The sequence below is a fragment of the Argopecten irradians genome, chromosome 11 (genome assembly GCF_041381155.1).
Source record: "Argopecten irradians isolate NY chromosome 11, Ai_NY, whole genome shotgun sequence".
In the NCBI taxonomy this organism is placed as follows: Eukaryota; Metazoa; Mollusca; class Bivalvia; order Pectinida; family Pectinidae; genus Argopecten; species Argopecten irradians.
In genome coordinates, this window is record NC_091144.1 from 37,880,590 (window position 1) to 37,952,678 (window position 72,089).

The 72,089-nt window shown below is 35.9% G+C and overlaps 3 protein-coding genes across 7 annotated transcripts; 1 reads left to right on the forward strand and 2 right to left on the reverse strand.

The window, feature by feature from the left end:
• Positions 1-1,052: 1,052 nt before the first annotated feature.
• On the reverse strand, positions 1,053-10,614 carry LOC138335485 (tripartite motif-containing protein 3-like). Its single transcript, XM_069284591.1, has 2 exons — positions 10,531-10,614; positions 1,053-6,863 (listed from the first exon to the last, which is right to left on the reverse strand). Exon 2 carries the CDS (start codon positions 6,827-6,829, stop codon positions 4,778-4,780), a length of 2,052 nt encoding a protein of 683 aa, XP_069140692.1. The 5' UTR covers positions 6,830-6,863; positions 10,531-10,614; the 3' UTR covers positions 1,053-4,777.
• A 2,629-nt stretch (positions 10,615-13,243) lies between these two features.
• On the forward strand, positions 13,244-32,052 carry LOC138335488 (uncharacterized). 5 transcript variants are annotated; one of them, XM_069284594.1, is made up of 5 exons: positions 13,244-14,858; positions 15,228-15,297; positions 25,768-25,814; positions 29,755-29,813; positions 30,667-32,052. In XM_069284594.1, the coding sequence occupies exons 1-5, from the start codon at positions 14,850-14,852 to the stop codon at positions 31,583-31,585; spliced, it is 1,104 nt and encodes a 367-aa protein (XP_069140695.1). In that variant the 5' UTR covers positions 13,244-14,849; the 3' UTR covers positions 31,586-32,052. The 5 variants fall into 5 exon arrangements, with proteins under 5 accessions (XP_069140695.1, XP_069140697.1, XP_069140698.1 ...); XM_069284596.1 differs by lacking the exon at positions 29,755-29,813; XM_069284597.1 differs by lacking the exons at positions 15,228-15,297; positions 25,768-25,814 and having other exon boundaries at positions 13,849-14,858.
• LOC138335486 (protein FAM184A-like) lies at positions 19,325-40,144 on the reverse strand. The gene is made up of 17 exons (XM_069284592.1): positions 39,993-40,144; positions 37,348-38,220; positions 36,275-36,395; positions 35,001-35,182; positions 34,359-34,565; positions 33,862-33,984; positions 32,422-32,583; positions 28,662-28,783; positions 27,187-27,337; positions 26,224-26,436; positions 25,681-25,834; positions 24,380-24,507; positions 23,660-23,844; positions 22,996-23,142; positions 21,906-22,023; positions 21,109-21,213; positions 19,325-20,045 (listed from the first exon to the last, which is right to left on the reverse strand). Exons 1-17 carry the CDS (start codon positions 40,131-40,133, stop codon positions 19,872-19,874), a joined length of 3,306 nt encoding a protein of 1,101 aa, XP_069140693.1. The 5' UTR covers positions 40,134-40,144; the 3' UTR covers positions 19,325-19,871.
• Positions 40,145-72,089: the final 31,945 nt, after the last annotated feature.

Below are 72,089 nucleotides of genomic sequence, written 5' to 3' on the forward strand. Positions count from 1 at the left end.
CTATGGATCCAAGGGATTTGTTTGCAGTTTGATCGTAAGGATTTTGTAACTTTATGGCAGAAGTTCGGTTCGATATAAAAAACATTGCAGGTTGAACAATTTCTGCGCTAGTGTTCATTATTAAAACAGACATAACCCCCAAGGCAGGCAATAAGAAGACGAGAGGCCCGTTGTCCAGAATAAGCACCAGACGCTCACTGCAACAACACATGCATGTCAAAGTAAGGTGAATCCTGACTGAACACATTGGAGGATAAAGTATCCTGGGCCAGGATGAAATTTAAGTCAGTAAAATCAAGACGCTTTATTCTGGAAAAATGCAAAGTGACGATAATATTTCGCCTTCCTATACAGAGAGAGGAGACTTCCAACCATAGTGGGGCCAATCCTATAAAGTGTCTGGGAAAAATGGTACGGTGGTAGTTTGAAGAACTCCCAACAGCAAATGCAAGGTAGGTCATATATTTTTATTATCTTAATGTCATATTAACTGCCATGGTGCTGAAAGGACGTCCAAGGTTTAGATGGTGAAAGCAGGAGTACCAGGATGAAAGCCACTGACCAGCAGTCGGTACCTGGTAATCACTTCGCCACTGCGGTCCTAGCTAGAGCAGCAACATTGTGAAGGATGACGAACATAGGTAGATCTGACAAACGACTACGATGGTTAATCAGCAGAACCAGTAGGTGTATTCCAGTCATATCCATATTCTGTATTTGCATATTACAGAAATACCTTGCGGGTAGGTATTGATTGTGACGTAATTTGATTGCGAGCGTAACGTCATACTTTTCGGGGGAAAAAACGACATGAATTGCGCTCACAAAATAATGACGTAACAATCGACACCTACCCACAAGGGAGTTAACTCTGTAATATGCAATGACGGAATAATTAATTTAAAACTTCGGGAAATCCCTTGTAGTAGTGCGGTTTTTGTATTAAACGAGGAAGATAATTGACTTAAAGGAAATAAAAACCAAAACGTGTATCAATCTGTGTATAAATATTTAATTTCATTACTATGACATAAAGACATTCTCTCTGAAAATCTACACATACCAGCATGTATAGCATAATAATTCCTTTCCAATGAGTAATTAATTTATAAACAATGAATTGAAAAGTGATTTGTAAAAGTCATTATCACTTTGAACTTTCTACATGTATGCATGTGATATTAATTATTCATCAATGCAAAACATACTACAGGTGATGTAATCTATCACAGATAAGCACATAGTTAACACTTAAACAGATCACCAGATAATTTGAGATCTACAGGTATAACAACATTAGAGTAAAAACTATTTCCAAAAAAATAAATTTATTCACAATCCATTGGCTATTTACGTATAACCATCCGATAACTAACCAGGTGCACTCACAATGCAGTGCATTTAAAGACTTAAACATCTACACACCACAACACACACGCCGGTATTTCCGGCGACATGTTAATCAAAATACCTGTACATGTAAGTATTAGCAGTTACATGTAAGTAATTAGTAATTACAGGTAAAAATTGGTAATTACATGTAATCATATAGTAATAAGTTTTGTATCTAATGTTATATTTCTGATAATCAGATACGAATGTTTAATTTGTTAGAAGACGAATTTTCTTACTTTTTCACAACATTTTCTTTGAATTTCTGCTATGTTTTGTAAATTCTGATAGTCAAATGCAATGAAGGTGTCGATATGCTGATATAACTTTACATCTAATGGTTCGATATACAATAGCTATACAGTGTAAACATACGTGTATATCAGATACCAAAACAAGACATTAGTTGAGTTGAGGGGTTTAACGTACCGCAAAGTATAAATCGTTTCCGGATACGAGTACGAGATAAACAGGACATTAACATTAAATAGATATATATATGTAGGACTTTCAATGTGATAGGGTGACTTAATATACAGGGGACGCATATGCAGGTTTGACTGTACATTTCTATTCTATATCCTAGGTATAAATAATCAATTTAGTAATGATCGCCTCTGTTATTATATAATGTGAATAACCATACAGATATACTTAGGATCTGGTCAGAGCTTTGGTTAACCTTTGCAGGACATCGGAAGAAACTCGCTGGTCATCCCCAATGATCTCCAGCTCGGTAAAGTGGTCACAGTGATAGGAAAATGTATGAAAATCGATGGGTAAACATTGAATTTGATCATATCTATTTTAGGTAAAATTTTCTATTTACCTTGTATTGCAAAATACTTCAGTATTTACCAGACACAACATATATTATATGTTCTGGTGTCTACAGACATGCGCTGAAAAAAGATGATCTTTTGTTATTTTTGTGCTATGAAACTACGAATGTAAAACATCGTCCTATAACCCAGTCACGAATATGTCTTTCAAGTAATTGCTTCAAGCATGCAATAGCATAATGACTGAAATAGATGTTTATACGAGTCTTCGTAAGAGTCATGCGCACGCATCAAAATGATTTCGTTTTGAGGGTATAATGTTTTATCTAATTTGAAGTGCAAAATGATTATTCATCTTCACTTTCAACTTTATATTAACAGGAAAAACATATCCTTTCCTTCTCAAATCGGTTTTTCTATATTATCACATTTGTTACCGCTATAGATATTGTAAACCCAAATTTATTCGCCCGAGATTTACTTTCGCGAATTTCGCGATCCAGGTAAATTCACGAAAATTTATCTCCGGGAATTGCCATTTTCAACATGTTAATTGATAGAAATTTCAATTCAATTTTTCAATCCTCATTTTTCAATTCGCGAATTTTAATCTTCGCGAACTTATTTTGATATGAAAATCGTGAAATTATGAACCATATTAAGCTATAATATCCTTAAAATTCCAGAGGAATAAAAATGTTTGTGAAAGGAAAGTTTCTGTATGTATACGACCCTAGGCAGTTTTGCACCTAGCTACTTCTGCCAATACTGGACTCAGGTTAATGGATATTCCTTTAAGTTGAATGGTCTATATCTTTCTCTCTTTTTTTCATGGTGAAAACTGTTTAGGTGTTAAACATATTTTTCTCCGTCTGTCTGAGTTTTAAACTTTCTAGGTTTGCAACCTTTTATAAAGTTGCAGCACTTGAATAATTTCAATTATAAAAGTAAGAAATATTTTAACGTGTACACATGAAAAATAGGCTCAAAAGATGCCGAATCATTCCGAACTCTTCCATGTCGTCGTCGCGACAATCTCGAAGTAACACGAGAATTGTAAAACCAAGACAAAATGTCAACAATTTTTCGTAAACAAAACATGTAATCGACCTCAAAAGACTGGATCTACAAAGAAAATAATGCTCGCATATTACAACATTTGATACACACAATCTGTTTCAAATGCTCATTCTGTGGACATATACCAGCATGCTAATAATAGCCAGAAGGAAAACGTAAACAAACACATGTGCGCTTACGCTAGTTATCTGGCTCACCACGTGCAGGTCGTGTCGAACATCAGTCACGTGATACGATTCGGAATCTGACAAAACCCAAAGTCACTGAACATGGCGGTGATTGTGAACGCGCTTTATTCAAAACCAGGAATATATGATCCCTACATTTCGGCTCTTTTGTAGGCAGACATATGCTTTTGGGGAGCTAAATCATTAAGTTACATGTCAATGTTCAAACAGAAACATATATACATAGAGATTCGCAACTCCTCCAATTTTACGATCGGCAGATGTACCTCTGTATGTGCTTAGGGTTTTTTAGATAAACTCTTAAATAGTTGACATTGCTTATTTTCGTGCTTTCAAAATTCATATTAAATAACAGTAATCGGGAAAACTGATCACATCAAACCATGATATAATGTTTAAACTTAGTGTTGATGAAAAAAATATCATGTTAAAAGAAAACACTTAAAAGTAGTTAGCCAAGGCAAAATGCCAATAAACCGGAAGTCCCTCTGCCTGTCAACAAAGACAAAGAAGGAGTTTCCAATCTCTGTGTATATATGTTTCTGGTTCAAATACCAAATCTTTAAGTGACATATTATTACAGTAAAATTAGCATGCAATTTAACTTTAACATTAAGAAATCCCTTCTCATAAAATTCTCCATATAACATCATTACGAATGTTATAAAGGAAAACCCTCTTTAGTTAATGAACCTTCCTCAAATTCTGTAATGCTTTCTATGGAAAATTTTAAGTTAAGGAATATTCATGAAACTGGGTGTTGGTTTATCTTGGATGCATTATGTAATATATCAAGATAGAGTCACATCAGATTTTATAAACTACGCGTCCAATCTCTACTACGTCATAAGACGACACAACACAAACATATCAGTTTACCAGCCTAGCCGGCCATGCGCATTGGTCAAGCATTAAATTTCATCAAATTAAAAACACACAAATGTTAAGAAACATTTTCCAAATGACGTAATCCTTTCTTTTATAAATGAATTTCTGTTGTAAATGTGTATACCTTAATTCCACCTATAACCATTACAGAATACGGCGTCCATCAAGTCTCTACACTTTTCTTCTCCCTTCCCTCACTACCCGAATCTCTACGTGTAATTGGCTTCGATTTTGCTGACATGATAAGTCCGAATATCGATATTACGTAATTGGTGAGTAAAGTAGTCAATAGCCAGTGTAGTCATAAATAGCTTGACCCAAATGGATGGAATGTATATACTTTTATTAAAATTTACATCAAAGAAATTTATAGATATCATTTTGGTGACATACAATCAAAGCAGATGTTTTAAAGTCTTATCATAATGGCGTTATTTATAAAACTGTCTACATGTTGTCATCACTGAATCTGTACACCTCGAGTAAAATAGATCCCTCGTAAGTAACCACGAACTCCTGTTTGGTTGGATGGACCACTATACACCAAGGCTTTATGATACTGGACCGTTTGGGTAGTAGTATCCTCCCACGTGACCCGTCAGGTGATATAAGGTAAACGTTTCTAGAACTGTAACCACACACATACACATTGTCGTTTCGGTCCAGTCCAATACCCCTAGAACCACTCAGACCAGGATCACTGTACCTGTAGACTACTGCGTCACTGTCTAGTCGTCTACACACCACGTCATAGTTATCTCTGTGGTATACAGTAGATTTAGATGTAGATACGGCGAGGTATGTGTAACATCCATCTTTCTGTATAGAATTGGTGACCTTCCCATCGACAGACATGACCTTCACACTATCATCAGTACCGGCCAGGATGTTATCCCCGAGTGCTTCTATACCCCATGTTCCTGGTGGAGCATCGATACTAGATATCACGGACAGCTGACCATTCTGTAGTGTACATCTCAGTATTGAGTTCTGGTATAAAGATACAATTATATCATCACTTGTACGTCCACGTGCTATATCTGTAGGGCAACCATCAACTTTGTATACCCTCTGGTAGGAATAATTCTCATCAAACAGTAGGAGTCTGTTGTTACGGTAATCTGTGATAAGTAACTCATTGTTGTCAGTAAAGATACCTCCCGTCAACCAAGGTTTCATCACTCCTCCAAGTGTGCTGTCATTAAATGCATGTACACAGGATACCGTTCCAGTCCATACATCCACCGCTGTCGTTACTGGGGTAGTCGGGTCTGTTAGATGCTCCAGAGACCCCGCCAAATCTGAAGTCGATGTCGAGTCCGCAAAGTTAGTAGCTTGTATCGAAAGTAAACTTCCGATCAAGGAACTTATTCGATCATTTGTATTTTGTGACACAGGTGAAAGCGACGAAGTGATTTCAACATGTCCAACGGTCGTCATTTTCACGATCTTATCAATTGTTTCATCGAGCTTCAACGTGATGTCAAACCTGTTTGGTTCTGTCTTGGTTTTTTTATCCATTCGACGGTAATGTCCCGATATTTCATTTTTTGTATGTTCTCTCATGACGAACCGGTGACGGTCTGATAGATGTTGATCTAAATCCGCAATCAACTGGTGTGAATTTTCCGCGTTGATGTGAAATGCATTAACACACTTTCTTCGAGTCAATAACTGTTCTCTTCTCTCTCTGAACATATCAGCAATTTCAGATTGGAATGTTTTCTTCAGATTATCTAGTTTGTCCTTAGCTTTCTCTATTCTGTCTGTCATCCCAGTTAAAATCTCGTTTTCTTTTGCGTTTAGCGCTGCTATCCCTAAATTGTCTTCTTCTAATATCTTCTTGGTTTCTTCTGTCACTTCCTTCAATTCTACCTCAACTGGACTCAGGTTAGCTGTACTCTTGTTGATCACATCCTTGATTGGTTTTACATTGTTACATTGTCTGTGGGACACCAACACACAAGTATTACAACACATAGCACTATGGTCCACACAGTAGAAACCGAATGGATTTCCCTCATGTCGATGGCACATCTCATAGACACCTGCAAGTAGTCCAACATTTCCAGAGATGAAGGTAAGTTGGTGTGTAGCTAATAGTTTGCTTCTTTCATGATGAATTCGGCACTGAATGCAAAGTTTCTCTTCACATTCAGTACATGTGACTTCGGCAGGGTTATATTCTTTTCCCCGAAGACATGGATCACAAAACTGGACACCAGACATCTGTGCTGTAGAGGAAGCAAGCAAATCATTTTTCGGTAGGCATGTCGCCCAGGTACTTACGTCCGCATTGACGTCATCGTTATACGTCGGTGTTTCGCATACTGGACATGGGAAGTAGAGTCTGTCGTCTGCTGTGACGTATTCCGCGTTGATGTATGATGACAAACATCGACAACAGAAAGTATGACCACAGAGCAGGAGTCTAGGTTCCTTGTATGGCTCTGTACAGATCAAACATCTGAATTTATACATCGGCACAGCTTCGGCCATGTCTTCGATCAAAAGGCGATCTATACAGGTCGATCTGGAATATATAGAAGAATTTATTGAAATTCCGATATATTTGTAGCAATGGTTTTGTATGCTAGATGTAAGGAACAATTAATTGCCTTTTTTCCATTGCATTAACACTTATGATTGTTTGTATTTTGCCAGTAAATCTGACGTCTACCCACAGAAATCTCTATGTGTTATTGGCATTTAACAGACACCCACACTATACTGCTACACGTACGGTAAGGATATATTTGCGAGTTCAAACGGTAACAATCACGTGAACTGAGCGAGCCATTTAAACCTACGATATAACATTGGTGACGATAGTTATTGTTATATTTTACGAAAACAGTTTATTTCGTCTGAAAGCCATAGCTGCACAAACGTCGACAGTTTGTTGAATTGTGTTCCTAGGATATCACAAAAGTGTACCTATAGATCTATACGGTTTGACTTATCGGTGGACATGTAACCAATTTCTGATTATGAATAGGTTGTCGGATAATGTATAAACTTTGTACGCATTCTGATTGGTTAACACGGTGAACTTTAACCGAACTACTATTACCTCAGTGGCAATTGGTATCTTTTCAACGTCACCAATAATGAAATGAATCTGAAATGAACTTAAACTTAAATACAATAGTTTGTTGATTATTTGACAGGAGTATATACAGTTGTGTGATCGTGCGACGTACCACAGACAAAAAGCGTGCGGACACCACGCAGACATCGTGCGTAAAATAAATTGTACATCTTGCGCCCAACTGTGCGATGTGCGGCACAGACCGCACATTGGTGCGATTCGTATCGCACACCGCATATTTTGGAATGTTGAGTTTTACGACACCATTGGCTGACGGAATCTCTTACCGTAATCAAATAACGTAAATAGAGAATCCAATAAATTGCCGGGTATTAATTTTTGTTTTATATCACAAAATATACAACTTTACATTATATCAGTAATTCCTTTTTAATGGTTGATACTAAATGTTCAGAAGTGAAGACAAACATTGTACGAGGCATAACTGTACTGCCTGTACTACACAGAAAAATGTTTGTCTGCAATATATTATCGAAAGTGGGGGGATTTCGTGTGAGAGATGGGCGGTCAGGGAAAATACGATTAATCACATGTAAAGTTATAACATGAGGTACAATATTAACTGCAATGTATGTAATCTGCATATTGTGTATGAAGTATAAAGCATTTCATACAATGTAAGTCGGTCTCAATTTTATTCTTACAAAATACAACGTAATGACTGAAGAATGTCTGAATTATAATTCAAAATTGATTCTATTATAATTAATGGATGCAGATCCCTGTTTTAAATTACGTTCATTGCAAATAGAAATAATGGAACTTTCCTTTTGAGACGATCGCCAGAAATTGTCACTAAATGTATATGAATATACCAGTTTTTTTACCAATGTTTGAAAGATTCAGCTTCTTACAGAAAATATTCCGATGAACGCCTGTATTTATATATTACTGTTTCTAAACCGGCATAAACATCGGGGTCATTGTGCATGGTTTTTTTTGTCCCAATAACATATTTCATACTTTTCAATAGTTTTTGCTAAAAGTCAATTTTACTTTAACAACAAGATTTGTTATTTTCAATAGATTTTCAATCAGTTTATTTTAACTACAAATGTTACACTAAAACTTAAAAATAGAAATTAAAAAAAAAACAAAAACAAAACATAAAGTATTTTGTTGTTTTTGAGTTTTTGACTGCAAATCAGAGGTTTGTGATATTCAGTTCAGAAAATAGATGAAAAATTGAAGAAGGCCAAAATGACCTAGTTAGGCCTTATTATACCATTAAAACATTAATGTTTTTTAACTTTCATTTTACAATACTTGATAGCTTTTGATGGATGTTTAGTAGTTCATGTCTAATCTTGCTAATGTGCTTAATTAAAGATGATTACATTCTAGGGTCACATGGCATCGATTTTAGCATGTAAACATTAAGGTTTTTATTAACTTTCATTTTACAATGATTTCATAGCTTTGGGTGATGTTTAACACAATAAGTCGATCATGTTAATATGTGCTTAATTAAAAGATGATTTCATTCTAGGGTGACAAACATAAATTAGATCATAGGGTGGTTAAAAAATGTAAAATATTTAAAACATTTCTAATTATATTGATCCCTTGAAACGTAAATGAATTAAAAGATTATTTTTTCTCCCTAGGTGAATAGAAAACAATTAATCTCGAACCCATTTTGTTGGTTTTCTTTAAGCAAATGTGAAGCTTGCAGAGAACTCTCTATATTGAATTCACCAATTTAAGGACATGTATATATTTGAATTTTTGAATGTATATATTAAAACAGGGGCTTTCTGCTTAATAAAGATATCACGAATGACCATTAGGTCCTACTGTACTAGAGGTGATTATATTAACATTTATCAGGCAGTACAATCATTTCTGCTTATATGTTCTTTCTGATTGGTATACGCCTCATACTTGCCTACTGATTAAATGAAACTTCATAAGGGGAAATCACTCTTACAAACACCGATATAGTATAATGATATGGTGACAATCGATGGCAAAAAGGTTTTTTTTTAATTATGATAATGGCATCTACCGTATAGGAGATTTTGTAAAAGATGACATGATTTCTTCTATAAGAACATGTGTACAGAATAACTATATTGAGAAATCAAAACGAATTTGTCCTGTTTCACCAAGGCGTTTTACCAAGGCACATTGCTAAATTATTTAATATGGCGAAAGGTTCAAAAGTTTTTTTCAATTTACTGAATGAAAGAAAACATACAACTGTCATAGGCAAGAAAGGATGAGACGTGTTTTGTATGACCGATGAGGTTTAGTTTAATATCAATTCATTGCTTTTCTATGCCACAAAATTCCAAGCTTAAATGGTTACAGTTCCAGATATCCCATAAACTCTTTCCTTTTCTTAATCAAAACTAGTAGAGAAACTATAGAACTTTTTTCGCTTGTTTGTGCGTATTCGATTTTACAAAAACATGCACATCGAATCCTTTTTGACCTTGTCATGCAAATGATGGCTGTAAATTATATCATGCAAAGATGACTTATAGGGAGACATTTCAATCATCACAAATACTCCTATTATATATTGTAAGGAACACTGAATATGAAACGAATACTAGTTTTGAAAAAAAAGTATACTGCTGTCTTTAGTACAAAACTTGATATGCAGCTTTGTGGAGGTGCACTTGAACTTTTAACTTTAACAATGTTTCTTACAAACAGTAGTCCCACTATGTTCAGATGGCATTATAACATTGAACAGGTGCATTGTTGTATCGATTGGAATGCTTTATTTGTATGATATAATCTACGACCGCCATTGAAACGTACATGTGCATTGTTCTCGCGCATTGTTCGTACAACTACCACTATGTTGAATGTATTTCAATTCTTCTCCGTTAACACATCGTTTCAGCTAAAAAAATTGAATATTATTAATTATATTAATCTAATTACAGATAATTAATATATATTAAAGCTGATTTATTTTAAATATCCCTTTGGTTAGCGTAGAATTACCTTTATAAAGGTATGAACAACTTTGGTTTTACTTTACATACTTCGTATCATTACGATTACATAAAATTAAAAAAAAAAACACTTTATCTTATCTGTCAAAAGTCACGTCTAATTATGTCAACTTTACCTTTTGTTTGAATGTTGTCCTTATTTGGGTTACATTTCCAATATCATTGTGCTTTCTGATCTCTATTGTTGTGATCTGTGGTAACTATGGTCTAACTATAGACAAGACGAACGACAATTCTGTCCCTTATAGTTAATTAAGGACAGAGTTGTCGTTCGTCTTGTCTATAGTTAGACCATAGTTACCACAGATCACCAACAATAGAGATCAGAAAGCACAATGATATTGGAAATATAACCCAGAAAAAAAGAAAATCAAAAGAAATCAACTATTGTATATATAACTACTTTAATTAACAATTGTAATATGGCTAACTGTTTCGCTTTGAAGTTGGGTGTCGCTCGCTCTGTAGTCTCCAAAAGAAATTTTTGCAAGCCTGTGATTGGTTCAGATGTTTTGCGTTGAGCTGCCTTCAGTTTCACTATGAGATACAGCTCAGGGGTGCAGAGATCGTAAGTGATCGAAATCCTTGGAATATCGAGGATTCGGGACCCTATAAACTGTCGCTCCATTCATATTATTTATATTGGTAGGACAAAAAAAATATGTCTGTTTAGGGTTACATTGGCAAATAAAAATAGGGTCGGTCGGTCGGGAGTATTTTTTTTTTCTTTTTGAGTGTCTTTCACTCTAAACGGAACCGGAATCTAAGATTGAAATTCCAACTTTTTATTTTTTTTTTCGTAGAAAAGTGGAAAAAAATAGGGTCGAGGGTAAACAATTAGGATCGGTCGGGTAACCCTAAACAGACACATTTTTTGGCCTAATGCCAGTAAATAACTCCGAAATTTAAAAAAAGCAGTAATTATAAGCTTATGACAGATGAAATTCTCCATATTATATTGTATTGAATTATAAGAATCAATTTTAAATTAAACTTTACAATATCACTTTTGGTTTGCATAGCATTATAAAAGTATAAACCACTCTGTCCATCATACACTATCATATAAAATAAAGAACTTCACCGACTTTTATGTCATAAATCACATCTTATTATATAAACATTACCTTTTATATGACTGCAGTCCTTATTTAGATAATAATTACAATATCCCTATTGTTGGTGATCCTTGGTAACTAAGGTCTAATCACAGACAATGCGAATGACAACTCGTCCTTAATCAACTTCTTCGTTTGGGATTATTAGTCCCCTGTCGGTGAAACCGGAGAGGACTATAGCGTTTGTTCTCGTCTTTCTATCATTCTGTCTGCTTGTCTGTCTGTCCGACTTTGGTTTCCAGATGATAACTTGAGAACGAATAGATGGATTTTGATCAAACTTCACACAATGGTTGCATATGGAAATATACAGCTTGGGATTATATTTGGGGTCAAAAGGTCAACTATAAGAGTCACTATGAGTAAAAATAAATTTATTCACAAATTAAAGTTTCCGGACGATAACTTGTGAAAACAGCAAGCACACTTCACACAATGGTAGCATAAAAATAAATAAAGATTGATATTTAATTTGGGGTCAAAAGTCAACTACAAAGGTTGGTGTTACTAAAAATAAGATTGTTTAAAAAAATAGTTTCCGGACGATAACTTGTGGACACATCAACACAATTTGTTCAAACTGCATATAATGATAGCATATCTAAGCAATAATAATAACTTGTCATAGATGAGAAAATGTAATTGACAACAGGGACGTCTGTTACATTATAATACCACAGGAGTTTGACGTTCTGTCAATATATATAGTATAGTATACATATATAAAAAATACCCCTATATACTATATAAAAACACCAGGAATGAAATGCATCGCTGGCCAAAATTTTCACCATCTTCAGTAAAAGTTCTTTAAATTTTGTTCTGGGCAATGTCTGCATGTGTCACCGCGCCGATAATACATTAAGATGTTATTCTTCACATATATCAACACTAACCTGTTCACAACCCCATCACAATAAGTTTAATCCAAAGTCATTTTGAAAGTTTGCAGATTTTCGCGGCCACTTTGTTAAACGAGTTTATAAATAGCCTCTGGATTGTGAATAAATTTATTTCAAGTTTTTTTGGTTTAGAAAATAATGTTCCTGAATGAGAAACTCAATTCTACATTTTTTTGGTTTGACATTTTTCATAGTGATTGTAATCGCTGAAAAAAACCCCAAGATATTTCTTGAAAACATTTCTGGTTTTTCCGGGTGGAAATATGGTTCGACACCAGAGAATAAAAAAGAAACTTTAATTTGAAAGAAGGAAAATCTAACCTCATCTTGAATTTCACAATTGCGGCCTTGGTTGGGGAGGGGATATTTAAATTCTCGACAAAGATACTATTGAAAGCAAGATATAGTTAAATGGTAGCTTTTTGGTTTTAAGAATAATGTTCCTGAATGAGAAACTCACATCTACATGTTTTCGTCTCAAAATTTTAAATAGTTATTGTAATTGCTGAAAAATAACAAATAAATTCATGAAAACAATATTATTTTTCCCGGAACTTTTCATACGAGTGGTAATATAAACATCTTCTGAAATTTAAAAGTCCGAATACCTCCTGTTGATAACAAGTAATGTTAGGATCTTTTACACGGCATGTATAAACATCTTATGAAATTTAAAAGCCCATATACCTATTGCCGATAGCAACTAATTTGTTTTTAGATTCTTTTACAATGGATGTTTAAACATTTTTAGAAATTTCAAAGTCCGTATACCTCCTGTAAACCTTGTATACATAGTTGAATTTTCTAATTTGGTTACTCTTACGAGATAAATTCTTTTGGAAAAACGACAGTTTTTTCGTTATCCCTTAACATTACATTATACCTTCTTGAGAAACTTAAAAAATAAACACCTTTTCAATAGTTTCCCTCTATTTCAAGAGAGAAAAAAACAGTGATTTAAATATCGTTGCCGTAATGACACACTTCAGGAGACTGCGATACTTTATCCATGTCTACAGGGGAAAAAATACTGAGAAAGCTCACTGCAAGTAACATTTTATCAAGTAAAAATGACCAAATAAGCGAATGATAATGAATTTTGTGATTTTCTTCATGCATTCTATATATGAAATTTAGGTATCTAAAATGTACCGCAATGGTAGAATGACACATACAAGCAAGAGTACAGCTAAAGAATTCCATAGAAACTGAAAAATGGATGAGGTTCGTAGTATGAAGAAGGTAAGGATGTTTCATTAGTCACCACTACCAGCTAGTGAGTATTAATGAGCGGTAGGTCAAATTGATATGATATTGATACGTAATAAAATAGTATCGCTCAGATCTCTGAAAATTCTACAAACAAGTGGACTTTTGTATTACATAAATAGCAAAATGAGGTAGATTCCGTCCATCACATTTTGATGTAAATCAGAATCTGGTTAAACTTAGTGGGACAGAAAGGATGATAATTAGAATTGGTAAATCAGGCAGCAGTAACAGCAGCTGTATTAAGGTATGTCAATATAATTCAGAAAATTCCTAGCATACGGTAGGTATAGTCTAGTAGTAAAAAGTATATTTTTTATTAAACAAAGGAGATGATTCACTAGAAGAAAAATAAAAACCAAAACATGTAACAATTTATGTAAAATATTTAATTTCAATACTTGCAATTGTTGTGATAACATAGAAGTCTCTCTGAAAATCCACACATACCAGCATGTATGCCATAATCTCTTTCTAATTCGTAATTAATTGATAAAAATTAGTTTCAAGAAAGATATGTAAAAATCGTTATCACTTTGAAATTTCTATGTATGTGATATGCACCACATATTCAGTATTTGCATATTAGAGTTATCTCCATTGTGGGTAGGTAGGTATCCATTGTGACGTCATAATTGTGTGAACGTAACAAACTCGCGACATTTCTCTAAAATGCATGACGTTTCGCTTGTAAACGCACTACGTAACAATCAATACCTACCAGCAAGGGCAGATAACTCTGTGACATGCACCACATATAGGTTTCTCGTCCTAATCATTCACATTGAAGGTCTAGTCACAACAATCTTAATAATATAGCAATACACCGTTCCAGATACTCAAAACATTCATTGATAAAATGTACAGGATCTAGCCCCGATTTCTCGAAGCAAAACAAAAAGCAACTGAATTCATTACGTTTGTTATTCAATTTTACCTCAATCCTATTACTTGTTTTGACTAAAATTCGTATCTAGAAACCGGGGCCTTGTCAAAATTGTTTTGGATATTGTATTTATTTGTTTTTCCACCTCGTGTATCAGTAAGGAAAATATTTTTTTTTCTTGCAGAAAATTTAGTAAACCTGGAGAAAAATGACCTATATTCAGTTTCTGCAGGAAAATTGTTGTTCTCCGAGATGGTAGAATGCTTGATGTACGTAAGTTATGATCAGGGCATAGTTTCACGAAAATACTTTAAAGATACTCCACCGCCGATAAAGCATAAACAATATTCATCATTTGAATAATAATTGGTGTTTAATCGTGAATATATATATGTCTAATTAACACAAAAATAATATAAAATAATTTATTTTGCTTGTGGCGCAATGGCAATCAGTACTTCATTCCATATAGGATATAGTGCAAGGAATTTTTTTCGGATGGAATTAAATATTTTTCATATTTTTGTTAAAGTAAAATAAGAAGCTCATTTTTTTCAATGGTGGTAATGGTGTAAAGGAAGTAATTTTTATGACTGAAGAAAACATTATACTAATATGTCTGCTCTTAATTTTGATAGAGAAAAAACACTGTTTGGCAGCGGTGGAGCAACTTTAAGGAATCTTTCACTACAGGAAAGCATTATACAGGTACCTTAACTTAATATTTTAAACTTAAGAATTTTTTAAATGCTTTCCTATGGATAATTCTAAGTTAAGGAACGTTGATGAAACTGGGCTCAGGCCACTTATATAATTACATATGTAGTATCACATCATATATACACAGTAACAAGATCATTTAGATTTGATTCGACCATTCAGAGTCCAGCTAACAAAATTTTATCGTAGAAATAAGGAATGTGTACAAATAACAAAATAATTTATCAAAACAATGAATATTTTACAGATCATTCATCAATAGAAAAAATAATATATGTCATTTAATATATCACAGATAAGCACAAAGTTAGCACTAAAATAGACTACCATTAAGGTACCACAATGTTCAGTGAGGCACAGACATAGATATATACAGACCTATCACCAAAGTATAAGTAGGGAAATAAAATGTTTCAGAGATCACAGACGGGCTAACCTTGGAAATATATAATCAAATCATATATGACATATATTCTCATCCCTAAACCTGGCAATCACAATTATGACATTAAAAAATCAATAGACATGATAAAAGGTTTTGCCAAAATATTCTATTCCCTTCAGCAGTTTTCATTTTTTTGCATGGCTAAAGCAACATGAGCCCTTACTATTAGTAAAAATAAGATGGAATGTCGCAGTTGGGGTTTACCTTTAATTTTAAAATGTTGCATCTGGTGGCTACATAAGCTTTAAAAGTACGAGATCCATCACATTTGATGTGTGGTAAATAAATTAGAAATAATCTTTGATAAGGACTCATGTTACATCATAGGACGGACACTAACATCAACACAAACATCCCCATGGATGGGTCAAAATGAACCCTATTAAACCTCCAGTTCACAATACTAGGTGTTGTTAACGCTTGTGAAAAGGTACTCAAATTCGACTCCTCCCTCCACATTCACAAAATAGAGGATTTTACATTAGATACATTTATATATATAATTAAATGTTATGGAAATTATTACATATGTTCAATAATTCAGTACCCTATGTTATGTAGTAGCTGTGAATCTTAATTTAGAAAAAGAAGTGGCATTGCAAAACGTATTTAACAATTTAAAAAAAAAATCACATTAGAGGTACAGAACAACAAGTGTAAGATTCTGTTCATCACATAACATTACATCTACTGAGCCACAAGTGTAAGATTCTATTTATCGCATAACTTAGTATGTAACTATGGAAATATTGACAAAACCTTTTAATAGTTTGTTTCTAAAAAAAGTACAAAATCCAGCTTGGATCCTACGTTTCTGCTACGAGACAAACATGGAATGTAATATATTAACATGTTGATTATGACATCATAATCTGTGACATCACAATAGTGTTTACAAAAATATTATTTATTTGGCTCATGTCTATGCCATGGCTATATGACATACATAGCTAAAAGGTCAAGTTATGTGGTAAAATAATGTTCAGTTACCAATTTGATAGTTATACTCATGATAAAATGATTCCACTTACAATTTTTGTCCAATTATATTTACAATAAATAAATAAACTACATATAATACTGTTTGCCTCTAAATACACACAGAATACAAAAAAGATAACAAAATCACAGTATCACAGAATATTCAGATATCAAGCGACGCCTGGTGTAAATTTAAATCCATTATTCAACTTCTGATGAGCGGCCACTGATATCTTTAAATCACTACATTTTTTAACAACTGGCTCAACCATCATGTCATCACTGCGACATCTGAGTCAACATCCTCATGTCATCACTGTGACATCTGAAGCAACATCCTCATGTCATCACTGTGACATCTGAGGCAACATCCTCATGTCATCACTGTGACATCTGAGGCAACATCCTCATGTCATCACTGTGACATCTGAGGCAACATCCTCATGTCATCACTGCGACATCTGAGGCAACATCCTCATGTCATCACTGTGACATCTGAGGTAATGTCCTCATGTCATCACTGTGACATCTGAGGCAATGAACTCATGTCATCACTGTGACATCTGAGGCAACATCCTCATGTCATCACTGTGACATCTGAGGCAACATCCTCATGTCATCACTGTGACATCTGAGGCAACATCCTCATGTCATCACTGTGACATCTGAGGCAACATCCTCATGTCATCACTGTGACATCTGAGGCAATGTCCTCATGTCATCACTGTGACATCTGAGGCAATGTCCTCATGTCATCACTGTGACATCTGAGGCAACATCCTCATGTCATCACTGTGACATCTGAGGCAACATCCTCATGTCATCACTGTGACATCTGAGGCAACATCCTCATGTCATCACTGTGACATCTGAGGCAACATCCTCATGTCATCACTGTGACATCTGAGGCAAATCCTCATGTCATCACTGTGACATCTGAGGAATGCCTCATGTCATCACTGGACATCTGAGGCAAGTCCTCATGTCATCACTGTGACATCTGAGGCAAATCCTCATGTCATCACTGCGACATCTGAGGCAACGTCCTCATGTCATCACTGCGACATCTGAGGTAATGTCCTCATGTCATCACTGCGACATCTGAGGCAACATCCTCATGTCATCACTGCGACATCTGAGGCAACATCCTCATGTCATCACTGTGACATCTGAGGCAACATCCTCATGTCATCACTGCGACATCTGAGGCAACATCCTCATGTCATCACTGCGACATCTGAGGCAATGAACTCATGTCATCACTGTGACATCTGAGGCAATGAACTCATGTCATCACTGCGACATCTGAGGCAATGAACTCATGTCATCACTGCGACATCTGAGGCAATGTCCTCATGTCATCACTGCGACATCTGAGGCAATGTCCTCATGTCATCACTGTGACATCTGAGGCAACATCCTCATGTCATCACTGTGACATCTGAGGCAACATCCTCATGTCATCACTGTGACATCTGAGGCAACATCCTCATGTCATCACTGTGACATCTGAGGCAACATCCTCATGTCATCACGGACATCTGAGCGACATCTGAGGCAACATCCTCATGTCATCACTGCGACATCTGAGGCAACATCCTCATGTCATCACTGTGACATCTGAGGCAACATCCTCATGTCATCACTGTGACATCTGAGGCAACATCCTCATGTCATCACTGCGACATCACTGGCAACATCCTCATGTCATCACTGTGACATCTGAGGCAACATCCTCATGTCATCACTGGACATCTGAGGCAACATCCTCATTCATCACTGGACATCTGAGGCAAACATCCTCATGTCATCACTGCGACATCTGAGGCAACATCCCATGTCATCACTGTGACATCTGAGGCAACATCCTCATGTCATCACTGCGACATCTGAGGCAATGTCCTCATGTCATCACTGCGACATCTGAGGCAACATCCTCATGTCATCACTGCGACATCTGAGGCAACATCCTCATGTCATCACTGCGACATCTGAGGCAATGTCCTCATGTCATCACTGTGACATCTGAGGCAACATCCTCATGTCATCACTGCGACATCTGAGGCAACATCCTCATGTCATCACTGCGACATCTGAGGCAACATCCTCATGTCATCACTGCGACATCTGAGGCAACATCCTCATGTCATCACTGTGACATCTGAGGCAACATCCTCATGTCATCACTGGACATGAATCCCTGTACAATCTGAGGCATGCACTCACATCGACTCTGAGGCACATCATGTCACACTCTGCGACATCTGAGGCAATGACCTCATGTCATCACTGTGACATCTGAGGCAACATCCTCATGTCATCACTGTGACATCTGAGGCAACATCCTCATGTCATCACTGTGACATCTGAGGCAACATCCTCATGTCATCACTGCGACATCTGAGGCAATGTCCTCATGTCATCACTGTGACATCTGAGGCAATGACCTCATGTCATCACTGTGACAACTGAGGCAACATCCTCATGTCATCACAGCGACATCTGAGGCAATGACCTCATGTCATCACTGTGACAACTGAGGCAACATCCTCATGTCATCACTGTGACATCTGAGGCTCTGAGGCAACGTCCTCCTGTCATCACTGCGACACCTGAGGCAACATCCTCGATGTTTGTTTATTTACCTAGCATGATAATATTTGAGGCACTGGCTGAGAATTCTAAATTCAGTTTGGTAAACAAAATAAAAAAAATCCCCAGAAGGAGAAATTCTAAAGAACCAACGTCCTGCTAGAAATGCATGTGTGTTGTGGTTCATCTTTTAGGCCTACATTTAATAACTATGTTCACATGTATCAACATTGTTACTTGTCATGTATTAAGGGAAGACAACTCTTTCTTCTCATTGATTCGAGGATAATGCAAACATATAAAAATCTCAGGAAATGGCAGATTGGGAGATTCAGTAGACAGCAGGGTTTTTAAATGATTGAACACTTCTAGCTCATTCAATAAGCCCATAAGTCACACTCGCTAACAACTTTACATTGACCCCTTTCCTAATGATACTATTTTATCCACAGACTCTGATGCAGTAACTAGCACAGCTAAAGTCTACTACATTGGTATAAATTGTCTGGTTAATATAAACTAAAGCAAGGCCATTGGCAGTGGACTATCTGACAAACTTCTTGGTGAAGGCAGGAGTCGGTCCAAGTGGTTTAGACGGATTTAGATTGGCGTTGTGTATCGGAGAGTTTGGAATCGGTTCCAAACGATTTAGACTTGGTGCACTAGTCGTGTGTTTGGATGGGTAGTTACCACCACCTCTCTCTCCTCTCTTTTGTTTCTGTAAATCAGAATTGGGCAATGATAAGGATGTTATTCATTTATAAATATTACTTTAGAAAAAAATATATAAAATTCAAAAAAAACATAAAAATATTGTTAATTGGCCTTTAATTTAGATTTTTATTAATATTAATGGACAATGATAAAGATGTTATTCTTTTAATGATTTTATGAAGTTCTAAAAAAATATAAAATTAATCAATTAAAAAATATTGTGTTATGGCTTTAATTTTGATTTTAATCAATATTAATGGACAATGATAAACAATTATTAAGATGTCATTCTTTTCTTAATTCTTTTTGAAAAAAAAAAATAATAAAAATTAAAAAATACAAAAATATTGTGTAATGGCCTTTAATTTTGATTTTAATCAATATCAATTGACAATAAGTAAGATGTCATTCTTTTATTAAATCTATTTAGAAAAATAAAATAAAAAAATATATCAAAATATTTTGCAATGTTCTTCACAGTGAAATATGTAAATTGTTGAATTTTTTTAACATTTTTATTTTAATTGATATTAATGAACAATGATAAAGATGTCATTCTTTTATTGATTTTATTTAGAAAAAAAAGATAAGATTAAAAGAAATTAAATCATTGTGTAATGGTCTCTTTTAAAGTTTTAATTTTAATCAATATTAATGGAGAATAATAAAAATGTTCTCGTTTCAGCAGGAACCATATACATGTACCAGTTAATTTTAATGACCAGAAAGTTGTTTTAAGTATTGATAAACAATAGAATAGTTTTCATTTTGCATACGTGCAGGAATGTTTAAAGACTATGCAAAGTTTTGAAGATGCAAAATTGAGATTTTGTTTTGTAAATATATTTCATCAAATTAAATCTGAAAAAGGTACAGATCTGCATTCTATACACGAGTGCACACTTTATCCGCAAAAATATAGTAAACAAATTGTTTTAATTCTTTATTTCTTTCACAAGGATTGCAAACAGCCCTTTGGCCCACTGGTACTCCATGCTCGAAAAATAAATGATTAATTAAATAAAAAGTAATTTAAATCAATTCAGGACACTAGCTAGTAGACTTACCTTTTGTAGTGGGTTAAGGACCCCAACTTTCGGGTCAGTGTTGAAGACTTTGTTAAAGTTTGTTTCTCTGTTGACGAGCTCCATCTGGTAATACTGTTTCTCTTCCTAAAAACGACATCACAAACAAATCTTAATAATATTGTTTCAATTTCATTCTAAAAATCATTTTCAAGTCCATGTCAGCGTAAATTATTTTTTCCTATTTTGTCATTTTTAATTTTTTTTTTCTTCACAAATACTTTTTTTTTTCTTCTTTTTAAATCTTTACAAACTGTTACGCTTTATATATTTTTATTTATGTATATGTGTTACATGTATTCCGGTATGTGTTCATGTATATCTGATGACTGTAATACATTGTTTGAAAAATAATAAATTAAGATATACCATTAGATATATATATGAACAAACTAACTAGTTCAAATTTATGCTTACAGGAACTTCAAAAGACAATATCAAGTTTGTGTCAAATTATCTTTTCCCCAAAATCTAATTTTTACAGGATAAAATTTGTAACTGAAACTGAAAAGCCAGTTATTTTCATTATTTAAAATTTTCGACAAACACAAACATGTAATTTTCACCAATAAAAATTTCTCAATCAAGCTTCAAGAGTATACTTCAGTTTTAAACATCACATATTATTTCCCGGATTTAATTTTTGTGATCACAAAAGTGTACTGTGAAAGCATGAAAATATTATCCTAATGAAAATTACAGACTTTACAGTATCTTGAAAAATTTCATGTATTAATTAGACACGATAATTAATTAGACACAATAATTAAATAACATACAATCAGTGTTTTCATCCTCATTTCCCTTTCCTTGATGGCGTCCCTCAACTGCGCGATGGCCTCTAGATCCTCAGGTCGAGATTCTCTGTTATGGTACTTTTCTTCTGCCTCTTGCAGCCTACACAACCAAACAGTATAATTGATTCTTTATCAAATATTATTGCACTTTGATGTTTTCTTGCTCTAAAAAGTATTTCTGGGCCCAGCACCATAAAACTTTCTCAGACAGATTTTTTACTCAAGCCTATGTAAAATCCTATACTTGAGTAAAACATCTGTCTGAGAATAATTTTATGGTGCCAGGCTCTGTACTCTTAACTTACTAAATTAAATGCACTGTATCAGCTTAGGAAATTTCTGGCATGAAGAAACTTTCTCCCATAATCACATGATTTTCTTTTACCTCATACGGGTAGAAAACAAGTTATTTATCAATCCCATGGATGATTTAAGCTTATCAGCACTCGGCAAGCCAGAGAAAACTTTTCTTTTTGAAAGAGATATTTCAATGTACTTCATTGTAATATATTATTTTTCTATTTGTTTCTGGCTTTCTGATTGGCCTATTCATTTTTTTCATTCCACAATGAAAAAAAAAATCCAAGAATGGGGCGGAAACCCGACGTTATCGTGCCATCACAATAGAAACATTGACGTTATGTAATGATTTGGAAAAAATAATCCCTTGGAAAAAATTAATGGAATCGTAAGTGTAAACGTATTTCATTTTATAAAGTAGCCTGGAAAATTAATTATAAGCATTGAAGTCACTATTTCTTAATTTCATCGGGTTATGAAATAAATTTTTTTTGCAAACAAAATTTCTTTCATACCACGATGAAATTAAGAAATAGTGACTTCAATGCTTAAATGTATTTAGTTAGTAATTGTTATTCCCTTAATCTTTAAAGTTTAACTCATTCAACCCTGAAGACACATTAAGGCTCTTCCAAATCAAAGACTAGACCAGTCCATTATGATATTTCAGGGATGAACGAGTTAAATTTACGTGTATATTTAACTTCTGAAGAAGGAAAAATCAAGATTCTGCCAATGATAACAAGATGTCTACCTGTATGTGAATACTCACATTATTTGAAGCTCTGAGATTTTATCCTTCAGTAATTCCTGAGCCTCGGTGAAGTCAGCCATTAGCGTTTCGGCCTCCCTCTGTTGATCAGCCTTGATGCATTCAATCTCATGCTGAAATTTCTGCACCAACACTTCCTCTCGTTTTCTATACAAGAAAATTATTATTTTTCTTAAGATTGATTTATTGTTTGAGTTTCTAGAATAAACTTTATACATGTAAATATTTATAGTGTTCATTATTGTACTGAAAGCCAATTTTACTTTTTGAATATCATAGCATACTATTAATTTTGAATTTATTAATTAAAGCAAACTGTAGGTTTCTATATCAAACAATATTTGCAATTATTTATTTACCATAAAACAACATAAAAATGTAGTCTAACACACATATTATATAATCAATTTATGTATATATATAAACTAAATGTTTAATTTGATATCCTAACTAATTCATTCATTCTAAAGTGTCCATTTTTCAATTTTGATACTTTGACGGAATTAAATCATACTGCAGACATTTTTTTTTCCAATATTTGGTGCATGGTAACTAAACCTCATAACATGCAGATATATGGAATATATAAAAAAAAAATTTCAATTCTAAGTTAATTTGATGAACGTCAAGGGAGGTAACCCCTATTATCCTAATTGACACTTACTTTAGTTGGAGATTTGCGTCACTTCTAATTTTCAGGATTTCATTCCCTTTGACATCAATCTCCCTCGTTAATTTACTGATGTCCGTTTTAAGGCCTCTTACATCATCCTTGAGATTTTTAATATGTAGTTCACGACCTGTAACCTCATCCTTCAGTTCATCCACTTGCATGGCGTGATCTTTGTCCTATTATTCAGGTATTATAGAAGCAAACATAAATATATGGTGAGTATATATATAATGATACCATATTTTTAATGATACTATACTTACCATTATATATATATCTAAAAACAATCTAATAACAATCAATAATCAACATCTATTATATTTTTCACATCATTTATACATTTCATTAATTACTTTTGTTTATTTCAAATATGTATTTTAGACAAAATCTGTTTGTAATGTGATAAATATTTTCATTTCAAATATTTTTTGCCAAAAATTTGAACTTATACTCACATTATGTTAACACAAGATAATCAATCACCTAACTTATGATGTGGATACAAGATTACTATTTATATTTTCATTTCAAATATTTTTTGCCAAAAATTTGAACTTATGTTCACATTATGTTAACACAAGATTACTATTTCACCCCTTCAGAAATATTTAAACTTTTCCAATTCTTTATTTGGAAGAGTTTATCATGAATTTTTAGGGGTGATTGTGTTCACAAAATAAATAAAACATGATTGTAAACTATATATCCTACTTTCTGTTTTGAGATTTCCACGGCTCTGTCTAGTTCCATTCTCGCTGCGTCTAACTGATAACTGTGCCCTCTCTTTAATTCCTCCATCTCATCACCATGACGCTGATAGATCAACTCCTTCATTTTTTCTATAAATAGACAATAGAATTAATGGCAGTTCTCTTCACTAGTTCAATAACACAGATTCTAATCTACTGTTCCGTTATGTCACAATCATTAAAGTGAACAGTCGGGCAAGGATGGCTAAAGTCGGTAAAAATGGTGTGAATGTATCCAGTATAATTTCTTATGAAATGGAAAAATAAAAATCTCTCGTCAAAATCTGTCTGCGTACGAAGAAATTAATTTAAAGTATGGGAATTCTAAAACGTCCTCCCGGCACACTATGTCCGTGGTTACATTTCCACACAGCCTCGCTTTCAATGCTTTCAACTTTTCTTTACTTTAATGGTCAGAACTGGGAAACTAAGTAGAACTTGACAGTCGTATTAATATGTGAGAACTTTTGGAAGGTCAATGAACGCATTTAGACTGGTTTTCTTTGCCCGACTATTCACTTTAATGACAAAAAATCAAAAAGGTTACGTGATATCATGTGACATCAGATAATCATTGTTTCAGTAGACAAAAATGTCGCAGCCAACTAGATTTGACTATCCTAGCAAAATATAATATGAAATTGAAAGTTTTGCCTAAAGGATTGCATCCAAATCATTAAACTCTCATAATAAATTTCATATTTCATAGCTACTCAATTTCATGTAAAAATCTATTTATCATGATCAAATATTTAGACAAGCCACTTGCCTAAATGCTTATGGCATTTTAAATTATTTAAGTCTTATTAATGGACAAATTTCATAAAAATATTCATTGCCTTGTGATGCTCCACCGCTGACAAATGGTATTTTTTCACTATCAAAAACAGCAGCAGACGATTTAGTATTTTTCTTCAGTTACGAAAGTAACTTACTTTACACCATTACCACCGTTGAAAAGTTTGAGCTTCTAATTTAACTTCAAGTTAAAAATATAAAAAATAATTTATTGCATCCCGAAAAAATTCCGTGGCACTATATCCTATATGGAATGAATACTGATTGCGCATGACCCAAAGGCAAAATAAATTATTTTATATTATTTTTTGTGTTAATTAGACTTATGTATACACGTTTAAACACTAATTATTGTTTAAATGATGAATATCATTTATGCTCTGTCGGCGGTGGAGCATCTTTAATATAAGACAGTCTCACTGAATCAAGATAGTTAAAAAAAGATGGAGAATATATGATATTTACCCATTTCTTTTTGGTTAGCCTGTTTTGCCTCCTGCAGACTGGCAAGTCGTGATTTTTCTGCCTCTGATTTTAAACTTTCTATTGTAGCTTTGTGGGCGGTCATACTCCTCTGCATATCATCCATGTGTTCTGACGTAAGTCTACTTTCTAATTCCTATAAAAAGGGAAACTGTATAGTCAATTTAGATCTCAAATTAAATTGTTGACAAAATAATAAACAGAAACTTAGTCAAAGGTTGTATATTATGAATACTTCTAGGCATTTGAAAATGTTGAAAAGGAGCTAGAATCCAGAGACACTTGCCTTGACACATATATTTATAAGGATAAATTTTCTTTATTTCACAATTTTTTGCTAAATTAATCCAGCTTTGTCAGTTGACCAACCAAATAGAGATTTCCTTATCTACTTGACAGAGAAACATTTACAAAATGCAATTATATTATACTATAAACTCCCCTATAGACTCATTTGGACTCTTCTGATTCAAAGACGGGAGTAGCTCATTATGAACTTTTAGGGGTGACAAAGTTAATCTTTACCTTTGCCTCACTGTCCTTTTGTTCTGCTAATTTCCTGATTTTTTCCAGTTGCATTTCTTCCATGGCTGCTATCTGCTTGGCGTACTCATTTCCTGCCTCGACAAGCTTCTGCTCTAATCTCTTTCTCTCTTCTTCCATTTCTCTCCTCAGTCTCTCCATTTCTTGTGCATTTGAACCATCTTTGTCCTCCAGACTCTGTTTGAGTTTGTCCAGCTAAGGCAGAAAGAACACCAAAATTATTCATTGGGCTTGAAATTCTTTAGTTGGTTTCAAAAAATATGGCATAACTATATATACACTCAGTAAGGCACACATATCATGCAGCGGTTTCAAGATACCAAAATATTGTGGTGAAGTACAATTGATGAATCCCATCGTCCAGTGATTAGGCTACCATAATTGAGGCATTATCTTTTAAGTTATTTTTTAATGTCATAATCACTTGAAGGTGGCATGATTAATTCATGGTAAATTGTTCTTTACCCATGTCATTTTTGGATCTTGAAACTCCTGTATTGCTTTATTAGGGCAATTAACAAATGAACCAAAGGTGTAAGGCTAGTGGTACATGTGGAACATCAGTAAAGGGTTGGTTGATCATAAATGTTAGGTGAAAAAATCACTCATTCGCCACAGTCCAATGTTAGTGTTTAGGGATATAGGTTGTGTTTTTTTTTATGAAATTAACATTTAGTTTTTGCTTCTTTAGACTTGCAAAGGAAACCTTTTATCTCATTTAATAAAATATTTGACTTGCAAAGGAAATATTTTGAACTCATTTTATAAAATTTCATATAAAATTATGAACATGCTTGTTTTACTTGCAAAGCAAGTCTTTTAATTTCAATTTCATTTCATAAAATCTCATAATTATGAACAACCACTTCCGCAAATCCTATGTATAATTTTAGAATAAGGCACGTGTCTTGTAGACTTTGACCAGATCTAGGGTCTCTAGTGTACCTGATTGTGTAGTTCCTGGACTTTGTTCTCCCAACCTCTCCTCGCTGCTCCAACTTCTTCATCCTTGAGACGCGACAATTGTTGAAGAGCAGCTTTCTTTTCCTCGTCTTTCTGCTGGGTCAGGTCAAGTTTCAGTCTGGCACACTCCTTCCTATTAACAGGAAATGTAGAGTAAAATTAGCATATCAACTTTCAGTTTTGATTTCTCTTAATTGTTGATCAAAAGCTTTCATTTTCTCTGTATAGTCCTAAGGTCGCAGTGGCCAAATGGTTAAGATGTCATGACATATTACCAATAGCCCTCCACCTCTGGGTTGCAAGTTGGAGGAGGCTTTCCACCACTAACAAACCTGGCATGTCCATAAATGATTGACCCTGGCTGTTAATCGGATGTTAAACTAATAAAACCAAATGAAGTCCAACATTTGTACAGATTAGATAATCAACAGTCTAAATTTGCAGCACTTCCTATACAGTATTTGACCCAATAAGCGCCCAGGGCACTTAAAAAATTTGAAGCAAATAAGGGGATGCTTAATAGAAACAAATTTGGACAAGCCTTTCATGAAATCATTCTACATGTAAGCCATAAATCAATATGCAAAAGAAATAAGTAAGGAAACCATCAAAGTTTTCCTATTTGCAGTCTGTATCAAATTCAAAGTAAGTGAAATTAAGCCTAAAAAAGGGGGATGGGTGCTTTTAGGGATGTGAGCGCCTATTGGGTCGAGTATGTGGTAACAATGTATACAATTAAGCAATCAAATTCTAATTAACAGGAAAAACATTGACACAGATCATATCAACTTTCATCATGTTAAACCTTCCACTTAGTTGTTGAAATGATAAACTTTATTTTTTCTCTAACGTCCTTTAGATGAGATAACTAACAGACAGTCTAAAATTGCTATACTTCATATATGTTAACAATATTAAGTTATCAAATTCCTATTAACAGGAAAAGTACATTTATATGACCATATCAACTTTCAGCTTTGATTTTTTTCTCTCTCTAAAGTGCTACATATTACATGACTAACAAATCCTTTTAATCACATGATGCAAACATAAGCATTTAAAATCTGTACAATTATATATTTATGTAGAAAACCTAAATGAATTTAATTGCTGCAATTTTTAGGCATTTTAGATGATTATCAGCATTTACCATCTTCTAATGCTTCCATTAATAGATTTTCATCAGAATTTAATAGAAAATTCATTGAATGATGTAAGTTTTACAAGAAACCAGATACATTAAATTGTACATTACTCAAAATAACAGAATGAACTTGTAATGAAAAGTCTGGTATATTTAATTTCATTTCTCCAATCCAACTCTTAAAAGATATGAACAAAAGATTTTTATTTTATTTATTGATTGATTTTTGTTTGTTTGTTTCATTTTTTTTTTTTTTTTTTTTGATAAATTGACCAATCCTCTGGCCACTAATTACTACCTGTATGACCCTTACCTGAGATTGTCTGACCACTTGGACTCGAGATCTTTGGCCAATTGGTCAAGTTTTCTTTTCAATTCTTGTTGTGCCTCTTCAAGTTTCCTCTCGTGCAATTTCTTCAGTTTATCAAGCTCAGCCTGAATTTATAAAAGACAAACTAACTTAAAGGATAAATCAAACAACACATTTTGTTCTTTTTTTCTATTTTTTTTTTAATATATACAATGTTTGGTTTGTTTTATCAGGCTTTCCTTGTGTGCATCCAATGTAAATTGACATGTAAATATCTTGCTCACAATAATACTGTAGCAGTAATATTTGAGCATCTTACAAGTTATCACTGATTCAGATCCCCTTAATAGTCTACCAACGACCTTTTATCTCAACATCTCTACTTTTAGAAAATGAACAACAAATAGACAATTAGATGCAAGTATCAGCATAAAACTATTCAACATTTTCACACATTTATGAATATAACTTGACAGATATATAACACATGTTTAATGATATGTAAAGTACTCGCAGTACTTTCAGTACTTGAATATGAGATCTAAAGTGGATGGTCCTCAACAACAGGAAGTGTATTAAGTTCTTTTTATTTGTAAACATGAGCCTCTTATAAGTAGTCACAATACCAGCTATTCCAGACTGAAACTGAAATAAATTACTTTGTTTACTGCGTCATATTCATTTGTTGACGAGAGGATAGAGGTATATGTATGTATTATACATTTTACATAACGTTTTACAACGGACATAAAAAAAAATTCCAGAACAGTTGTGATACGTCAACTTCAAAGCTGTAGTCAAAATGAATTACACTTGGTCAGTGGGTTCTTGTGGTCATTCCTTGACCACAACTGACCACCAGCTACAGAGCCTGCTGGACACATCCGCCACCATGGCGATGTCATATGACTCCTGCACAGTGACGACACTTGCTTTCTCGATAATTTTCTGTATTTGTGGGATTGTAACAAACGTTGTGAACATTCTGGCGTTTACGTGTAATTCTGTTTACGACGATAAAGCGCCGTTCCTTCTCACAATTGTAATCCTGGATTTATCGTTGCTGGTTATAAGCCTTCCGTATTTCATTCTCCAGACGGCAGGATATGCCATTCCCGTGGACACCTCTGGGCTAGGTCTCTACCTTAGTATCAGGTGATGTGACAACACTTTATTGATATCAAATTTACTACCTAAAGTCATTAAAATATGTTTTAATATACCCATTAAAATATCAATTAAGATTTTCTATAAAGTAGCAAAAATCTAAATTCATCACAAAGTAAGTTAAAAACTACTCACATAAATTTACATATTAATATATATGTATTAGAATAAATGTCATCAGATTTTTTTATAATAAAAAATAATGAAAGATTATGCATTATCATTGTTTTTCCGTTTTTTGTTTAAATTAAGTTTATAACTACAATTATGTATATCAGTTACCCCTAAAGCTGTTATTGATTATTAACTCTTAATTTCAAAAAGAAACAAAATGTCTATGTGTATAATTTTGCTTGATTTTATTTTCTTTCAATTTAAAAGTTTTATCATTTAATATTTAACTTCAAAGATTTGAATAAATTTATATACTAACAAACATTTCTGAATAAAATAAATAACACCCGTCGGAATTTTAATAAAATCACATATGTCAAATCTTGCAATATATTTTTTAACAAAATAATTTTTAAATAAATTGTTTTTGAGAAAATGAAATATGTATGCATAATAATTGACGAGAAAATTGCTATTAAATATGAACTTAACAAGCAAACAGATATTAAATCCAGAAATTGTGTCTCATGTTGAACGACATATTTGTGGTAGATAATGTAAGTGGTAATAATGACGCTTCCAAACTGGATCTGTATAATTTTATCACAACAATGAAGCAATGTGGGTTGTGTCATAATTTGAGAAACATATCACGAAACATCATCAAATACTGTATGGAGGTAACTGGTAAATTTTCTCATTCATGAACTTTTTTCTCTCTCTCTAGGTACGCACTTAGCTTTGTCCTGATTTGTGCATCTTCCTGGATGCTGGTTGCCATGGTTTCAAAGAAGATCCTATCAACTCAGGTTGAGGATGACACTGAAATCAAGCCTCTGGGTGAATCTGATCAGAATGTTGATAGTACGGAACAAAAACGACATTCTAATTTCTCGTCAGTCATTCTAATCGTCACTATTCTGATTGCTGCAATATTGCTCCATGGTGTCAAATTTTTTGAGTATCAAACGTCCTCCGAGTCCGACACTCCATGGTTGATGAAGAAACGACTAAACGGTTTTGAGTATGAACTTTATACTGTCATTACAAACATAGCTGTGACCATGATTGCTCCATACATGTTTCTCTTGATTTCAACTGCTCATTACATTGCAGAGGTCGTGAGGATCATAATGCGAAAGAAAAGTGAAAGAGAACCGAATCGGAATATTTGGTTACTGTTTCTGCTCGGACTCCTCCATCTTGTTTGTTATGGACCATCACTCTATCAGCAAATGTTTTTGTTGTTTACAAAAATGGCTACATCAGCCAATATTTGCTTAGACAATTTCAACAGTGCTCTCATTATACTGAATGCATCAGTCAAAATTGTCCTGTTCAAACTTTTCACAAACCATTTCAATCGGTACCAACTTCCGCTGAGCAATTTGTCAGGTTTTCTCGCCAAAAGAAATCTGAGCTTAAAGAGAGGTGATGTTGTTCGAAATTTTAATTACTCGTTCAGCAACCCGAGTTATGAACAAGATAAAGAGCAACGCAACCCAAGTTATGAACAAGATAGAGAACAACACAACCCGAGTTATGAGCAAGACAGAGAGCAACACAACCCGAGTTATGAACAAGACAGAGAGCAACACAACCCGAGTTATGAGCAAGACAGAGAGCAACAAACTTCAGATCTCTGATTGCATACATGATGAACAATTACATTGTATGTATATATATACATGTCTTGGCTAATATTATGAATTGCTTGTAGTATAATGTCTATAAATATATTTTGAAAACTCAATTTCTCAGACTCTCAGTATATTTCAAGTATCAGCAACATGGACCAATAAACAGATTTGGGTGCTATATACGTCTTATTTTAAATTTAGAAATAAATATGTGAATAGTTAAATGATCCTTCATTTTGCAATTTCTAACAGCCCTGGGTACTTATAAGGTACAATACGGTAAATATATTTTACTCATGACAATTATCTTCTAATATAATTATACAAATATAAAAAAAGTTTGCTTAGAGCATCATTTTTTTAATCAGTCTACTTTTTCTTAATGTATATGGAAATTCAGAAATCCAAATAATGTGTCAACCATCAACCATGTTACCATAAGTTTTAAATTCAATAAAATATTGTTTCTATCATGTCATTTTTTGTGCTTTCTTTTGCTCAAATGTTTTGCTTTTTTGTTCCCCCATCACCCAAACCTAACCCCCACCTCCAACCCACCTCCCCATGAATCTGTTTAAAAGAATTTATCGTATTCGACCCAATAAGCGCCCATGTCCCTATAAGTGCCCTTCCCCTTTCTGAGCCCCTGCAATTTCAAAAACCAAAACTACACAAAACTGTACAGATTCACAATTATTTGGTCTTGTTAGCACCTTTTCATATTTTTCAATTTTCTAAACGCCCTGGGCGCTTATTGGGTCGAATACGGTAGGTCAATTTTGAAAATAAAATTCTTTGCTGCTTTAGCATGCTAATAAGTGAGCTGATGGCCATGGGTTTACCTTATAATTGGCAGCGTTGTTTTTGTGAGTTTTGATTTCCTCACGAGCCTTCTCCAGATCTGACTGAAGTCGAGTGGACGCCTCCTTAAGACTGTTGATTTTAGAGGATGCGGTACCCAGACCAGATTCGCTGTCCTTCAGGATCTTCTCAAGTCTTCGTACCTATAGGTACACAAATCAGAAACGATATTGATGGGAATCATTCATGCACCATGTGATATCAGTGAACAATTACGCTGGACTAGTATCTCCTGAGGTGATGTATTATGTAACCAATTGTAATCTTCCCGCTGAAATGACTTTAGCGAAGGATTATCATCGTTAAGCGTCACTCCATCCTCAATAGAAACAATAGTCCCGCCCAAACATTATTAGGTGTCACATGGTACGTGAATTATTCCAATTAACAGTAACACTGATTAATTTAAAGCAGAATTTCAAACCAGACCTCACAAATCTATAACTCGATTTGAACTCTCACAACCCTAGACAGAAAAGTTTTCTAAGAACAAAAGAGCTATACAAATTTACTGATCAGAATTTACATGATTTTAGAAGCAGAAGACAGCAACTTTATTTGGTTTATGGCCATAAACTTAAAGGGGAATAACTCCAATTATATTTTCTGATTGAAAATTTATTGTAAGCTGACGACAACATAAAAAAAGTCTCAATGTATATTCCTTCATTTTTGATTACCAGGTCTACATGAATAAACATTTTGATAGAAAAGACAATACATTATAAAGAAACAGTCTGTTATAACGAACCTCCGGGGATCAACAAAATCACTTTGTTATGAGCATAGTTCATTATACAGATACCAGTATTACAGACATTTTTTAGCCTCAGGGAACCATTACGGGGAATGAAAATTGCTAGGCTCATGCTACCCATTCGCATTTTTGATACTAACGAATCGATCATGCTAATTGCTAAAATAAATTCATCCTAATTCGATAAATATGCTAAAAGTTTTTCCTCACACACTCGATATCCAATCACGGGGACACAAGCTTCAAACATATTTTTTTTCAGTCACATTACTTTCATTGCAAGTCTAAAACAGTTGATAAATTTATCAGTTACTGAACCATATATATTTTAATGTTGCAGGGATGTAAATTAACAATACGCATGACGTGTACTTTTCCCTTGATGCATAAAAAACATTATTTGATGCTCCTTAGTAATTTAATGTTTTTCATTATGGAATGCTGTGATTGCACAATTTGCTAAATGAAATTCGTATTTGCTAAAGACAAAACAATAACTTTCGCAACTTTTGCTAAGCAAACTGGAAAGTTAGTGCGAGCCCAGAATTGCTACATTGAAGTTATGAAGTTATTGTTAGTGTGATCATCATAGCAATGTCTTAGCAATTATCGCATTGTAAAATGTATAGATGTACAGTAACTTATTGTTACTATGGTTACCAACCTCTTCCTCTGACGTGGCCAGCTTGTTTGTTAGACCAATGTTGAGTTGGTTGTACTCGGCGATCATGGCGTCTTTCTCCTGCTTCACTTTATTGACATCTTCTTCGTGTTGTTTTACCATTTTCTGTAAGAATAAGGACGCTATTTTAAAAATATGTTTTCAAATACATAAACTGCATGTTCTTAGTGAAATTCTGTACCTAATTAGGCCCAAAAAATGTGTCTGTTTAGGGTTACATTGGCCAAAAGTAGGGTCCGTAGGTCGGGGATTTTTTTTTTTTTAGTGTCTTTCACTCTAAAGTAATGGCCGGAACCGGAGTCTGAGATCAAAATCCTGACTTTCATTTTTTTCATAGAAAAGTGGAAAAAGTTAAAAGTCAGGGGTAAAAAATTAGGGTTGGTCGGATGACCCTAAACAGACATATTTTTTTGTTTGGCTCTATTATAAGTAAGCACAAATCTGATTGCAAAGACATACAAATCCTTGTTAATTCTTACCTGTTTGGTTTCATATAAAAGTGTGTCTGCCTTTTCCTGTTGTGCTTTCAGTACATCCTGGTGTGTTTTATTGAGATTTTGTTTCTCGATGGCGTGCTTGTCTGCTAGTTCTTTTTCTCTGATGGCCATTTTGTCCCTTAAACTCTGTAAGTCTCGTTCGTATCTGGCCATTAATGTCTGTTTCTCAAGTGAGAGATCTTCCAACGACTACAAGAAAAAAAATACAAATTATCAAATGATTTAGAATTGATACAGAAAAAAATGAAAGTTATAGAGCAACTTGTCTATAAAGATCATCCAAGGGACAAAATTAGGAAAGTAGTCTGTATTGACATGTGGTCTTTATACACAGGTCAAATTGTATTTTGAATGGCCACTTGGGACCCGAATAAGGTGGTCTTATCAATCAAGCAGATGGTCTTTATACAAAGTTGGTCACTAAGGCAGGTTTGACTGTAATTCCTATATAAGAAATAAGACAGGACAGGATGGGACGGAATGTGATGCGACAGACATGAGTAACACTGCATGCCTTAAACTCGGACAATAAAATCAATCAGAATTTGGCATATGACATATAATTTTTCTTTTTTTTTCCTTGTGGGGGAGGGGGGCAGTGTAGTAATCATCCCCATAACTAACCTTCTGCAGTGACAGCAGCTGAGAGTTCTGTTCTTTTGTTAGAGAGTTTTTCTCTGACTCTACGTTCTTCCATTGTGCTTCTAACCATGACAGCTTATCCTTGAGTTTCTGGATTTCTACGTTCTGTTCCTGTATGGTTGACTGCTGCTGTAGTTTGGTCGCTTCCAACTCACCAATTACACCTAGAAATTATACCATTTAATTCATCAGATGCGTGATCAGTGCTATATATTAAATTAGATAATGGACATTCACAGGTCATATAGTTTTCTACCACCATTCACTGATTGGTCACCGGTTTTAGCCGGGAGAGATTTATCTGTCAACTCCTAGAGAATGACAGCTCTGGTAAAACAATTGACGTCATGTGGTTTAAACTTGGTGTGCATTGTTGATGATGTCATCAATATTGATGTGCGATCGACGGAACCATGTTCATGTCACGATGAAAATGCTTCTTTTAAAGCTATTTTCTTTTTCTTTTATATATGGGAGAAAAACAATCATTCCCTACCTGTGAGGGTGTGACAACAAAATTACAAACATCGGGGAATTCCTGAATATCTAACCCTCGGCAAGCCTGGGATAGGATGTTCATGAATTACCCCTAGAATTATGGTTGTCACATCCTCTAGGTAGGAAAACATTCTATTAATCTCCCTTTGTCGCCTGCTTTTCATGTACAAATGTGAATGTATACCCATTAAATTTGACCAACTATCTCTAATTCAAACAATGATAATTTTGCTGTGGTTTTATTCAAATTGTCTAAAATATTAAAACAACCACCTTTCAAATTAATGTTACTTTATGTAACATTAGTGTTGGGAATCGTTTGTAAAATCGATGCTCGGTTTTAGACAACCAATTAATTATCAATTTTAAAATTGGACACCATTTACAGAAAGCTCCTACATTTATACATAATTTAATTAGCCTTTTAATTTCCATGAATACAACCGTATGAATTGAAGTTTTTTCTTCTTCTTTATTTCAAATTTGAATTATTGTATATCTAACATGTCTAAGGCACTTTGAAATGTGGTTGTGCATATATATTACATAATTAAGTTTCAGAACAGTGTAAAATTAAAATAACCACAAGTTATCTCCCATCTAAATAATTGATTATTACCTTTAATCGATAGTCTTTAGAAAAATCATAATCGATCGATCATCCATTAAAATAAGAATCGGTCCAACACTATGTAATATGATGTACTTTTACTCTAATTTATACTGCAAACAAAAATTCACAATTGATAAACATTCACCTGACTTGGCACGAAGGTCCTCAGCTTGCTCCCTGCAGCGCTCCTTGTATGTTGTTAATTCTGATTCAATTTCCTTTAATCGTGTTAAAGCACTTGATGCTTCATTTTTGGCGTCATCTAACTGTAATTCAAAAGTGAAAGTCAAAATATATTAATTTTTATTTCTTATCGTAACTCTGACAATCACTCCCTTATGATTTTACAATGAACTGTTTTATAAGCCTTAAATTTGAATATTAAGAAGAAATAGGAAGCACCTTAAAGAGTAAATAATTTAGAATCAAGCAAAATGCTTTAAATTTAATTTCTTGTTAAGAAATGAAACTAATTCAAATCAAATTAAACAGTAATATTTTGACAATAAAAAAATAAAAGGGGGTGTTGGGGTGTTATCGACTGCAACAGTCTGTGACGTTAATTTTTTTCTCTGCTGGTCATTTGGACTTGTAAACCCCAAAGTTTTACTAGTCCGACTATTAATTACTAGTCCAAATCAAATATACAGCCATTTTGCTTCAGCACTTCAGTCATGATCAGTTTACAATTTTGACCCAAATTACAGTCTGTATGCATTCCTGAAAGCAAATTTTCATAAATTGGTGAATCCAGACTGAAAAAACCTCATACGACATAATGCACTCAAAATGTGTTGAAAAATGCAATTGACCACCACTCTTGTAAATATAATATCTACAGAATTTAATCTGGTTGGGAGCCACTATTCCAGTCAGCCTAGTTCATTACAATTACATATGTAGCTCTAGTCCAGCAGTAAAATTACTAGTTGTGGGCATCAGACTAGTGCTTAAAGTCGCAGACTGCTGCAAGTTCATTCAAATCAAATAGAGGGACCCCAATTATTTGAAAAGGATCTCACTTAAGGAACACCCTGTGTAAACTCTGATGTTTATATAGATGCTGGTAGTAACTCCTATAGATTTGAACTCTCTGGTTGTTTAGTACCTAAGGTAGAAGGTTAGTAGAAGAAATCAAGGTAAAATTAGTAGAAGACAAGAAATATGAACCACTCAAGTTCCTGTCAACCATGACTTATTCAATGAAAAAATATTTACCATTTTTTGTAGGCCACCAGAATTGTACTCTTTGTCTTGAAGAGCCATTTTTAGTTTCTCCAATTCTGATTTTGTATTCTCCACCTCTTCCTCGCTTAGGGACAATTTGTTGACTAGATTTTCAATTTGCTTTTTTAATTCTCTCTCTTGCAGAGCAAAGTCTTTCTTCATTTTTTCACGCTCCTCTATGAGTTCCTTACTGGAATTTTCATGCAAAGAAAGCTGTGACTGTTTCAAAGCAGCCAGTTCTTTTTCATAAAATGCTTGAGCTTTTGCAAGCTTAGCCTCATATTCTTCTGCACTTTTTGCTTTTTCCACATTCAAATTGTCTAACTGTGTCTTTAAATCTTCAATCTGATCCTTGAATTTGTCTTCAATTTTTGCACACTCATTTAACCAGTCTGTGTTTTGTGAACGATGAAATGTCCGCAGTTGGTCCATTTCTGCTTCATGAGCTTTTTTCATGTCTGATAACGCTTGTTCTTTTTCGGAATCAACATTTTTCTTCCATTCTTCAAACTGTTCCAACTGGTTGTCGAAACGTTTCTTGGCAGTTAAAACTTCTTGTGATATTGTGAGGAGTTTCTGAGAATGTTCCATTTTCACCTGACATTCTCGTTCCTCGGCATGCTGTTTGAAAGTTTCAAACCTTTGCAAAGCGTCTTTTTTATACCTTTCGTGGTTAGCTATGGTGGTCTCCAGGGAGGAGATCTTTTGCCTATAGTCATTCTCCTCGTCGAGTTTCTTTTTGAACACACTGATCTTATCTTTAGTCTCTGACAGAAGTTTCTGCATCTCCTCCTCATGCTGTTCTTTGAGGTTGTGTATGACAGCGTCATGCTCGTCATTTTTTGTGTTGAGTGCATATATAACCTGTAAAGTATTAAAAAAAAGTCAATATTAATATTCAAAACATTTTGCGTAAGCATAAACAGTTTTATATACATGAATTCAATTATGGACAATCTGACAGAATTTGTACTTAAAAGCTGTTCTGAAAATTCATTAAAGTTAACTAAGAATGCATGATGAGTTTTTGTCTGTACTATGAAATTGGATTGGGTCGATCGTCGGTGACAAGACACAGAGCTTTTTCTCACTGCTTTAGGAATGGGGCCCCTGGCTTTGAATTTGGGAAAATGTGCGACAAAACAAAAGATTTGGGGAAAATGATAAAATATGAAATAATGCATAAAAAATAAGATTTTTCATTTCTAGTGTAGTTCTGTACTTTTCTGAAGCCAATTTACAAATATTTAAAGCGTTAACCATCATGTCATGCAGCTAATTATAATAAGTTAATGCAATATTTTTGAATAGTTTTCAAGAAATTTTGATTTTGGGAAATTTAAAGAGACAATTAATTCACTCAGGCAAATTCTTTTACATAATCAAGAAGCAAAATATAGCATAAATGTATTGTTCAACATTTCTTATCAAACATGTAACGTAAAACTTTGACAAATTCCATGACATTGTTAAGTATTTTAATTAATATCGTTGAAATATCAAATCATTGATCAATACGATTAAGCAGGTACAATATTGACTCTGTACCCATACTCCAGCCAACGTCACGCACGTTAAACAAATGAACTACATAACCACTGAGAAGGTGATAAAATGATTTTTAGGCAAGACAATTCACCTAATAAGGTAAACAGTCTACTGTCAGAGCGATTTGAGCAGTTCTAGCCGAAGTTGCATTACTTAACGAGCAAGGGACAGGGTTCGGCATACAAGAAGTTCGACCACAGTGTGTAATGGCGGACAGCGAGCAAGTTTGAACATTTCACACACATGTCACCACTATGGGCTTTTCAGGCATATCACAGTAAAACTGTACCTGCTTAATCGTATTGATCAACGATTTGTAATTACAACGGTATCAATCAAAATACTAAACAATGATGTGGAATTTGTCAATATTTTATGTTATATGTTTCATAAGAAATGTAGAACAATACATTTATGCCATATTTTGCTAACAAAGGTTAATACGGGGGTTTCGAGATCCCAAAACGACGTGAGTAAAGTACTATTTACCGTCGATTAGTCCCACGTACCTTCCGGTGATTATGACGTCATTTGACGTGAGTTTCATGACGTCATAATCACTGGAAGGTACGTGGGACTAATCAACGGTAAATTGTACTTTACCATCGTCGTTTTGGGATCTCGAAACTCCCGTATTACAGTAATGGTATAGTGTGTTTTTATCCATTTGGAGTCCCTAATGTTACATGTGTACATGTAATAATAAAAACTGGACAACAATCACCCATTCTACTAAACTGTTTGGAAAATGTGTTGAGCTGAATATGCAACACTTCTAATGAAACTGAAAGTTCTGTTGGAAGATAAGCTTAGGCCTACACAAGAATGTCAAGATGCATGGGCAGTGCACTGTGGCCAGTGTTGGTGAACAGAGGTATCGATTCTATAGGTAAATGATATTGTACATGTGAACATATGAATTTAAATAGGCCTATACTAAAACCAACGGGAACAGCTGAGTTTCAGCTACACATACTATACCTACTGCTACAACACACAACCTAGTGTCGAACTGACCAAAACGTAAACATCGAGGCACGTTGCCAAATAAACCCCAAAACAACACATTATTTGAATAAATTAGTGACCTTTGTAAGCTGTGCGATTTTCTTTGACATCTTAAGATGCATATCCTGCGAGACTTCCATGTCTTTTTGTGGATCTGTCGGTAAAGTGCCGTATTTTCCATTTTGATAGTAGTTAAAAGACATTTTGGCACTAGCCGCCATGTTGGATTTTTTGGAACTACTTTCTTATGGAGAAAATAGTCCATACATTATATGGATATTGATATTTTAAAAAATATTTGAAATTAATAAAAATAGCCCAATCGTCAACAAAATTTTGTTTTTATTCCCTAGTTTAACTATTCATTTTATCTAGTTCTTTTTTTACATTCTTTCTACATTCGTTTAAATATCCCTACACCTCCGTAGTCACAATATTAGTTTATTCGTTGCTATGGAAGAATTTCCGAAGAACATTACCGGAATGCCTCGGGTTCATTCTTATCATTGAAGGTATTTTTAGTAGATGATGTAGAGCGGTTCGAATCCCAGTCAGGGCAGGACAGGTATTATATTTTATTTCTTTTATTTCCAAACTATGTTTGATACTGAATTAAATTTATTTTCTATTGAGTACATGACAAAAACAAAAACAAAAAACGAGAAGGAAAAACAAAAAAGTCTTTGATCAATGTGGCAACGAGACTGAAACCTCACCAGAAGAAATCCTTGTAATTAAGGCTGGAAATATCTCATGCAATGTAAATTTACAAAGAAAAAAACTGTTAAGTCAGCCGTATTGATCTTATATATACAAATTGTACGTCAAAGTCATGGTTTCACGGACGTGTAAGCAATTAATACAAATGATGTGTTGGTTCCCCTTACCCCTTTTTATTTGCTTCAATACTGACGAATGTATAGCTTCCACATAATTCCCCATCCAACACACTAAATTCTTATGTGGATGATCTGTAAAGTATGACATCCTTTCATTTTTTTGCCTTTCTCCATTACTGACGAATTGATTCCCTATCCCAATCACAGGCGTCTGCATCTGGTTTTGGAAAAATAAAATATCCCATCCCTACTATATGTTCATGTAGTAGGAATAGGTGTTCATATTTTTATCAAACCAGAAGCAGACGCATGTGATCCCAATAGGACATCCAAATTCTTATGTTATTGTAATCTCTTGCGGGTAGGTATCCATTATTAATTACGTTATTATTTTGTGAGCGCAATTCACATCGTTTCCTCCGAAAAGTATTACATTACGCTGGAAAACACATGACGTCACAATTAATATCTACCCGCAAGGACAGATAACTCTGTAATATGCAAATACAGAACAGCATGGTGGTGATATTATACAATTATCGACCTATTTTCAGGTGGATACGGTGAGTTATCAACCCGAGCAAGTAATATATCCCAAGGCCGGAGGCCGAGGGTTATATCATTTTCGAGGGTTGATAACTCACCGTATCCACCTGAAAATAGGTCGATAATTGTTTTATTATATGACATTTACAGAATATTAAACTGATTCTTCAAAAAGACTTAACTACAATAAACAGGATGATATTTGCAAATGTTCCTTTTACAAAGCTTGCTGCCTTCCGCCAAATATGTTGCCGAGTACATGTATGTATAATGACGTCACAATAGATTAACCCGACGTCTTTGAATAAAGAAACTCCCGTAACGCTATATTTGGGTACGACTCGACGTCAAAAGTGTTTATGACGTCACATTTCAAGGGAGGTTACCTCGATTTATTTTTAACACAGATTACTGGACTCGCGAGAGGTATCTGGACTGAGTCCAGTAACCTCGCGTGCTTTTCGACGCCAATTTCGGGGTTGATATCACAGTTGATGAATACTTCTGAGAAACGTATGGGCCAATCAAAATGCAGCAAAAGCGACAGTCATATAATAAAATTCCTTAAAGGCCCACTATTTTTCCGAAATGTATTTTAATTTTTTAAATGGAAATGTCAAACGAGATCCATAATTTTGTAGAGTAGCAAAAGTTATTAATTCAATGTTAATACTACACCCATCACCATCTTCTGAAAAAGTAATTGAAATAAATGAAATGTTATATTTTTATAACGCGGGTCGTCTCACGTTTCCCGCCGTCGTCCTAAATACCGCGCGGTAGTTGACTATCAGTGCGCCAGACGACAAAACAGCTATATGAATCCAAAGAGTTATCATATATCACACAGGAAATCTCGCTAAGTTTGGCGTTGTTACCTCATCTAAGGCCTTCGATATGTATTTTCTTATGTTATTAATGCTTTTAAGAAACCTTTAAATTTTTATCCTTAAAGGTAGTGGTTGATACTTGATCATCTAAATTCAAGATTGATCGAGTTGCCATTTTATTTTATGTAATTTATCATAATTTTTTTTTTAATTTTCTGTTGGGAGTTTTAGTCCCTGATTATATTTTTGAATGACATTGGAGACAATTTCATCCTCGGATAAAACACATCAAAGTTTCAATATTGAATACATCTCGTCTATTGATATCCGAGTTAAAAAAAAAAACAAAAAAACAAAAAAAAAAACATCGTTTCTTTATATAAGATACGCCATGGCCAAGATGTCTTAAGCCTTGTTGTGGATATTTTTTTTTCAATTTCAATTTTGTTTCATTTCAAAATATTATTTGAAAAAGGATTGAACAACATGCATAGCCTATATAAGTTCTCTCCCTAAGTAACAACTAGTACATAGCAAGATATATAAGTTAAGATACGCAGTGTTGTTTACAATATGTAACAGTATATACATATTACATAATTATCAGATTTGAATGTGGAAGTATGTAGTTACAGACATTTTTAATTCATGTTTAATTGCTAAAACTGAATGTATACAGAAGATAATTTCCATGTTTTAAATGTTATTGGTACTGAATCCAGTATTCAATGAAAGGTTTTCCTCCACCCATAGGATACAGTATAAAGTAAGATTGTTAAGAGGAGTAAGTCAGTTTCGCTGTATTTATGAATACATTTGAAAGATTTTTAAAAGTACATAAAGGTTCAGCTACATTTAACTATTATATAATTATAGTGTTAGAAAATATGTGACATAATTATAAGATGATGATTGAATTAACCCATCTCTAGAAAATTCATACTTATGTTTATAATATATGTTGTGGATTGCATGAGAAGGACTTTTTATGTGTTCTACTTGGCGCAGATTTCCCGGTCTTGAACTTGCTAGGCAACAATTAATGAAACAAACGATTTTGCCCTATCATCACAGCAGCAGAGACTTTTCAACACCTACAACGAAAAACAGCATAAAAAACACGTGCGCGAATGAATGATGAATGTGACTGTACTTCAGTCATGTGATTTTTTCAGAAAATACGAGATTTGAAAAATTATTAAAAGATTAGGATATTTACTCTGTTATATAGCAAATATCCCGGAAAATACGAGAATTGAAGAAATATTTTTTAAAATCGGTATAGCCAAGGGTATTAAGTCGATTCTCTTCCTACTACAAAGAGAATCGGACTAATACCCTTGGCTAGCGAAGTTGAACTGTACTATAAAACAGATTTTCTGGGGGGAAAAAACACATGACAGTTAGGTGTATTCATCAGTCCATCCATCAACTACAAAAAAAAACTAGAAATTGTCATAGATAATTTGGCGGGCTTTTCACTATATTTAGTTTACAATACCGTCATTGCCAGGTAAGTTAAGAACTAGGTAATGCATGGGTTTTGAAGTTGTAACCAATAAATGACATTGACTTTCAGCCATGAATAAAAGTGTTTTAGTGAAGATCTGCATGAAGTTTGATCAGCCGGAGAGAACTCCCATCTTAATACAATTCATATTTCCAAATTCGTTCGAGCAAATGATAACGAGATGATCAGATCGAATGCGCCTTAACGTCATCTGACTTGCGGTGTTGTTAAGTATATATACCCCGGTATGTATATTTAAACTCTAGACCCCTTGAACGTATGAAGACTCTTGTCATTTTGGTTATTGTTGAGTCATTTAAAGATTTGAACAGATTTGAATCATGTGACCTTGAATGCAAGCCAAGGCCTTCACCCCTGCATGGTACAGGCCCAGTATCAGTACCCCAGGCCTTCTGGTTATTGAGAAGTTGTTTGAATGAAAAGTTCACACATGGGGGGATTGCGCACGACGACGGACGAAGCGTGGTGACTATATGTCACCCTGATCCTTGAGGTCAGGCGACCTCAAAAGTAAAAACCATCAAGTCCTTTATGATGTAATGAATACCTTTATTTTCCACTATTTTAATATTTGACCCCGTCACTTTGGGCTCAGAATCTTCAATTGTGCAAAAACCTGTTCCCCTTTCAGCAAGGATGTGTCTGAAGAAATTTATGCAACATATGAATGGAGAAAATATATACAAATGCAGCGATTGCAAGAAGAAAAATGTTTTATTATAGGCCTAAGTATGCTCAATTAATGTGACAAATGTGTGAATACAAAGAACTATCTGTTCTTGCATGATCATTCTGAGAGAAAATTGTTATAATTGCATCCAATGTATTTAAACACATTGTACTTTCAGAAATAAAACCATACTACAATTTTCTATTGCAAGTTCAAACATACCATTGGCATTTTTGTATTGTTCCAACTGAAATGCTTAAGTACTAAAGGGATCTTTCTCAAATTTCATGTGTAGGTTCCCCTTGGTCCCTAGTTATGCATATTGCATTTTGGGACCAATCGGAAAACAACATGGCCGACAGGTGGAGGAAGCAGGGAAAGAAGGAAAAGCAGAGAAAACTAGTTCACTCAATGGTGGGCGCCAAGATCCCTCTGGGATCTCTTGTTATAACAAGTTATTATTAGAAAAACATTGCCCTGTAGATTATCTTCAAATAACATAATTGCATGAAAGCTGTAAAACCAACGATAAGTTAGTTAAGACCATTTAAACAATTGATTTATGATATGTGTATTTGACCCCTGTGAACTTGAATATGGGTCAAGGTCATTCCTAGTATCTGACTTTATAGCCAATCCCCTGGACATCTTATATATGAAATATGAAGATCCTAGACCTTACAGAACCTCAAGAGAAAAGTTTTCAAGTTTATTGTTAAAAACAGGACCTTTAACATTTGACCCTTACCGAAAACCGGAAGTTGCCATTTTTTGTAATTAAGCATATAGAGAGAAAAAGTTTACGCTTACGATTATATGCAAAAAAATATTATAAGATGAAATCTGTGAAAAGAACTGTTAGTGAGTTATAAGCATTTTTAAATTTTAAGATATGACATCAAAGCGACCATTTTGTATTTTGATGAAGAAGAAAATCATATCAAACGTTAGAGAACATTAGAGGGGTCTTTTCTTTAGCAATTGCAGACTATATTAGTCATTCAATATATAATGTTAAACATTTTGGCGGGAATTTAGCAAAGATCAAAGGATTGTTTTTCAAAATGGCATGCAGCATTAACCGGAAGTGCTACCGAAAAATAAAAGACACCAAATTCATCAGAATGACATATATTCTGCATCGATATGTAAAAAGAAATTTCGCAAAATCAAAAAAGTAAAAATTCGTGAACTTTGACCCCATAGCGAACTTTTTTGTTTGACCTTTGACCTAATTGCTGTAATTGAATAAAAGTTAGGCTTTTATACGATCTACATAAAACATCAAAAATATTTGCTGTATCTTAAACGGTTTTTTTAGTTATGGCTGTTTTAAACTTTTTAGGTATGACGTCATGGCGGCCATCTTGGATTTTTGACCTACTTAAAAATGTTGCGGTCACCCCTTCAACTCATGCCATACAATATAACAATAAGGCCATTGGCATACCTCTTACCATTTTGAAGATCTTTTGGACACAAAAAAAGTGTAGAATAATAATAATAAACTAGAAATTGTCATAGACAATTTGGCGGGCTTTTCACTATATTTAGTTTACAATACCGTCATTGCCAGGTAAGTTAAGAACTAGGTAATGCATGGGTTTTGAAGTTGTAACCAGTAAATGACCTTGACTTTCAGCCCTGAATAAAAGTGTTTTAGTGAAGATCTGCATGAAGTTTGAACAGCCGAAGAGAACTCTCATCTTAATCCAATTCATATTTCCAAATTCATTTGAGCAATTTATAAAGAGATCGGATGCGCCTTAACGTTAGAAGTTTCTTATCGCTATTTCTCAGAAAGTACTAAAGGGATCTTTCTGAAATTTCATGCATAGGTTCCCCTTGGTCCCTTGTTATGCATATTGCATTTTGGGACCAATCGGAAAACAACATGGCCGACAGGTGGAGGAAGCAGGAAAAGAAGGAAAAGCAGAGAAAAGATCAGTCTTACAAAGATCCAATAAAGTTCACACAATGGTGGGCGAAAATTGTATTTTGATGAAGAAGAAAATCATATCAAACGTTAGAGAACATTAGAGGGGTCTTTTCTTTAGCAATTGCAGACTATATTAGTCATTCAATATATAATGTTAAACATTTTGGCGGGAATTTAGCAAAGATCAAAGGATTGTTCAAAATGGCATACAGCATTAGCCGGAAGTGCTACCGAAAAATAAAAGACACCAAAATCATCAGAATAAAATTCTGCATCGATATGTAAAAAGAAATTTTGCAAAATCAAAAAAGTAAAAATTCGTGAACTTTGACCCCTTAGCGAACTTTTTTGTTTGACCTTTGACCTAATTGCTGTACTTGAATAAAAGTTAGTCTTTTATACGATCTACAGAAAACATCAAAAATATTTGCTGTATCTTAAACGGTGTTTGAGTTATGGCTGTTTTAATCTTTTTAGGTATGACGTCATGGCGGCCATCTTGCATTTTTGACCTACTTAAAAATGTTGCGGTCACCCCTTCAACTCATGCCATACAATATAACAATAAGGCCATCGGCATACCTCTTACCATTTTGAAGATCTTTTGGACACAAAAAAGTGAATAATAACAATAATTACTTATTACTTATATAATATATACTATATATATATATAATAATGAAAATACTGTTGGAGGTATCTTCATGATTCCAACTGTTCCGAAATCAGAATGATTTTTTTAGTGTTCCAACAAAATTAATGTATTTTGTTTTTCTTACTTTTTTGAGAAAATCAACTTTTTATGTCCCTGTTCCCCCGATGCAAAAATTCAATTGGAAGGTCTTTATCACTACGGTGTTGCTTCCAGTTGAAAACAAGCGTTCTGACGCCCTTCGAATTTGCGAATTCAAACTCAACAAAAGTAGCGAAACCAGATATTTTCATCACTAATATCGGGATTAATCAGGCATAGAACTCGATACCAGGTAATAAGAATTACCTGTAACAGTTGCGATATGAAAATATTGCGATGTGAGTAAATAAATGATTAATTTCTTTATTCTGATTACCATTTCTAAATTTGACCATTTGATCCCGAACATTCCAATGACGTCATTTTTTAATCCTCTATGAGCCCGGGTGATTCGATCTTGCAAGCTAACGTTTTGAAGGATTGAATAAGCATTCATTTGTGGTATTGTGGTGGCAATTTGCACTCATATACAGCTTAACATAGTTTAAAATAATAGTGTTACTTAATCTTGAAACATTTCATTATTTAAACGTCACTTTGACAAAAAGAAACAGTAGGCCTACGTAGGCTACAATGTAAATCTTAAAGCGTTTGTGGATACAATGCTTCGTTTAGTAGATGAAATTCCTGAAATATTACACAAAACATCATTAACATGCTTCTGAAACATATAATTAATGATTTGAATTGAATATGTTTGACATTGTATGTAAAAAATCTATTTTGGTCTTTCGTCGTCGAAAACCGATGAAACCGCGGTACCACTGGGTTGCGAGCAGCTATCGTGATTTTTTCGTGTTTTTTTCTTATTCATTAAAAAGATATCTTTGAAGACTTAAGACTATCTCTAGTCCTAAAGGTTTCGGCAATAACATTCTTTTTTATATTTGAGTAGAGTGCATCAAATCGGATCTGTTTCCGATATCGACTGTGCATTGTTAGGACTACATTGTACCTGTACCTGCAGTTATCGTGATTTTTCATGCAACTTAGTAGAATTTTACAATGCATACGCAATAGAAAGATATAATCTAAAAAAATTGTATTGTACAATTTCTCATTGCAAATAACTTCGATATTCCATGGCATAAAATAAAAACTGTCGTTTTCTCCGTAACAACGTAACACGAGCCTGTGCTTCGTCTCGGCGAAATCTAACTCATTCCTCTCAGGGGTGTCTTCACCGACGTTCGAGCATATCAGAAGAAAAAATCAATAAAATAACAAACAAAGATTATCGTATACCAGGTATATTAAAGAACAACAAAAAACTTTGTGATTTGTGATCAACGTGTTATTATCATTTTTTCAATTTTCTTCAAGTTGAAACAACAGCTACATGCACATTACATTTACAAATTTTCATTTTTCCTAGTAGGAAATACTCAATCATACATCATAAAAAAATAACAATGTTATCTGCTTCTAATAAAAAAAATTTACTGTTTATAAAAAAGCAGAAATCTGGCTTAGTGTCAACGTGCAGATCTTCTGTTCTTTCGATTCTCCACACCGGCGGCAATTTTTTTTTTCGTTTTTTTTAATATATCATGCAATCATGCCTATTCAAACTATTCACAATATCTAGCGAGGGCTACATGTACATGTAGCTCTAGTACTACAGAATAAATAATTATATATCTGAGGATTTACATCTGATATATACACGGTCAGTATCTTACAGTAGGTAGGCAAAGGACGTGTCCCTGAATAGGCCTACATTAGTTTTATTTTGGTGTTGACACGGAAAGACGAGATGACTCCTGTCTCCTGGACATTAAAACAAATCATTTATTTCATCTAGGCAAATAATAATTTGAAAATTACATATACCGCCTACAAGGAGACGTCCTAGGCTTATCGCTACCCACAATACACTCGATCGTGGTCTTATGCATATGAATTATGTAACTTTTCATCGATAATTTGATCCAGATATATCTGTCTTCGACAATTATATTTAGAATTATGAATATGTGGAAGGAACGTATGTACAAGATAAAAACAACCCATCTCAACTGCTATTCCGGGACCGTGAAATGTAATATTGGTCACCTCAGCCCAAGCACAGGGGCACGCAAATTATTCATCATGAAAAATAATTCATATGTACGTCATGTCCACATGACTGAAAATTGCGAAAAATGATTTATATATTATGTAAATATTGGTTAGCTTGTAATAATAATAATAATAATTAAAAAAAAAAAATAATAATTAAAAAAAAAACAACAACAGAATAAAAACAATAGGTCTTTTCACCACATGGTGAAAAGCCCTAATTATGACTCGAGATATCAAAATATGACCAAAAAAGCTGTAACAAACCAATTGTGCTGAAATTCCCGCCGGGAATCGAACCCGGGTCTCCTGCCACATAGTGACAAGTGTGATAACCACTTCACCATAGGAATTGCTTTCAACACTACATGGTCTTTCACAGTGTTTGTTGTTTTTTTCGAATGAAAAGAAAAAAATGATGGAAATTTCACATAAAATTACACAATTTAATTTGCAAAATGAACCCAAAATGAAAATTTCATATACAATTACACAATTTAATTCGCAACATGAACCAAGAATTTTATCTTTGAATGATCCTTCATATAATTATGACTCGAGATATCAAAATATGACCAAAAAAGCTGTAACAAACCAATTGTGCTGAAATTCCCACCGGGAATCGAACCCGGGTCTCCTGCCACATAGTGACAAGTGTGATAACCACTTCACCATAGGAATTGCTTTCAACACTACATGGTCTTTCACAGTGTTTGTTGTTTTTTTCAAATGAAAAGAAAAAAATGATGGAAATTTCACATAAAATTACACAATTTAATTTGCAAAATGAACCCAAAATGAAAATTTTCATACACAATTTAATTCGCAACATGAACCAAGAATTTTATCTTTGAATGATCCTTCATATAATTATGACTCGAGATATCAAAATATGACCAAAAAAGCTGTAACAAACCAATTGTGCTGAAATTCCCACCAGGAATCGAACCCGGGTCTCCTGCCACATAGTGACAATTGTGATAGCCACTTCACCATAGGAATTGCTATCGACACTACACGATTTATCACAGTGTTTGTTGTTTTTTTTCAGTGAATACAAATATTTCCCCTCTGCTTTTTCAAGGGCTTGGGACCTTCTAGCAGTGTTGCTAGGCAGCATTAAAATATTTATATCCCCCCCCCCCCCCCCTTGTGCCTTGTTGTCCAGCACTTGGTATATGTAAACGGAGATCAGGGATCCCTAAATCTTGGGATTTCTCTGGTGGTGTAGCTTCTAGCCTTCATCGTCTCTGTCCATTCTTCAAATGATAATATTGGAGTCCTCACAACCCTGCCTTTCTCGACCTCTTCGTTTTGACGTTTGTAGTACGAGTTGCTGCTTCGCGATGGGCCAGGGCTGGATGGTGACGGACGAAGTGGTGATGGTAGACGCGACATCGTGGATTCCTGTGGTACAATCGAGACAAACTGCTGTGATGGAGTGGTGCATTGAGGAACCATTTGGACAGGACTTGGTAGAGGAGGGGATGGCAGTATCTGTATAGGGACGAACTGCTGAGTCGGAATGGTGCCTTGAGGAACCACCTGAACAGGACTTCGTAGAGAGCATGGCAGTATCTGTATAGGGACGAACTGCTGAATCGGAATGGCGCTTTGAGGAACCACCTGATCAGGACTTCGTAGAGAGCATGGCAGTATCTGTATAGGGACGAACTGCTGAATCGGAATGGTGCCTTGAGGAACCATCTGATCAGGACTTCGTAGAGAGCATGGCAGTATCTGTATAGGGACGAACTGCTGAATCGGAATGGCGCTTTTAGGAACCACCTGAACAGGACTTTGTTGAGGCGGCGATGGCTGTATTGGTGTAGAAACAAACTGCTGACCTGGACTAGGTATCTGTAACAGAAGAGGAACAGTCATCGAAGGCGCAGACCCAAAGTATATCTGGTATGACCCTTGAGGAATCGTGGCAAAGGGAGCCGGAACAGAAGTAACAGAAACCGGCGCAGAGACAACGGTCGTGGCAACCTAATGTTACTGGCGTGACGCTGCTCGTTGGCAATATGAACTTCTGACGACACTTCCGTGTTGCTGACAAACCTGCGGTGTTGGATGACGAATCAAACTGGTGTTGCTGGCTTTGGGATACCCTGACCGGTGAGGTTGCATGTTCAAACGACGTGGGACAGGAGCTTTCAGCTCTCCTCCGAAATCTCGATCTGTAACTCTTGCTTCAACGAAATGTGATCATGTCTCTCCGATCTTCTGTTGAACCTGTAAAATACCGGAATGAAACATAACATCAATTTATTTTCATTGTATGCAATAGTTTCACAATAAGCCAAAATAATTACTTTTTACCTTTCCACCTTTCTATATTCTTTGTAGCATTTTACATACACAATATGAATACATATATTACTTACCACTGATGACACAAGCTGAATCTGCGACATGACCTGCTGGTTGTCAAGGAACTTGTCGAGGATCGCCTTGTATACCTGCATCACCATGGTCCACTTGGTACAAGAGGCTCCCTGCTTCTTCACTGGTGACGAGAAAGCCCTGCATAGGCGTATGATGATTGCATCCACGTTTAGAGTCGGGCCACTGTGCAGGTCCTGCGTTCTGACCGAGGATGTATTGTTTGGTTGACTCCACTCAAAGGGCCACCCTCCCTTCAACGCCTCAAATCGGGCGACTGCCCTAGTTCGGTGACGAGAGGGGAAGGTGGTAGGACTCCTGTCAAAGGGATGAAGGCCGCCCCACAGGGAAACGATGGTGATCACCTATCGTCTGGCCAGGGCTGTCATCTGATCACTCAGGGACACAAGGTAATCTGCCAGGGCCTCCACCGCTCCATAGCCCCCCATTCCATTAGGTCCGTCTGACTCCTGTAACAGAGAAAATACATACAATTGGTAACATATTGTCTGTATGCAAACAAGAAAGGTAGCACGCCCATATAATCATTCAATGAAGTGTACTCACATCTTGATCGTCTGAGGTGGACGTGTCGTATGTTGTCTGCATTTCGGGTGCACTGGGTGGTGTCAAGGACTGTCCTCGGACCTATCCTCACTGGCATGTTTTGTAACAGTGGCAGAAAGTATGCTACTCCGAAAACTTAACTGGCGCCGAGTTGTTGCAAGGGTGGGGGTGAATCTGTAACACACAGAATAGAGCTCAAAGGTTAAAACCAAGTACATTTTAGAACCAGTCAAGCCACTCATAGAGGCTTGAATGAAGGACTCAAACAAAGGAATAAAGAAATTGGCTTATCATTTATATTGAATTTAGTATACCTGTAGTATATTTTGTACAATGTTGAATGTTAGAGTTAAACAAAAGATATTTATTCATTTTTGATATTTAAAGTTGATTCAAGATCAATAAGTTGAATAACGTATTTTCCTGAAATAACTGAAATAAATTTATTTTAAATTTCTTATTTCTGAAATAACAATTTCAACACTAACAAATCCGGTAAAAATCTAAGTGCCGTTTCTTAATCAAATTAATCATTTCTATATTCATATATTAATTACTAAAATTACCAATGTCTCTTCAAAGAAAAAAAATAAAAGAAAAAAGTAAATATATCCATATCTTAATGTTTACTTAATTTGAGAATATTTTCGAAAAAAAAACATTAGAAGTATTACCATTTCCGGATTATGTGTTGGTTCCCTTTTTAGAAAACCAACATGGCTGTTTACATGTGTATCACTTTGATTTGCCGTATTTAGGTCATCTGACCCGAAGGGTCAGGATGACCTATAGTCATCATGTTTCGTCCGTCGTCGTCCGCCGTGCGCCGTGCGCCGTCCGCCGTGCGCCGTGCGTTAACTTTTCACATTTTGAACTTCTTCTCAAGTTCTACCAGTGCGATTTGGCTGAAACTTGCATGAAATGATCCTGACATGGTCCCGACAAAGTGTTGTTATTTTTCGGGTCGATCCGAAATCCAAGATGGCCGCCACAGCCGCCATCTTGAAAACACATTTTGAACTTCTTCTCAAGTTCTACCGGTGCGATTAGGCTGAAACTTGCATGAAATGATCCTGACATGGTCCCGACAAAGTGTTGTTATTTTTCGGGTCGATCTGAAATCCAAGATGGCCGCCACAGCCGCCATCTTGAAAACACATTTTGAACTTCTTCTCAAGTTCTACCGGTGCGATTTGGCTGAAACTTGCATGAAATGATCCTGACATGGTCCCGACAAAGTATTGTTACATCTGTGGTTGATCCCAAATCGAAGATGACTACCATGACACTATATCTAATTAATTTCCTATATGTTGAAATAAAATTTGTTGAAAGAAATTGAAAATGATCCTGACATGATCCTGACAAAGTGACACCATATATAATTAATTAATTATAATTAATTTTACTATTGTCAAGGTAGTCAGATGACCGTTAAGGCCCTTTGGGCCTCTTGTTTGACTTATAAATCATGGCCAAATACTTTTGCCAAATAATTATAACACTTTTTATGAAATGAAGCATTTCTGCAAGTAATACACTGCGTATTTTTGTGTGTTTTAAACACAGCTTGAACAAGTCGAACAACGAGTGCTATGCACTGTTACTAAATATAGCAGTATTACGGTAGTATCATGTTTTCAAAAACATAAAAGATAAAATTAATCTTGACTAGTGATTGACATCTTTTTTATGTATACTTTCTATATGTATTGGTTTGAAAATTATATATGATTAAAAGGTAGCTAAAAATAATATATCACTACTATGAAGGGTGGCAACTCGAGCTACCAAATCTCGATGGAAGAGAGCGTAGTAAATTCATCAGATATAGTTCGGAACTTCAACAAAAATCACTCACTTCAACAAAAAGACTTTTGCAAACACATTTAAATCTATTTTTTGTATAAATCATTTTGATAAATTATTAATCACCAAATTGTGTAACATCCAAATAGATGGATAGAAATTTACTGCTGAGGAATAAATTAAGAAAGCATTGTTCATAAATATGAAAACGAAATAGAACGAAGTAAACATTAGAAAACATCACCGATCGCATAATTGTAAACATCGATAATCGTTGTGAAAATCATTGCAAATGTTTTTTTTATTATTTCATACCTTCAATTAGGATTTCATTTAATTTTCATCGAGGATTGTTATTATTGTTTTGATGTGCTCGGGCTTACCGAGCGTACCTACATGTATGATTGGTGTTTCACAGCATCAAACAGAAAATATAGTCATACAAGCGCTTCCAGATATGTCTTTATCTATGTCACTTTCACTTTCGGCATGGAAACCAGGATGCGTTTGGGGGCAAGACTCTGGCACGGGGCCTTTGTGCTGCTCCTCACAGAGAGGGAAGACGGTGTTTTCCTCCTCGAACTCCTCATGCGCGTCATCCTCACTGGTTGTCGCTATCCTGATGGTGCCACTATCCTTTCCTGATGGTTGTCACTATCCTATCGTGATAGGCGTCACTATCCTATCGTGATAGGTGTCACTATCCTATCGTGATAGGTGTCACTATCCTATCGTGATAGGTGTCACTATCCTATCGTGATAGGTGTCACTATCCTATCGTGATAGGTGTCACTATCCTATCGTGATAGGTGTCACTATCCTATCGTGATAGGTGTCACTATCCTATCGTGATAGGTGTCACTATCCTATCGTGATAGGTGTCACTATCCTATCGTGATAGGTGTCACTATCCTATCGTGATAGGTGTCACTTCCATCGTGATAGGTGTCACTATCTATCGTGATAGGTGTCACTATCCTATCGTGATAGGTGTCACTATCCTATCCTGATAGTGTCATCCTATCGTGATAGGTGTCACTATCCTATCGTGATAGGTGTCACTATCCTATCGTGATAGGTGTCACTATCCTATCGTGATAGGTGTCACTATCCTATCGTGATAGGTGTCACTATCCTATCGTGATATCGGTGTCACTATCCTATCGTGATAGGTGTCACTATCCTATCGTGATAGGTGTCACTATCCTATCGTGATGGTTGTCACTATCCTATCGTGATAGGTGTCACTATCCTATCGTGATAGGTGTCACTATCCTATCGTGATAGGTGTCACTATCCTATCGTGATAGGTGTCACTATCCTATCGTGATAGGTGTCACTATCCTATCGTGATAGGTGTCACTATCCTATCGTGATAGGTGTCACTATCCTATCGTGATAGGTGTCACTATCCTATCGTGATAGGTGTCACTATCCTATCGTGATAGGTGTCACTATCCTATCGTGATAGGTGTCCTTGTATCCTATCGTGATAGGTGTCACTATCCTATCGTGATAGGTGTCACTATCCTATCGTGATAGGTGTCACTATCCTATCGTGATAGGTGTCACTATCCTATCGTGATAGGTGTCACTATCCTATCGTGATAGGTGTCACTTATCCTATCGTGATAGGTGTCACTATCCTATCGTGATAGGTGTCACTATCCTATCGTGATAGGTGTCACTATCCTATCGTGATAGGTGTCACTATCCTATCGTGATAGGTGTCACTATCCTATCGTGATAGGTGTCACTATCCTATCGTGATAGGTGTCACTATCCTATCGTGATAGGTGTCACTATCCTATCGTGATAGGTGTCACTATCCTATCGTGATAGGTGTCACTATCCTATCGTGATAGGTGTCACTATCCTATCGTGATAGGTGTCACTATCCTATCGTGATAGGTGTCACTATCCTATCGTGATAGGTGTCACTATCCTATCGTGATAGGTGTCACTATCCTATCGTGATAGGTGTCACTATCCTATCGTGATGGTTGTCACTATCCTATCGTGATAGGTGTCACTATCCTATCGTGATGGTTGTCACTATCCTATCGTGATAGGTGTCACTATCCTATCGTGATAGGTGTCACTATCCTATCGTGATAGGTTGGTGTCACTATCCTATCGTGATAGGTGTCACTATCCTATCGTGATAGGTGTCACTATCCTATCGTGATAGGTGTCACTATCCTATCGTGATAGGTGTCACTATCCTATCGTGATAGGTGTCACTATCCTATCGTGATAGGTGTCACTATCCTATCGTGATAGGTGTCACTATCCTATCGTGATAGGTGTCACTATCCTATCGTGATAGGTGTCACTATCCTATCGTGATAGGTGTCACTATCCTATCGTGATAGGTGTCACTATCCTATCGTGATAGGTGTCACTATCCTATCGTGATAGGGTGTCACTATCCTATCGTGATAGGTGTCACTATCCTATCGTGATAGGTGTCACTATCCTATCGTGATAGGTGTCACTATCCTATCGTGATAGGTGTCACTATCCTATCGTGATAGGTGTCACTATCCTATCGTGATAGGTGTCACTATCCTATCGTGATAGGTGTCACTATCCTATCGTGATAGGTGTCACTATCCTATCGTGATAGGTGTCACTTTCCTATCGTGATAGGTGTCACTATCCTATCGTGATAGGTGTCACTATCCTATCGTGATAGGTGTCACTATCCTATCGTGATAGGTGTCACTATCCTATCGTGATAGGTGTCACTATCCTATCGTGATAGGTGTCACTATCCTATCGTGATAGGTGTCACTATCCTATCGTGATAGGTGTCACTATCCTATCGTGATGTGTCACTATCCTATCGTGATAGGTGTCACTATCCTATCGTGATAGGTGTCACTATCCTATCGTGATAGGTGTCACTATCCTATCGTGATAGGTGTCACTATCCTATCGTGATAGGTGTCACTATCCTATCGTGATAGGTGTCACTATCCTATCGTGATAGGTGTCACTATCCTATCGTGATAGGTGTCACTATCCTATCGTGATAGGTGTCACTATCCTATCGTGATAGGTGTCACTATCCTATCGTGATAGGTGTCACTATCCTATCGTGATAGGTGTCACTATCCTATCGTGATAGGTGTCACTATCCTATCGTGATAGGTGTCACTATCCTATCGTGATAGGTTGTCACTATCCTATCGTGATGGGTGTCACTATCCTATCGTGATAGGTGTCACTATCCTATCGTGATAGGTGTCACTATCCTATCGTGATAGGTGTCACTATCCTATCGTGATAGGTGTCACTATCCTATCGTGATAGGTGTCACTATCCTATCGTGATAGGCGTCACTATCCTATCGTGATAGGTGTCACTATCCTATCGTGATAGGTGTCACTATCCTATCGTGATAGGTGTCACTATCCTATCGTGATAGGTGTCACTATCCTATCGTGATAGGTGTCACTATCCTATCGTGATAGGTGTCACTATCCTTTCCTGATGGTTGTCACTATCCTATCGTGATAGGTGTCACTATCCTATCGTGATAGGTGTCACTATCCTATCGTGATAGGCGTCACTATCCTATCGTGATAGGTGTCACTTTCCTATCGTGATAATTGTCACTTTCCTATAGTGATAATTGTCACTTTCCTGATTGTTGTCATTATCCTGATGGTTTTCACTATCCTGATGTTTATCACTATCCTATCGTTATGGTTATCACTGTCCTGATGGTTATTACTATCCTGATGTTTATCACTATCCTGGTGGTTGTCACTATCCTGATGTTTGTCATTATACTGCTGGCTTTCACTATTCTGGTGGTTGTCACTATCCTGATGGTTGTCACACTCCTGATGGTTAAATTGTCACTATCCTGATGGTCAGATATCACTATACTGATGGTGTCGCCATCCTGAGATGCTAACCAATTGGTATTGCCAACGAGAGTTACCAAACTGAAACATCGTGGAGTCAACGAGACGAATCCACGGCAAAGCAGTTCACTAAAAGAGGTCCAAATGTTGGAACTGCCATTCGGGAAGAACAGGAAATCTTTCAGTATGGTGGAAAACATATGATATAATAATTAAAATCATTTAACTCCATTATCTATTGTTATAGTTTCTATCAAAGATTGAAGTAACAAACTTCAACTATTAAAATCCGAGATAGATCCCTTTTCTACTTTTGGAGAAATAGCGTTAACAATAATTGATGATGATGCTGGACCACAGATAACAGGCAATTTGAACATTTGGAAAAAATCTTGTCACTATCTTGATGGTTGTCACTATCCTAATCTGATTGTTGTCAATATCCTGATGGTTGTCACTAATAAGTAACTGACATTACTAATAACTGTCACTACCTAATGTTCGTCGCTATGCTAATGGTTCTCGCTATTCTGATGGTTGTCACTATCCTGATGGTCATCACTATCCTGATGGTTTGTCACTATCCTGATGTTCGTCACTATCCTGATGGTTGTCACTATTCTGATGTTCGTCACTATCCTGATGGTTGTCACTCTGGGAGAAATATTGATATCATTAGTATAGTGGAAAATACATGAATAAAACCAGCCAATCCATTGTCTTTTTTTATTAGTTAATGTTGCTTATCAAAATTGTAAAAAAATCTATTTTTTTTTCTTTTCAAATACATGTACTTTACGAAACCTATTCTTCCGCTTTCCGATATTCCAGACCTAATTGCAAATTTCCTTGTATTTTTCCAAACAAAGTACAGATGTAACACAAAACGTTCATTCTCAAAAACATATTATACCTGGGAAAGTACCAATTTTAATTTTAGTCACTATCCAGGAATGTCTGCCATCTGATGGTCGTCGCTATCCCGATGGTTGTCATTATCCTGATGGTCGTCACTATCCTATGGTTGTCATTATCCTGATGGTCGTTCTGATTGGCTATGAATGCCAACTGAAAGGTATTCATTACAATGATTCCAACATCAATGACTTCTGTTACATCATCTATGACTTTTTCGTGTATTGAATAATTTTTTAACTGAAAAATGTATCTGATAATTGGACTTAAACTTTGCATCAAACATGTTCATTTCCACAAGTTTCATGTTTCCTCCATTTTCACCAGTACCTTGTTTCTCTGACATTCCTTCATTATCGTAATTTCCATATTTTCCTAACCCATTCCTCATCGTTGTAGCAGATCTGGCTTTACCTCATTATGGTATCAAAGGCTTTGTGTTTGTTATTTTTTCTTCCCTGGAGTCTTCATGTCATCTCCATTGTTACAGGCTACATGCTTGTCTTCTCCGCCATCCGATAACCATACCGTCCTTGTGGAGGTGGCCATATCTTTGCCAAACAGTTAATTGAGAACTTTGAGGTCTCCTCACAAGATGTAGGTCCAGATAATTTGCTGTAAAAAGGTGTTTAAACACAATGAGGTGGTGTCGATGTTGCTGGGTAAATTCATCATTGTTTTATAGTTGCTGCTGATGCTACTGTTGTTTACAATTTGTCATATAGAGTCTGCATCAAAGCATGTAACTTGTAACCATCTTAATGTCTGTGTCCGAGATGCCGTTTTAATTCAAGTGGCCACATTGTTCTCTGAAGCAAGGATGACATTGATGCTTCTTCCGTTAGACAGGTAGCTTCTTCTTAGTCTAGGGGTGTTGATATAGGATTTGAACATTCCTACTTGATTATGGCTCTTCTTGTGACGTAGATACTTCTCATCGAATAAATGTTGTGTTGTAATTTTTGCATCTGAATTGTCCGCTTCATTTAGCACTGGAAGCCGACTCATGCCGACGTACCAGCCTTGACTTGTGGACTTTGGGCACAGGTGCCCAATGATAATTTAGGCGGGTTTTCTGTGACGGCAGTTCCATTTTCTGATTGAATGACGAATGTTCTACGGCAATCGCACAGTCAATTCAATGCAGTTATCCTCGACAGCACAGCACTACCCTTAAAGTGTCCACATGAACTATAAGTCGGAAAGGTTGCCGATAATTACGGGGACGGATTACTCATGTTCTTTCTTTCCGTAAAGAAAAGTAATCCCGCCCTAAACCGGTACACCCTAGTTAATGGGGACGCTTTTGGAGTGGTGCATCGCAGTTGATGATAAAAGCGATGAAATTTACTGTGCGATTGACATAAAACCGTTCTTCAATCAAATGAAACAACCATCAAAAAGTCCGACTGGATTATCGTTGTGACAACGATAATTCAGGTGGGCTTTCTGTGATGGCGATTCAATTTTCTACTTGAAGAACGGACGTTCTACAGCAATTGCACAGTCAATTCAATGCAGTTGTTCCCAACAGCACAGCACTACCCTGAAAGTGTCCACATGAACTATAAGTCGGAAAGGTTGCCGATAATTACGGGGACGGATTACTTATTTTCTTTCTTTCCGTCTAGAAAAGTAATCCCGCCCTAAATCGGTACACCCTAGTTCATGTGGACGCTTTTGGAGTGGTGCATCGCAGTTGATGACAAAAACAATAAAATTGACTGTGCAATTATTACGTAGAATGTCCGTTCTTCGATCAGAAATTTGAACTGCCATCACAGAGCCCGCCTGGATTATCGTTGTGGCACATGTGACCAAAGCTTTAGTCACAAGTCAAGCCTAATGGCCAATCTAAGCGGAAAATAAAGATGCAAAAATGGCAGCAAAACATTTACTCGATGAGATAAGTACCTACTTCACAAGAAGAAGCATAATCAGGTAGGATGTTCAAATCCTATACCAACACCCCTAGTCGAAGAAGAAGTCTCCTGTCTAACGGAAGAAGCATCAATGTCATCTTGGCTTGGGAGAATATATGTGGCTTTATGATTTAAAGCGACAGCTTAAGACACAAACATTAAGATGGTGACGAATACATGGTTTGAAGCAGACGGTATACAACGAATTCAACTAGCACCAGCAATAGCAACAGCTATAAAACAATGATGAATTTACACAGCAACATTAGCACCACCCTTATGTATTTAACCCTCTCACTGAAAATATATCTGGACCTGTATCTTGTGTGAAGACCTACTTCAGAAGTTCCCATACAAAACTGTTTCACAGATACTGTCACCTCCAAAGGGTCGTTATGGTTATCTACCCTGTGAATTGAAAATTTTAAAGATTGGTAATCTTGTTTAGAACTTTTACATGGCAGCTGCCATAAGTCCGGATGCAATAGTGCGACAATACCCTATGCGACAAACACATTGTCACATGGCGCATGGTAGAGTTGTCGCACGGCTTATAGTCGATAAAATCGATAAAAATGATTATTTAGAACAGTTTCATTACAATTAACTTAGCATTAAATTAACTTAAAGTATACTTACCAAAGTGCAGTTGGTAGTTTTTTCAAGATACCAGCTTACCATTCATTGAGGTTAACCATGAGTCCACATCAAAGGATGCTTACCATGTTGCCCTTCCTGTCGTCACTCGGGTCTCGGAAAACTGAAACATAGTCTCCAAAAACGGACACCCTCTCGTGGTTACCATTTGCAAGAGAGACAGAAGTATATAATTAGTGTGATAGCAGTATATATTGATATGCTTATTTCGAAACATCAATGAATACGACAATGGGTCATGCGACAGTGCAACAAAATGTCATGCGACAATACCTCAATGCGCAACAAACACTCTGTCTTCATGGCGCTATGCAATTCATTAGAACAACACTGAGCTACGTTGTTCCGTTTTTTACTTACCTAAATGCAGTTTGTAGTTTGTGACGATTCATGGAGGTGAACCATCTGTCGTCTCCAAGAATGCTTACCATGTTGCCATTTCTGTCGTCACTCGGGTCTAGGAAAACTGAAACATATGGTCTCCAAAAACAGCCACCTCACGTGGTTACCATTTGTGAAAGACGAGACGTGTATAATTAATGTGATAGCAGTATATATGATGTGCTTATTTCGAGATATCAATCAATACGACAATGCGCCATGCGACAGTGCAACATTATGCCATGCAAGAGTCCGACAATGCGCTATGCGACAAAAACATTGTCACATGGCGCATTGTCGAGTTACCGCATGGCGTAAAGTTGATAAAATTGATAAAAATTCATTATATAGAATAGTTTCTTAACAAATACTTAAATCAAAAGTATACCTACCTAAATGCAGTTGGTAGTTTTTTCACGACTCCAGGTTTACCATTCATAGAGGTTAACCATGAGTCCACATCAAAGGATGCTTACGATGTTGCCCTTCCTGTCGTCACTCGGGTCTCAGAAAACTGAAACATATAGTCTCTAAAACGGCCACCGTACGTGGTTACTATTTGCGAGAGAAAGAAGTATATAATTAGTGTGATAGTAGTATATATTGATATGGTCAATGAATACGACAATGGGTCATGCGACAGTGCGTCAATATGCCATGCGATAGTGCAACAATATGCTATGCGAAAAAACGTCAATGCGCTATGCAACAAACACACTGTCGCATGGCGCATTGTCGAGTTGTCGCATGACGTATAGTCGCACAAATTGATACAAATTCATTAGTTAGAACAGTGTCTTTACAATTAAACTGAGCAGGTATTCTGGATATACGTTGTTTCACGTTTTTATACTTACCTAATGCAGTTTGTAGTTTGTGACGATTCATGGAGGTGAAACCATCCGTCGTCTCCAAGAAGAATGCTTACCATGTTGCCATTCCTGTCGTCACTCGGGCCTAGAAAAACTGAATACATTGTATGGTTTCTCCAAACACGGCCACCTCACGTGGTTACCATTTGTGAAAGACAGACGTGTATAATTTATGTGTCTCTAGCAGTATATATGATGTGCTTATTTCGAGATATCAATCAATACGACAATGTCGCCATGCGACAGTGCAACATTATGCCATGCAAGAGTCCGACAATGCGCTATGCGACAAAAACATTGTCACATGGCGCATTGTCGAGTTATCGCATGGCGTATAAAGTTGATAAATTGATAAAAATTCATATATATAGAATAGTTTCTTAACAAATACTTAAATCAAAGTATACCTACCTAAATGCAGTTGGATAGTTTTTTCACGACTCCAGTTTACCATTCATAGAGGTTAACCATGAGTCACATCAAAGGATGCTTACGATGTTGCCCTTCCTGTCGTCACTCGGGTCTCAGAAAACTGAAACATATAGTCTCTAAAAACGGCCACCGTACGTGGTTACTATTTGCGAGAGAAAAAGAAGTATATAATTAGTGTGTGATAGTAGTTATATATTGATTATGGTCAAATGACTACCGACAATGGGTCATGAAAAAGACAGTGCTAGTCAATATGCCATGCGATAGTGCAACAATATGCTATGCGAAAAACGTCAATGCGCTATGCAACAAACACTCTGTCGCATGGCGCATTGTCGAGTTGTCGCATGGCGTATAGTCGCACAAATTGATATCCCCCCGCAACATTCATTCGACGTTGCCGATGGCGTGTGTAGTTGCACAAATTGATAAACATTTTAGTAGAAATAATTTCTTTACAGTTAACGTAAGTTAAAGTATACTTACCTAAATGCAGTTGGTAGTTTTTCATGACTCCAGTTTACCATTCATGGAGGTTAACCATGAGTCGACATCTAAGGAAGCTTATTATGTTCCCCTTTCTGTCGTCACTCGGGTCTCGGAAAACTGAAACATATAGTCTTCAAAAATGGCCACCCCACGTGGTTACCATTTGCAGAGAAAGAAGTATATAATTATTGTAATAACAGTATATATGACTTGCTTATTTCGAAACATCAATGAATACGACAATGAGTCATGCGACAGTGCGCCAATATGTCCTGCGACAGTAAGACAAATTCAATATTTATAACAGTGTCTTTACAATTAATATGAGCAGATATTCTGGATATATGTTTGTCACACGTTTATTATACTAAACCTAAATGCAGTTTGTAGTTCGTGACGATTTCAGTTTACCATTCATGGAGGTGAACCATCCGTCGTCATCCAAGGATGCTTACCATGTTGCCCTTCCTGTCGTCACTCGTCTATGCGGGTCTCGGAAAACTAAAACAATATGGTACGGCCAACCTCTCGTGGTTACCATTTGCGAGAGAAAGCAGTGTATAATTAGTGTGATAGCAGTATGTAATGATGTGCTTATTTACTTCGAGACATCAATCAATACTACAATGCGCCATGCGACAGTGCGACATTATGCCATGCAACAGTCCGACAATGCGCTATGCGACAAACACATTGTCACATGGCGCATTGTCTAGTTGTCGCATGCCGTATAGTCGATCAAATTGGATAAAAATTCATTATTTAGAATAGTTTCTTTACAAAAACGTAAGTTAAAGTATTCTGGATACATACCTATATGACAGTTTTATATACTTTCAATGCAGTTTGTAGTTTTTGTACCATTCATGGAGGTGAGAACCAATAACCATCCGTCGTCATTCCAAGGATGCTTACCATGTTTTCCACCTTCCTGTCGTCACTCGGGGTCCTCGGAAAACTGAAACATATAGTCTCCAAAAACGGCCACCGTCACGTGGTTACCATTTGCGAGAGAAAGAAGTATATAATTAATGGTGAAAGCAGTATATATGATGTGCTTATTTCGAAAACATCAATGAATACGACAATATGGGTCGCAACATGCGCCATTCGCCATTGGCAGTGCCACAATATGCGCATGCAAGTTAAGTCGCGACAATGCGCATTATGCAACAAAAACATTGTCACATGGCGCATTGTCGAGTTTATCGCATGACGTATAGTTGATAAAATTGATAAACATTCATTATTTAAGAATAGTTTCTTTACAATTACGTAAGTTTAAAAAGTATACTTACCTAAATGCAGTTGGTAGTTTTTCATGACTATTTCAGTTTACCATTCATGGAGGAGAACCATCCGTCGTCATCCAAGGATGCTTACCATGTTGCCCTTCCTGTCGTCACTCGGGTCTCGGAAAACTGAAACATATAGTCTCCAATAACGGCCTCTTGCTCCGTTTCGTGTTACCCATTTGCGAGAGAAAGAAAATTGTATAAATTAGTGTGTAATAGCAGTGAATATGATGAAGTGCTTAATTTCGAAACGTCAATGAATACGACAATAATGTCATGCGACAGTGCGACAATATGATTGATGCGCCTTTCACATATGCGAGACACGACATTAAACAATGACGAAACTATGCGCTATGAACAAACATTGTCGCATGGCGCATTGTCGAGTTGTCGCAATGACCGTATAGTTGCGTAGCTCAAATTGATAAAAATTCATTATTTTAGAATTAGATTAACAGTTACGTAAGTTAAAGTATACTTACCTAAAATGCAGTTGGTGTAGTTTTTTCATGACTCTCTTCCAGTTTACCATTCATGGAGGTTAAACCATCCGTCGACTATCCAAGGATGCTTATACCATTACTGTGCCTCGGCGTTGTCCCTTTGCCATGTTCAACTGTCGTCACTCGGGTCTCGGAAAAACTGAAACATATAGTCTTCCAACAACGGCCACCCAGACGTTTCGTGTTTACCATTTGCGAGAGAGAGAAAGATTGTAATATATAATTATATTAATAGCAATCATATATATTTGACGTGCTTATTTCGAATACGTCAAGTGACTGTTTAGCTTTGGTCGACTTTCCCTTCAGTGGATAAGTCGACCCTAAAACATTGAGTGCGGGGCCAACGACACCCCCTGTATGCACAATATCTACGTCGAGTGCATGACAGATAATGCGTTAACATTTTGTCGCCATGGCAATGGTTACAGAGTACTGAACAACAATGAGCTATGCAACAAACACACTATGTCGCATGGATTGCACATTATCGCACTGTCGCATTTCACATTTACGTATAGATTTGATAAAAAAATAAGATTAAACATCAATACATGGTATTGTCAGTAAGTGAATATTTTCCCGTTTCTTAGGCACATACGACATTGTGAACAACTAGTTCTTCATCCAGAGTCAGCACATTATACCATTTGTTGCGTAAATGTACGAAAATCACCTTACCTCCAGATATACCATGTTCATTTACTTACCTTAATGCACATGGTAATTTTTCGCGACTCACGTTTCATCACTCGTCGGTCATTTTGTTGCCCTTCCATTCATTCTCGGGGTCTTCCGGAATTGGCAGGAGTTTACCATCCGTCGTCATCCAAGGATGCTTACCATGTTGCCCTTCCTGTCGTCACACTCGGGTCTCAGAAAACTGAAAACAATATAGTCTCCAACAACGGCCACGTTTCTATGGTTACCAATTTGCGTGAGAAAGAAAATATATAATTACTGTAATGGCAATACATGTATAAATATGAAGTGCTTATTTATAAAACGCCAATTCAACATGGCCGACTTTCCCACTTGCATTTGATAAGTCGAAAATTATATATTTCTGATTTTTCTATGAGTGATTGATTTAGGCTTTGTCGCACTGTCCGCCCCCATGGGCGACAATGCGACATTTGGAACAATGAGCCATGCGGACAAACACAATGTCCATGGCACATTATCGTCGCACTGTCGCATAATGGCACTGATTGCGTACACAATTGCGATGAAATACTTACATTAACAACTGGCAGGGGGGGGGGGGAAATACCAGGTAGTTGTGTACAGGGGGGGGGGGGGAGAGTATACACTGACCGGGGGGGGGGGGGGGGGGGGGGGGGGCAAACTTGAGTAGTATCTTCAAGACTCGGGGGGGGGGGGGGGGGGGGGGGGGGGGGGGGGGGGGGGGGAGGGGGGGGGTCAGTATACCAATTCATGCAGGTGAACCCATCTCGTCGTCATCACAATGATGCATTTACCATGTTGCCTTCTTCCTGTCGTCACTCGGGTCTCCGGTAAATACCATTCATTGAATTGAACAATCCGTCGTCCGTTCGTCAATCCCAAGGTTGTTTTATCCATGTTGCCCTTCCTGTCGTCACTCTTGTTTTCGGAAAACAAGAAACCATATATTCTCCTAGCAATCGGCCACTTTCGTGTATTTACCATTTTGCGAGAGGAAGAAAATATATAATTAACTGTAATGGCAAAATATATATTTGATGTGCTTATTTCGAAACGCCATTCAATATGGCTGACTTTCCTTTTGCAGTTGATAAGTCGAAAAATATATAAAGATATTTCTGAAATGATTCTATGTGATTGAATTTAGGCTTTGACGCACTGTCGCATAGTGGCGACAATGCGACATAATGGAACAATGAGCCATGCGGCAAACACACTTGTCACATGGCACATTATCCGCACTGTCGCATGTCACATTTTGCGTACAAATTGACGAAAATTACATTAACCTGGCAGATATACCGGTGGTGTGTTGTCACAGTGAGAGTATACTTACCTAAATGCACTTTGGAAGTTAATTCAAGACTCTCAGTATACCATTTATGTGAGGTGAAGTCATCCGTCGTACCATCCAAGGATGCATTTACAAGGATGTTCATGTGCCCTTCCTGTCGTCACTCTGGGTCCTCGGAAAACTGAAAACATATATTCTCCAACAACGGCCACGTTTCGTGGTTATCCCATTTGCGTGAGAAGAAAATATATCATTTATTGTAATGGCAATATATTATTATGAAGTGCTTATTTTCGAACACGTCAATCAACATGGCCGACTTTCCCTCTGCAGTTGATAAGTCGGAAATTAGATATTTCTGATTTAAATTTCACTATGGTGATTGATTTAGGCTTATGATCGTCACAGCACTGTCGTATGGGATCGACAATGCGACATTGAAACAATGAGCCATGCGACAAACACACTGTCGCATGGCACATTATCGCACTGTCGCATAGCACATTTGCGTACAAGTAATGATGAAAAATGCATAACCTGGCAGATATACCGGGTGTTGTCACTGTGAGAGTATACTTACCTAAATGCACTTGGTAGTTTTTCACGACTCCCAGTATACCATTTATGTAGGTGACCCATCCGTCGCCATCCAATGATGCTTACCATGTTGCCTTTCCTGTCGTCACTCGGGTATCCAGTATACCATTTTCATGGAGTTGAACAATCCATCGTCATCATCCAAGGATGTTTACCATAATTGCCCTTCCTGTCGTCACTCGGTTCTCGGAAAACTGAAAGATATAGGTCTCCCACAACTAGGCCACAGTTTCGTGGTTATCATTTGCGATGACGAGAAAATATATAATTATTGTCATAGCAAATATATCTTTCAATTATTATATTTTGAAACTTGAATGCAATATGGGTGGACTTTTCCCATAAGCAGTTTATAAGGTGGGGAGTCGAGAAATTAGAGAATCCTCTGATATCTGAATTTATGTGAAATCGCATTTAGGGCTTGGGTCGACACTGAAAGACAATACAACAATGAGTCCATGTTGACAATCCCACCGACCCATGGCAACAATTATCTGCCATTGTTCACGCTCATTGGCACAATTTCTGAAGCACATATAATAAAAATGTATTAACCTTGCAGATAGACCGTGTGTTTGTACACAGTTAGAGTAAACCTACCCTAAATGGCACTTGGATAAAGTGGCAGAGACATGCCAGTATACCTACATGTAGGTGACCCATCGTCTACATCCAATGAAGCTTACCCATGATTGCCTTTGCCATGCGTCACTCGGGTCTCCAGATATAACCATTCAAGGAATTTGAACAATCCATCGTCATGCCAAGGATTTTACCAAATGTTGGCCCTTCCAGTCGTCACATCGGGATAACCAGTATACCAGTAGTGAGGTTACCCAACCGTCGGGTTCTACAAGAGATTGATTACCAAGTTGGCCTTACTGTTTCACACTCTGATCTCAGGAAAGTGAGATGATATAGTCCTCTAACCATGGCCATGTTTCTTTGGTTACCATTTGCGAGAGAAGAAGATATAGAGTTATTGCGTCATGGTAATATATATTTGACAGAAGTGCTTATTCTAACACGTCCAACGTCATATCATGTTACGCGACTCTTACCCTAGTTCTTGTTGAATAAAGATTCGAAAGTAGTTAGATATTTCTGAAAAGTCCATGGTGCATGTATTTAGGCGTTCTGGTCTCACTGCGTCGCATGGACAGCCAATTTATACAGACATGGGAACCAATGCGCCATGCAGACAAAACACCCAGATGTGTCGGTGCACATAGGAGATCGCGCAACTGACGCAATGGCACATTTGCAGCGTAAGAAACATCGTACAAGAAAATGCACTTAAAAACTGGGCAGATATACCTGGGTGTTTGTGTCACAGAGTGATAAGTATAACCTACTCCTAAATGCACATGGACGTTTTTTCCATTTCAACGACTGCCACTATACCCGTTTATGCAAGTGGAACCACCTTCGTCATACAAATGATGCTTACCATGATTTCCGCCCATCCTGTCTGTCACTCGGGTCACCAGTTTACCATTCCAATGATGTAGTCGTGGAACAATCTGTCGTCACTATAGTTGCTAGATGTTGCACGGCTTCCTGTCCGTCCCACTCGGGTCTACAGTGAATCATCACATCCAAAGGTTGAACAAACACTCCTTATCAACCCAGGAATGTCGTCCGTTTATGTTGCTCTTACGCGATTCAACACACGGGTCTCGGAAAAACTGAGAAAATATAATCTCCTACACCCGGCCTACGTTTACGTGTTTTTACCATTTACGAGAAAAGGAAAATAGTATAATTAATGGGTGTAGATGACAATATAAATTTTGAAGTTCCTGTATATCGATAAAAACGCTCATTTAACCATACGGCTGAAATTTCCCCTTGCAGTTGATAAGACAAAATGTAAGAAAGCTATCTGAAATTCTAAATGGAGATTGAATTTAGGCTTTAAACTGTCACCTCGATCGCAATGGCGACCAATACGTTTATTTGACAACAATGAGCCAAGCGCAAAAAACAACAATTATCACATAGCTAACAAAAACGCACTGTCGCATGGCAAATATCGTAGCAAATGTGATAAAATGCCATTAACCAGGCAGAAATACACCAGGTGTTTGCCACTAGTGAGAGTATACTTACCTAAATCGCACGCGGTAGTTTTTTCATGCACAGCTCGGCGACGATCAGTTTGCAAAATTTTTTGATTACGGCTGACCAATGAGACGGGGGGAACTAAATACATCTCAGGGACCACCTGTATAGATAGCAAGATATTTGTATAAAGATAAATTAGATGCCATATGATCGTAAAAAACAACTTTAATTCTAAAGTTTCATTCCAAAAATTATATTACAAAAAGTACAGTGACAATATACATAAGAATATCGAAATAACTAAAAAATGAGCATAACGAAATGGTTCTTGATGTTTTTATCTTAAACCATGATGTGAATGATTAAGATAATAGCGAAAGCAAATGAGTGTGAGAAATATCGCAGCCAATTGCGGAAAACATACAATAAAGATTATGGATAGTATTTATAAGTAAAAAAAGAAAGCTAACTCAAAAAGTATGGAAAGATTTGCGATATATAGATTGATTGGAACCATATAAATCAGAAATTTGAATGGAAGTGTCCAAAAAGTGAGTAAAAGTGTATGTAGCATTATAGGAGTATATGCTAATTAATAAGTTTATATCACAGTGTAAAGATGAAATGATAAATGGGAAAGTGAAAAAAGAAATTAAAGCATTATCTATTAAGAGAAGTATAAGTCAAACTTAATAGAAAGAGATGCAACAGACCGTCTCCCCTGATTACACAAAAACATGTCACTATGAGATTCAACAACAGACTTGTCGCCAACATCCCCATTAAACGTATATTAACATAAACTATATGTATGAAATATAATCCCAAAAATGCCCTCTTTAGGATAAACTTGTCGACTCTGAATACAAATAATGCGTTTAATGACGTCCGGGATATAAAATGTGGAATCACCAAATACTGAATATCTGTTGTTGTTCAAGATGGCCCAGAGGGCCTTAAATATCAGTATAAAAACCTTATCTTAAAAACGTAGCCCATTGACGTGACCACACTCCAGCTAAATCTTACCCAACTGCTGGACTTAAAATGGGTTTAATTGTACAGTCCTTATGTATCACTACGTACTTTTTGATTTGATAAGGTGATTGACAAGGCTCTTGTGCGCAACATGATTAAGACGTATAACGGAGTGGACCTATATTGAAAAAGTCGTATTTAGCCTTTGCCAAAGGTGACTGGCCATCGCTGTTTTTAACCAACAGTAACATATATGTCTCATTAACGAAACATAGTAAAACAACCTACCACTCAACCAATGCCTAATGACCTACACAACATGATAATATCATTTAAAAAAAAAACATCGACATGTTCTGCAGTATTAACATATAAATGGAACACCAGTATCACAAAATGGGATATTGATAACAAAGTAATCATTTAAAACATTAGCTGTTCATATATCACCAACCAGGATATCTTATTTGGGATATAGCCAAACGTTAGTCACAACCCTTTATCAAATACGCAGAAGTTTCCAGAAATCATTTACCATTTTTTTTTTATGTTTTTGCAAAATTGTTCTAATAGTCCATTTACATCAGTAAAAAATAATTCCCTGATGTTCTGCGTTTTAAAATTACATTGACATGATTTCTTTGCTCATTTTAAATTTACTCGAAATTTAGCAATGAATAGCTACGTTTAAGTTTTTCATTGTAACCTATTTCTCACTTTATTTCATGTCGTAATTCATATGTAAACACGCTTATCATTAGGTCTTATAATTATAATGTGGTCGATTTAGTGAAAATACAAACACGGGTATGCGTTCTGAGTATTTGTTTTTTTCAGAAAATAATTTACACATATCATTACATTGATTGAGCGCCTCTAAATAAACAACCAGAAAGGGACCTGGCAATATTTTGTATAAGCCATTAAAGTATCGGTAATTAGCATTTTTTAGCAATGGTGTCACCAGATCGAACGTAAACAATTATTAGTACATTTCAACCATATGGCATCTGATAAGATTCATAGGTCACAAATATATTGATCTACATACATCGTATAACGACCGGAATTGCTCTATTTCGCACGCATCGCTGACCAGCCCGTGTGATCCGTGACTAAGGCGCGCGTTCGACCTACACGTGGGGGCAGGTTATACATTAGTGTATGACATTGGAAAAGGAATATGGACCCAGTACAGAATGTATACTATCACTAAGTATATCGTGACGGGTTTCTGAGAGTCGAATAAATGTTCAAGTCTTCAACTATTATT

Coding starts and splice junctions, on each gene's coding strand:
- LOC138335485 (XM_069284591.1), bottom strand. CDS start 6,829: ATGGCCGAAGCTGTGCCGATGTATAAATTCAGATGTTTGATCTGTACA.
- LOC138335488 (XM_069284593.1), top strand. CDS start 29,461: ATGAATTACACTTGGTCAGTGGGTTCTTGTGGTCATTCCTTGACCACA. Junction 29,814..30,666: donor GGTCTCTACCTTAGTATCAG/GTGATGTGACAA, acceptor CTCTCTCTCTAG/GTACGCACTTAGCTTTGTCC.
- LOC138335486 (XM_069284592.1), bottom strand. CDS start 40,133: ATGGCGGCTAGTGCCAAAATGTCTTTTAACTACTATCAAAATGGAAAA. Junction 36,396..37,347: donor CTGGTGGCCTACAAAAAATG/GTAAATATTTTT, acceptor TTTGAATTACAG/TTAGATGACGCCAAAAATGA. Junction 26,437..27,186: donor TCCAGGAACTACACAATCAG/GTACACTAGAGA, acceptor TTTCTGCCTTAG/CTGGACAAACTCAAACAGAG.